We start from the raw sequence: 72,089 nt of genomic DNA, 5'->3' as shown, positions 1-72,089 counted from the left end.
TCCTATTGGTCCTAAAAGGCGCGGGTTTGTGATGTAATCTTCCACAGAATGCTTCTGATTGGTCGTAACAGGTGCAGGTCCGTGATGTGATCTTCCACAGAATTCTTCTAAATGGTCGTAACAGGCGCTGGGGTTTGTGACATGACCTTCCACACCAGTCTGTCCAACGCCCTGGACAGGCAAAACGTTAAGGTGCGTGGCTTTTGGACAGACAGACCAGCCCCTGAAGTACATCTCTGCTCAACTTGATTGGCAGGAGGATGCACAGTCTGGTGTGTAGAATCCAGTTCGGTTCTTCTGTGAGCTGCAGCAGAACGTGCCGTAAAATCATGGCTGCGCTGTAGCTGTGTCAGCGGGGCTGGTGCTGGGCTTTAGTACAGTGAAACAATTCTTTCCTCTCAGATACAAGCAACATTCTAAAACACAGCTTTTCATTATCCATGGTGTTTAAAAAAACGTGTACTTCATACTAATTTAATTTTAGTTTTCTTTAAATTTGTAAACAGCATCAGAAGTCAAAGTGAAAAGTAAAAGAGGTTACCAGTGCTTCCAAAAGAAGCTAAAAGTGCTTTTTTGTGCTAAAAGCAGCGTTTCCAAGATCATTTAGTTTGTCTTTCTTTTCCTTCTGTGGCGATGAAGCAAAACAATAGCTGAATAGACGATTAATTGGCTGGTGAATTCTGGCCAAAAGATGTGATAAAGCTGTTTTGTTTCTCAAAAGTAAATGAATAATAGCATGATAAATTAATAACATGAGTTATTACTATGAAGAATACCTAAAACAGTTAGTAAATGTGTCTTAATCAGCAGTGGTATGTTGTGAAGAAACCTTTGCAATATACTTTATTTCTATTGTTTGGGAATGTAAGGACAGACATGTTTAATCAGGGAGTGAAAGAACAATCTCTGTTTTCTGTGTGCAACGTCTGGTCTGGCGTGTTTCTCCTGGTTATCTGCCCTTCCTTCCCAGGCACTGACGTTGCGTGGGACACACTCGCTGCTTTTAGGCACTTTGTTCTGCCCTGATCCACCGTTACATTCTAACCAGATTTCTGACACAAATTGTTACATTGTCAGAATGGTCACAAAGGTTAAAGCCATTTAGCGGCCCGAGCGGCCGATCCCCACGCTTTGTCCTGCCGCTCTAATCCTTTATGGCGCAGTTGGAGACCTGCTGAACATGCAGGAGGCACTCTGAAAGGCTCCCGGCCGCAGGGCTGCTGCGTGTCTCCAGGCTGGGAGGCCGTGGACGCGGAGCGGGGTGGCCCCGCAGGACAATAGGCCCAGTGTGGGGACAGCCCGGGAGACGGGTCAAGAATCAAAATGCAGATGACATTTGCAGCCAGCAGACTGATACAGCACCGCTGATTCTTGCTCCGGACGCCCGTGATCTGAATTGCAAATGGAACGCTGTTTTGGCCTTTCTTATGCCCGCCGACCGGGTGAAGGGTTGTTCCCACAGTGCTCTACGTCGCCCCCCCCCCCCCTCCCCTGCTCGACCCCCACCCGACCCCCACCCCTCCTCACTTGTTCTCCCCCTCCTCTCCTCTCTTCCCATTCCTCTCTCGCTCCACGACTCCCAGCTTTCTATTCTCTCAGCTCTAATGGTCGACACCCCCGCATCGGCTCCACCCCCTCAGCTCTAATGGTCGACACCCCCCCCAGCTCTCCCCCGCCTCCCTCGGGCAGAACAGCCTCCCCAGTCTCTCAGGCAGGAGACCTTAGTGGGGGACACAGCTAGTGTATTGTCTGTCCCACCGTGCAAGAGGAAGCCAGGAAGGCACGCCCCCTCCCAGGTCTGCCAGACTCCACTGTCACTGTCCACCAATGAAAATTAAAAAGGCTGCTTGACTAAGGGGGGGAGGGCATTTGAGTCCATCTAAAACCCAGTTAAATTTTTTTTTCAGCTTTCCCCTCTGAGCAGGGTTTGCTTGCTTGCGCTAACGTTAAAAAAAGTCAATATGTCCCAATTGCTGTAGGCGAGGGTTAAATGACATGGCTTCAGAATGCCCTCAGAGTTATTAAACACACCACTGGAAGCTTTTAATGGACTGTTTTAGTGCAAAGTCCCTCAGAGTAAAGGATCTGTTTACTCACACTTTACACTCACAATGATTCTTAAATTCGACCTTAAGGGAAAACCTCGGTACCTGTCGGCAGTGAGTCTGTGCAGATGGGGAGGGTGAAGATTCTCACACATCTATACTCAGTGTTATTCACGCCTTCAGAATTTGTCTTCAAATATCAAATTCAAATTGCTTTATTGGCATGAATTGTACACTAGCAACTGTTGCCAAAGCGATGAACAGAATAATTAATATAAGGGAAAAATAAAAACATTTAAAAAGTTGAGAATAAGGACAATTTTGTTAAAATTAATGAATAAATGAATGAATACTTTATTACATACACCTACTGATTATGTAGTGACAAATGAAATGAGTAGCCTATTAAACAGTATTATACTGTATATATATATATATATATATATATATATATATATATATATATATATATATATATATATATATATATATAATATTTATTGGTATATATTTGTATTGGATCGGTTTACAGGATACAGTATACAAGGAGTAGCACTTATAAACATTTGGATACATTCAGTAACTTCTAGACACATGCACAGCATTTCCTAACATGCTCTGTTTAAAAGATGCAATGTAGGTTTTTTTCTAGTGTGAAGTGTGTATATTTGGTGCATGAGTCCCTGGTTCTAATGAGCTGCACTGACTGCATGTCTGTTCTCTTCAGGTTCTCCTGAGCTGATTTTACTTCATGTCTGTTCTCCTCAGGTTCTCCTGAGCTGTTTTGACTGCATGTCTGTTCTTCTCTGGGCTTTCTGTGTTTCTTATGACACACTTTTTTCTATCTCCAAAAAGTTTAACATCAACTGTTGAAATTGGTAGTGGAAGAAGTGAAAACTGATTGTAGAGTTTTTAAAAATAATAAAATTATATAATTACTTTTTAATTATGTTAATTACTGAGGTAATACAGTAATACCTTTTATAAAACCATTATAATTCATGACAAGGTGTATATCATTAAATTGCCCACAGTGTCTATATATAGTTTAAAAAAGGATGACTTCACAATATCACCTCAGTAAGTTAAACAGACCACACAGCACTAAAATAAATCTCACATTTAGGATCAATCATACACTTACCACAATTTCAAAGAACACCAAAATCAATGTGTTAAATAATGAGGTAGCTAACACGTTCATTTGAAGACAAATATCATTTTTAAATCAGCCTACAGAGCAAAAGCAGTTTTTTGCTGCTTCTGAATTTGCAGGGATTTATGACTCTTGTGCTCTCTCTCTCTCTCTCTCTCTCTCTCTCTCTCTCTCTCTCTCTCTCTCTCTCTCTCTCCCTCTCTTTCTCCTTCTCTCTCTGTCTGACCTTCTGTATCCCAGCGGCCAATGTTTGCCATTCCAATCAGTCTATTGTGTGCATGTGAGGCCATCTCCCAACCCGGGGCGGCAAACTTCAAGGCTGCACCAGAGAGGCTGGCGGGCCTGTGTTTGTGCTAAACACTGATTGGCAATTCATTAACCCCCTTCACAAACATTTTCCCAAGGATTCTCTTTAGGGGGAGGGCCAGACCCCGTTTGAAGGAGCGCTAAATAAGTGGTTGTGCTCTGCACTAAGGACTAGTCATTGGACGGAGCTCAGGGGTGGGGTAAAGGGGGTGGGGTGGGGGGGGGGGGGCAATCAATACACAACCTGTGCCAACAATTCCACATCTCTGATTCATGAGTCTCTGATTCAAGAGTCTTTGCAGCTCAGAGACATCCAGCCAGCCGGAGTGGTGAAAATGCTGTCAATAATTACAACATAGAGGTCATCTTTCCTGGACTTCCCTTCAGGCCTAACAGCATTCTGTTCTCAATTAGCTGCCCTTGAGGTTTGATGGAGCATCTAACAGATTAAGTGCCTGAAAATCACGATTTCTGAAAGAACTTTGACAAAGTCTTTAATACTTTAAATACTATTAAATGGTAAGGTTTGTGGGTGATGTAATCCCAGCCTGTAGCCGATTCCACTTTGGGAATGCCGTCATCCATCCAGCAGTATCAGGACTAACACTGTGACCCTTACTGGGCTGCTGTGGTGACTAGCCAGACACTGACTGGTGCAGGAGAAACAGGGACGCTTCCGTGGCTGAAAACAGAGAGCCAAAACTCAAATTCCCCCAGGAATAATAACTGGGAGGAGGGGGGGGGGTGTTGGGGGCGCTTCCTTTATGGCCTGTCACACACTTTGACAGGACCCCTAAATCTAATCCTCAGACCTGCGAGGCTGCGGAGGAGTGGATGGATCTGCGGTGAAGCCGCCCCTCACGGCGAGGACCTGGGCTGTCTGCACCACACGTTACCGTTGATGACAAGTTCATTTGTCTCGGCCACACCTGTGACGCTGATGAGTGTGTAGGAGACACGCGTACGAGCCAAATCCGAGATGTACAGCAATTACTCCACCATTGCAAAGACTCCTGGTAGAGGTGTTCAGACACGTCGCTTCTCATCCCGGGAACAGCACGCAGCAGCGGTGATTGGCAAAATATTTGAAGCAGTATTTACCTATCAAGAACACTTCAAATCAGTGTTTACTGGGCTATCTTGTGATTATGCCAGGGCATCCTTAAGAAGAGGATGTTTTGAGTGAATGGAGGGTGAATCGGAGGCTCGGCCTGGTGTGGGAGAGGTTCTTTTCACGACTCTCTCATCCTCAGAGTGTATGTGTGTGTGTGTGTGTGTGTTGTGCTAATCGCTTGATACTCTGACATCTGGAAACCTCTCAGCGGGCGAACGAGCGACTCCAACCCTTTTATGACCAGGATTCGACTAGTATTTGAAGTTGTCACACTTAATCTATAGAAATGAAATCCATTCAAATAAGTCTTCCCCTTCCTGCTCCGAGACAACGGCGGCCAGAGAGCGGTGAGGAAGCGTACCTCCGTACCTCTGGACTCCGGGAGGTCGCCACACCCTCTAATCTCTGCAGCCCTGATTTCCATATTTAAAAGGCAAATGGGGAAGAAAACCTGACGCTGCTTAATGGCCGTGATATGCCAACAAATTTTTGGTAATTCCTCACAACCCAACAAGGAGCATGAAATCGTCCAATAAGAACGGTTCCTGCCGGCCCTCCACCTCCCCTCTGCTGCTCCACACCCGCTGGTGGATGTACCGTGGGCATAAAAATTTAATCTGAATAATGTATGGATCTTCTGTTACATTCTTTATAAGATTTTGGCAGTCAGTCCATCCTCCGAAGCTTTCAATCACGGGTCCCCTGGGGCCGTGCGGGATACCTGCTCTTTGAAGCCGTGTGTGTAGCCGTGAAGAGCAGACCCTGCCTGGAAGACAGCGAGGTCTCTCTGCTTATGCATCACACTTCCACTGCTGTTTTTATGGGCAAATGCAAGAGGGTTATGCAGAGCGAGCCTCCATGGCTACCAGCTGCATTACTCCTGTCACCATGGTGACTTTTGCAGCTGCATATCGTTTTTATTGAATTTTTTTTAACCCAGTGGTGTTGTTGAGGTGTCTCTGCAGATGTTGGTCGTCACGTATTGACTGTTTCTCAATAAATTTCTCTTAGTAGGAAATATTGTGATATTTCGACGAACATTTGATTAGTGTCAGTCTATATCTCAACAAAGACTGGCTAACTGGCTAGTTCTTTAAAAGAGAAGGCGGAGGATCAAATCCTGTTTCGCCTGGCCCACAAACTTTGAATTTGAGTCCAGCCATGCATCTCATTCAGTCGCATCAGACAGATTTTTAGCAGCACTTTGTGTGTAATGCCATCAGATTTGTGAGTAAGGGTTCATCAGTCAGGTCACACTGATGTCACAGTGGCGTTACATTGGTGTCACATTGGTGTCACAGTGGCGTTACATTGGTGTCACAGTGGCGTTACATTGGTGTCACAGTGGTGTCACAGTGGTGTCACAGTGGCGTTACATTGGTGTCACAGTGGTGTCACATTGGTGTCACTTTGGTGTCTGTCTGTCTGGTGTCCGTCTGATGGGAATATTTGTATTTTTGTCAATTCTGTTAGTGGATGCTGTTGCTCTGTCTGATGAATTGAAAGCATATACCATCCTTCTTTTGTTCTCCATTGAGTTCTGCTCGTTAATTAATATACTGTGCAACATGTCAGAAAAAACACCCACATACACACGAAACCCAAGGTTGGCTGGGGTTACTACAAGTCATGTGTGTGCTGTTGGCAAGTCTGAGCAGATATGAATATGAGGGAATGCTGCAGAGGATTGTGGGTAATGCGCTCGTGCCTGCGCTGAGCTCCTAATAGCTACTGCACGTAAAGTCGGTCAGGTGAGTGGGAGGAGTCTGTCCATCCTCTGTCCGCCCCATCGCCCGAGAAACACAGCTCTTGTCACAGGAGATAATGAGCAGAGCATGACCTGCTGATGTCATCATGAGCTCTGATCATATTTCACTGCAGATACACCTGACTCTGGAAGATGTATGACGCACAGTAAGGTAGACCTGTAAGGTTTTACAGCAAGGTTTTACCTGCACACTGAGCTGAACTCTAAAAACAAAATAGAATTATTCTTGGAATATATCCTTAGCATTTAGATTTGGCTTGTGAATCAAAAGTATATTTTTATGATTTGTAGGTTATCTTAAATTTTAAATCAGGCTATCGTCCAGCCTCTTATGTAAATTCCCTCGGCATGCCCATGTGACCATGTCATAGCACTGCTATTGGACCGACACTTCAAACATCATCCCACAACGTCCCAGAGTGCTACTCTTTGCCACCACCAGCCCAACCCGAAAGCATCAAACATGTCTCGATCAAACATCACAGCTTCAAACGAAGGTGCCAGGCTTGGCTCTGTAACATCAGAGTTGCATGGTGTAATGATGCCTACCAGGTCCACTACTTCCTCTCAGAGAAGCTCTACCTGTGATGTCATTGTGTGAGCATCTCAGATGTCCACATGCTCTTGACCGTGAAGTTATAAGCAGGGAATAAATTATTAGATTATGCATTTCAAACAAATCTTTTCTTTTAATGCTATATTTTTGTAGCTATTGTGCTCTGCCTTCATTAAGCCCGAACATTGATTAGTCAGAGGAGTATTGTAGGTGGTCCTTCATTACCATAACTCATTAGCATAACTTTTACCATGCAAAATGTTTAACTCATATGTTCAGAACATACACTGAGATGACATGGAAACACCTTAAAACACTACAATTACAGTGACATATCTAACCACCGCAGGCCGCTTTGTGAAACAAGTGAGCGGGTATTGATTTGCATTCGTCCTGAAATGTGTAATGTTCAGTGCCACTTCTGGTCGCTCCTCCTCTTAATGTGACTTGTGGTCTGTGAGTGAAGCCAGACAGTGGAAATTCATTAACACAACACGCGAGTACAACACGCTAACCAGGGTTGCCAACTCTCACGCATTGAGCGTGAGACACACGCATTTGACCGTCTTCACACGCTCTCACGCCACACTTCTCACGCCGAAAAAAAAAATCTAGTTTATTTACCTCTGATCCATATCTATGATTAAATGAGTTTTTAGTTCACTGTGGCGCCAACCACTGACGATCGATCGATTGCGATATAATACTTCATTTGTGTCCATTTTACACACCCCGGTAACAATTTACGTTCGCCACCCCCCCACAACATGCAAGCACTACACACTAAAACAGCATGTGAACACAACACAAGAGCAAATACGACATGCTAACATGGCATACTAGCACAACACACCAACACAGCACACTAACACAGGACACTAATAAAGCACATGAGCACAATATGCTAACATAACATGAATACAACATGCCAGCACAACATGCTAATGCATCATGCTAACCCAGGACAACATGCAAATACAACATGCTTACACAGCATACAAGCATGCCATGCTAACACAACACACTAACACAGCACACAAGCACAACACATGAGCAGAACATCCTAGCACATCGTGTGAAGAGTGTGTGTTCACATGTTAGCACTGAATGTGAGCACAGCACATTAGCAGAACATGCTAGCAGAATATGTGAGTACAACATGCTAGCACAGCACTCTACAAAGTCAAAGTAGCTCATCAACTGCCTGCCTGATGACACAATCAATCAGGAAGGCAGTTAGGTGGCACTGTGTCTCCAATAAGAAATCCGGGCAGGGTTGGTGGGATTGGCCTGCCCAGGCTTCTCGGGGGTTTCCACATGGATCTGTTGCCAATGGCCAGACCCTTTCTTTCAGCACAACAGTTTGCTGTAGCAGCCCCAGAGGAAGGACAACCTGTGCTGATTCTGCCAGCAAGTGCCACACCTTCCCCAATGTTTCTGCTTTTCCCAGACCAATCGGCTTGGACAGCCAGCAGTGGAATGGAGCAAAGAGTGTGTTGAAAGAGAGAGAGAGGGGGGGGGGGGGGGTAGAGGAAGCAAAAGGGAGGGAGGGAGGGAGGGAGGAAGAATGGGAAAAGAAGAGAGAGAATGAGATTGAGATTGAGAGCAAGTGAATGAGAGTAAGTGAGACTGAGAGAAAGAGAGGGAGAGAGCCTTAGGACCACAGTAAGAGTGTATGCCTGTGCAGCGAGGTGAAACGTCTGTGGGCAGCTGCTTACGGATTTTCTTGTGGTGTTGAGATTAGCCTCAATACAGAGAGTCCGAGAAAGAGAAGGTGCAAGAAGAGGAGGGGCTTCTTTTCTCCTCCTGCCAATCTCAGTTCCACCCAAGGAACAATAAGACCTTCTGTATGAAGGAAGACCAGTTCTCTCTCTTTCCCCCCTTCCTCTCTCTATTTGTCCTTTTTCTCTCTTTCTTTTTCCATTGCTCTTTTTTCTTTTAACCAATTTAACCACAGTCAGAGAAAGCCAAAGAAGCGAGCGAGGTGGGTAAAGGTGCAGACGTGATTTGAGCTGTGCCTCCAGATGCTGCCCTGGCCTTTCAGCAGGCTTGTTCTCTGTTCTCTGTTCTCTTGTTCTATGCTGGGTCATGTTCATCCTGTACATTGAATGGTGCCCTGACAGCAAACTCCCCTCAGTGACACCCGATCCACACTCTCCTCTTTAATCTGGGCAAGAGCTGGACATAAAACCTAGGACACGTCTCTGTGCCGTGGCAAATGTGAAAGCAGGTACCTCCCTGCCTGCCTCAATGCTCTCACTGCAGTACATTCATCCTCCTGGGTTTGACTCTTTTGGCTAAATGGCATAGCGGATTTTGCGGACAGCGAAGTTTGGCGTTTCAGGTGTGTTTGTCTGAGAAGGCCTGGCTCTCCAGAACCATCATTAGGTAGTAAAATTCTGCAGAAGATTTGCAGTGGAAGGAGGGATCAGGGGAACCGGTGCTCCCCTGGTGCTGCTCTTGCTCGGGCTTTGATAGTGGAGTGGTGTCTTAACGAGAGCTAACGGAAGAGCTTTACTGCACCTGCTAGCGATGGGGGCTCAGCTTACGGTTACCATCAGCCCAAGAGGAGAAACATACATTTTGTTCAGAGTTAATAAATCAAAAGAGTAAAACCGAAAGTTTTATAGCAGGTATAAAATTCAGGTATGACTGTGCCGGGTGCATTAACAACAGGAACACGTTTTAGTTTATATGGCAGTTTGTCTTTGTTTCTCTCTCTTCTCTCACTCTCTGTCTGTTTTTCTCTCTCTAGCTCTCATGCTCTCTCTTTTTTCCACTCCTGTTTCATGCAAAAACAGCTACAACACAGTGTTCTTGCAGCGGCTGTCCTCACTGTGTCATTTATTTTCTCTCGTGTTTTTGAGAGTCCTGTTTGAAAGGGATTTAGAGTGCCATTGTAGCTGCCCTGCTCTCTGGTTCACTGCTTGGATCTGCAGAGGCCTTTGTTGGAACACCTGGGTGACGATGCTTCGGCGACAACGTGCAAAGCTCATATTTCTGCTTCTATTCACTTCCCAAATGGAAGATCCTTACTTCCTCATTTCAAATCTGAACAAGCATTGAGTGAACAAAACATACTTGAGCAGACTGCTGTCGTTGGGAGACGGATGAATCACATTCACAGCCGTTTTTTGACTCCACTGACCGTAACTCCATTATGGTTAGTAGTCTTCTACCAATCAGCACTGAACAACCTGTGGATACAGTTGAAGGAGTCTGTATTTGGCTACACGTTCAGGCCTGCACTGGCTAGCAAAGCCAATGACCAAACTGGGACGCCCTGAGTTCGCTCCTTTGTCCTCACACTTGGACATGTTTCTCAATGTTCTTTTCAGCATGTTGCCAACTGAATCTCCCCTTTAATTAATCAGTAAACTATGCCAAAGAGAAAAATAAGGGGAAGAGTGAGGAAGAGAAGAAAAAGAGACAGGTAGAGAGATAGACAGAGAGAGAGAGAGACAGGTAGAGAGACAGACCAAGAGAGAAAGAGACAGAAAGGTCATGCCGAAACCACTAAGTGAAGTGTTTGGCGTTGTCCCACATGGGAATCTGGGAAAGCCAAAAATAGCTCAGAGGCTTCCAGTGTTTTTGTAAGGCTGGAGCAGCATGGGCCAGTAGCATGGGCCAGCAGCATGGGCCAGCAGCTGGGCGGGACTGCCACGGACGACAGGACTACGGGACTTCAGGACTGCAGGTTTGCCATTGACGACCGTCCTTTGTTTGGATCACTGTGACTTTCTGGAGTTTGCCAAAGTGCAGCTTGCTCTGTCCTTGTTGCTCTGATGCAGCTCTCACAGACAGAGACACACAGCATGTGTGCAGAGTCCATTAATCCTTCTGAAACACGTCAAAAGTCCAATGCCGACAGCGAAACCCTGGCCTGGCCACAAGGTCGGAAGGAGTGAAACAGAGGTTAAATGTCTGATTTATGCTTACATCACACAGCTCCTATGACAACCCAGTCACAACAGAATACGCATGTCACCACTCAACACCTCACTACATGATGTAATAGTCCTCTAATCTCGACTGACTCCACAAATATTTCCTGCAGAGCTGAAGTCATGCATGGCTTCGTCCGACAGCTCAACATGACAGACGACCCCCTTCATTTCATATCACGCTGCTCTGTTTGGAGAGATTATCAGTAGTTCATTCATGACAGACATTTTACACACCAAACATTTCACAATGGCAGACAGTTGGACCATCAAAGCTTGTTCACTTTGTTATGACTGCTCCACCACCCCCACCCCTCTTTATAATCATAAACATAACTTTACAGCGCTTCACGGGAAGCGCGGGGCCAGGAACGATCACCCAAGTGTCTCCGTCTGCCTTCCGCGTGTTTTATAAACACCTGGCGCCCCTTCTTTGCTTCTCGGAAGCCCCCAGAGAACAGGAGGGCCGAGCTCCCTGATTTGCTGGTTTGGCGAGTGAATGACTGAAGCTCTTCCTCACTTCCGTTTGTTTGTGATGCCGTGTTTCAGACGCATAATCAAAGCGCCGCGTCGTTCCAGGCAGACGCTGGCTCCACGGCTGCAGCTCCACGGAGCGCTTTCATCAGAGCTTTGCAGAGATCATTCTACAGCAATTAGTCATTGCACATCAGACTTTGTGGTTACTTCACCAAAGTGTCTAATCACTTGTGCATTTTTTTCTTGCTTAAGGCTCCAACAATAATTACTATATATATATATATATATATATATATATATATATATATATATATATATATATATATATATATATATAATTGCTGTTATAACTAATAATAGGCAGAAGATAAAGTGGAGCAATACATTTTTTAAGCACCTTTTAGGATCCCCAAGGAGGATAGATATCAAGATTTAATAGCAAATGTAAATAAAAAAGCCACTTCAACGTTAAATTTAAATTAAAAATTACAAAGAAGAGAAATTAAATACGAAATAAAGTCCTGGTGCAATATGAAATAAAATTGAAATATAATAAGTACAATATGATTAATATACTGTATTTAGCTGCAAGAAACTTGGTGAGGGCACATATATTTTAGGAGCAGTATTGGGGAAGGGTCAGGGTTTTTGGTCGTGTTTTTCAAAAGAGAAGAGTTGCACGTGGTTTTCTTGGGAATTACTCTGCTATTTTTACTGCAGCATGATCTTAAACTACAGCACACTATAGTTACATAGTTACTCCATGGAAGGACCTCTATCTGAAATTACCTGTCTGTTTCTGTGGAAACTGTCTGTACTTCACTACACTACACACACACACACACACACACACACATATATATATATATATATATATATATATATATATATATATATATATATATATATATATATATATAGGAAGATAGGAAGGGTTAAGGAGTTCAGGAAACAGAGAGAAAGGCACGTCTGTGGGGAGTAGACATGATGAAACACATACTGAATAGGCCTGTAGGAGCCTGCATAGGTCTGTATTTACCAGACGGCATGAAAGACGGCAAACTCTCTCCTCTCTCCTCTCTCCTCTCTCCTCTCTCCTCTCTCCTCTGCAAGGCATGAGGAGAAGTGGGAGGGAGAAGGAGGCCCAGCGTGCATGCACCAAGCCCAGCCAACCTGCGGTTGCAGTGTGGGTTGATTTTGTGGGTCCCTCCTTAGTCACATGCATGGTGAAATATCAGCTTTGGGTCCTTTAACAACGCAGGAGATGCAGGACACCACGGACGATCATGCACACTGATGGGGCTTTGCTCATGGAAAATTCCTTATATTTGGCAGTCTGTCATTGCACATACACACATACACACAAACACACATACACACACACACACACACAGGGAGACAGATAAAGGTCTATGAGGGTGTGTGGCCACACAGCTGCTCCTCTCTGACTGGCTTGTCTCCCAGTGTGCAAGAGTGTCCCAGCAGCAGTGGCTGAGGTGATCCAGAATGTGACAAACACAGCACCTCACAGGGCCTCACAGCACATCACCGAACCGTACGTCACCTCACAATACCTCACAAAAGCTCATAGCACCTCACTGGACTTCACAAAATGTTGCAGTACCTCACAGAACCTCCCACCATCTCAGAGCACCTCACAGGACCTCACAGAAGCTCAGAGCACCACACAGCATCTCACAACACCTCGTACATGTTCACAGGATGTCCCAGCACCTCACAGAATCTCATAGAACATCAAAGCACCTCACAGAACCTCACGGAATCTTATAGAACATTAAAAAACCTCACCACACCTCACATCACCTTGCAGCACCTCACCCTCTGGCCATTCACCACCCACCATTTAGTCTTATTTACATACTACATATTGGCTAGACACACTCAACCTAACAGCTTCTATCTGTATGAGTGCATGTTTATGTCATATCTGGAGATAATGTTCTATCCTTTGTTTCTGTGTGAAATCGTGTGAAGAGATTTTTAGCTCTGTATTTTAAGAGCATGATGAGAGTTCATTATAGCATTCATTAATTTCTCCCAATGCACTGAATAAAGCTATCAATGAATATGAAGGTCTGCACAGAAAGAAAATGATAGATGGTGAAAAATCCAAGCTCTGTGTTTGTTCCCACTGTATTACTGTACAGTTCACCACTCTATATAGCACTCTATATGAGAACAAGCAGACTTCAGTCCAAAACCGATCCTCCATGTCTGATTGATGGCCATTCTCTGTTGACATCTTTATGGTGCAGAAAATCCACCAACAAGCCTGACATTTTTTTGTAAAGCGTGGCGGATACTAGTGCACACCGAGGGTGAAATGTGCAAACTGTGAACAGCTGCACTAAACCGGCAGTGAGTGGAGGGTTAGCAAGGTGAGGTAATTGAATTTGTGAGTGCGGGAAAGGTGGCAAAGCAGGGAGGCTACCACCTCAGCCTTGACATAACTCAGCAAATCACCAACACCTCAGCCATGACATTACTCAGCAAATTACCAACACTTAAGATATAAATCAGTAAAGTTATCTATCTGAGTTATCTATTTGAGTTATCTATCATTTCAGTGTAACACTGCTGTTCTAACAAAAGATTTTTGTGGTTGGTTAATAAAATAGGCACGTGTCTCTCATATTTGGTAGCAGAGAATTGATGATCAAGAACACAGGAGCAGTGACAGATACATAGATACATGTTGTGGGCACCTAAACCATTGTAATAATGTTATTATACTGCAGTGCAATTTCTTCACAAATGAACAGCAAATAATTGTGATCTTAGTGCATCACAGTAAAGCAGAGAACCTTTGCAATGGGGGAAGGTGCTTTTGTCCCTGAGGAACACACAACTGGACTTGTTGGTGATGAGAGGGATCGTTAGGGTACTGACATACCTGACAGTGAGTCAGTAGTCATGATCTGTGATGAGAGGAATCATTATATCATTAGTGCCTCTTGGGTAAGTGAAAGACTACTGACAGTCAGTAGTCAGTTTGTAACTCCCGTCAGCCAATGCACCTCTATTCTTACAACCTCATCCACGGTTTCCTGTCAGACAGATTCTGTCTGGTTATTCTAGAACATACCTCCTAATTACCTGCATAGAAATGTCCTGCTCAAGAAATCCTGTAAATCTTCTCAATCACCCTCCAGTGAGAGGACCGATTTGAAGAGAAAGTTCATTAAGTATGCGATTAACCTTACATGACCCTTGTGTCCTTTCATCTGGGAGATACTGCATGACCATTCTAATGTGACAAAAAAAATTCATTAAGAACCCTCTTCCACGTTGTCTCACCTCTCCTTTTCATAACTGAAAAAATGTTCACATCAGCATATTTTCCACCAGCCAAGGAGACAGTGTTTAATGCGTGAATGACGCCATAACCATCCCTGTACACGGCTCTGCTAGAAACAAAAGAGCAATTATTTGAGGGCAGCAGTAATTTTCATGCACCACTGACGGTGGGATGGAGAATCAGCCCTTCTCCCGCTCCCCCTGAGCACCCCGTGAAATGGAAATTCACGCTCACACAGAAGAGGCAGCCTGCTCCGTCACAAGCTGCTGTATATTTAATGAGAGCAGAAAGATTTAATTACTTCTGCTTAAAGCAGGCGAGACTTCTGCAGAGCGATGACAAGGGATCCAGAGCTGGGGAGAGGAGCTAGAAGAAGACGAAGGAGGAGACGAAGGAGGAGACGAAGGAGAAGATGAAGGAGGAGAAGATAAAGGAGGAGAAGGGAACCGCAACAGATGATTCATCCCCGTTCCCCGCGAAGTCACCGTTGACTATTACAGGCATTTTGGCTGCAATTATCTGAAATTTATTCCTCTGTCGTTTTCTAGAGAGAGAAAGAGAGGTAGAGAAAAAGGTGGAAGAGAAGCATTAGGTGTGTTGGCAAAGAAAGAGCACCAACGCAGACTGTCTAGCTTCTTCTGTCACTTTATAAGCTACATGCTTACAGTGATAGCAATATTTCCACAGCTGTCAAAATGTAATGATTTCACATGGGACTTGTGTTTAAAAGCAAATATTAATAAAACAGATTCCTCTGCTTTGCCATATTGTTCTAAGGAGTGGCGATGAGGCAGAGTAGCTCTGCGGGGCCTACAGAAGAGGATCCGTGCAGGCTGCAAGCGCAGGTTGAACCCTCTCGCTGAGGAAACCCCCGCCACCCGGCCCCACCAAGCCAGACAGAGACGGCAACATGTAAATTACAGGAGCCGTGCACGCTCTGGGCTGTGTCTGCAGCATCGAGGAGGGGGGCCGACGGCCGACATAGTACGTGACTCACTCACAAGGCTTAACCACGAGGATCTAAAACACCATTGATCTGGAAACTTTGCAAGCAGGTCTGATCAAAAAACTCATTTGAACTGTAAATTTTATCTACTGCAGTAAGTTTACAATGAGATTTTAAAAATGATAGTAGATATAATAGACATAATGTGATCTAAAATAGACCATGTCTCATAAAAACACTGGGATTTACTGTATACATAGTGTGTGGCTGCTTGGTGTAAGTCTCCTTACTCCTAAACTTATTCATTTCCTACATATTGTAAAACATGCATTTTTTCATCTGGCTTCAGGGACCGATGACATAACAAATTTGTACAGATACAAATTCGTAAATATTATTTTGGACTGTATATTTAATTCATGGACATATCAGTGGAATCCAAGTCACACTAAAATCTTGGAGTATCAAGGTGGTGACACTTGGGGGTCATTTGGAAAAACCTCTCGGAATCTCTCTATAAGAGACGCTGCATATACACATCAACATAAGAAAGAAAAAGATCTCTCCGGACAAAAAACAGAGGGGAGGAAGGAACAGGGCATGCTGGGATTACGGCCAAATATTTTCCGGTCCTTTAGCGGGAGAATGTCCCTGAGGAACTCTTTAGACCACTGCACGTCTTTATTTCATGTCAGTGTGTTAAGGAACAAAGCCTGCAAAACCTTCTGCACAGACACACACTGCTAGCAAGCAGGGAGACATACACACATTTATATTTGAAGGCATTTAAAATATTACAGCTAGAACCACGACTCTTCATTTAAGATGATCTGTTTCACACAGCAGTAATCAGCACACAGAGGCATGGTGCCCTTCCAACACCCTCATTTACCCAGTCACTTCTTTAGAAGTTGGGAAATGTCGGACCTTTCGTGTGGTGTATCTCCTTGTGTCCTCTTTGCTGAGCAAGGCTGCAGGAGAACTTCACACAGATGATTTATTGACCAGCGATCTCTCCCTCTTCTGCCTCTGGGCACGCCAGCTCATGGGCGCCATTGAAATTAATTGGGAGCAGTATTTCATTCACCCTGTAGCCTAAAGGAATCTCTCTGCACTTGTGACAGATAGTGACAAACTTGGCAAAAGAAAATTAGCTCCCATGTGGTCAGAAAGTGTGAAGTAGGCATTTTTAATTTAGGTCTTCGTATGCTACAAATGAAGTGTTTCCACACAGAAGGAGGACGTTGAACAGCAGAGCCTGAAAATCCATTAATATGTTTACAATATTCAAATGTTGTCCAGCAATGGTTTACTCATCAGTTGTCGGCACTCTGTGACAGCGACCTGTGTACTGGTTTCTCCTTTAAATAAAGTTGTTCATGTCCACTGAGAGGGAGAAAAAGAAAGTGAGAGCCAGAAAAAGAGGAGACTTCATTTAAGAGTTTTTACTTTAAGAAGTAAAATGACTATAAAAGGGCTCCCATATTTTAATTGCCCTCCCCAGAATGCAACAGGGTTTTTAGGGTCTTATGGTGTACTGTGTAAAATGACTCTCCAAAAACTAAAAATGTTTCTTATGTTTTGCTAACCCCCTTTCTTTCTTTTTTCCTGTCTCCCCCACCTCTGTCTCTCTCTCCCACCTCCCTCTCTCTGTCTCTCCCACCTCTCTTCCATCTCTCTCTCTCTCTCTCTCTGTTCGCCTTTGTCCCCAGTCCGTTTCCTTCGTGTTTGCATTAGGTTAGACTTCCCTTGTGTCTCTGAGTCACTCATGAATCTGTGTGGCAGGATACCCAGACACAGTGAGACCCAGTGTCTGCAGGGGCTGTCAGGTCCTCCTGACACCACCATAACGAGTGGCTGACAGCTTCATATCCCGCAGGTCCTGCAGCGCACCACGGTAGGGAGCGTTCACCACAGGAAGGGAATGTCTTCATCATTCAGCCTCCAGAATTAGAACCTAAACTCTCTCTGCATTAGACTGGATCATCAGATATTTGAGGATTGCAGGCATTGCTGCTGAGTGTTTGCTTTAAACTGGGATATCATGTCAACATTTCCCAGGGCGATGATGTCAAAGGTGGTGGTGTGAAGAGGCGTGTAATTTGGCCTTGGGGACCCCTGCAGACCACAGCAATGCATCTCTCACCACAGTGCACCATCATGAGGTGTCAGCCAGACACACGAGGCCAGGGGGAGACGTCTGGGGGGTTCGGGGTTATGCAGGACTTCCTGCCTTCAGCCTGATCTATGGTTCAGATGGCACTGAAGACTAGCGATGGCCGTCCATCACCAGGAACGCCCGACGTGTGCTTTTAAAAAGCAGGAGAACAGCACGCCTTCCTCCATTAACAGCACATACAGCACATACTTTTTTTGTTGTTGTTGTCGAGGAGAGGTTTAAAAATAGATCAGTCTCACACTGAGGACACTGGGATGACTTAGATTAGGAATGCCATCTTACTGAGAGGTATTTACACCAGATACTGAATCACCAGGTTAGATCAGTCACACGTGTGAACACTTCAACTTTTACTTCACTATTTCTGTGAAGAACGCCCATTTATTAATGAACTCCTATAAACTTATGAGTATTTCCAAAGTTTCTTCAAGTATGTGCTACTGAGTAATGTATGATTAGGGTGTGACATTAACCCTCACAGTGATTTTATGGTGTGACATTAACCCTCATGGTGATACTAAGGTTGTGACATTAACCCCCACAGTGATTAACTGTGTGACATTAACACTCACGGTGATGTTAGGGTATGACATTAACCCTCACAGTGATTTTAAGGTGTGACATTAACCCTCACAGTGATGTTAGGGTATGACATTAACCCTCAAAGTAATTTTAAGGTGTGGCATTAACACTCACAGTGATGTTAGGGTATGACATTAACACTCACAGTGATGTTAGGGTATGACATTATCCCGCACAGTGATTTTAGAGTGTGACATGAACCCTCACAGTGATGTTAGTGTGATTTGCAAAGTAAGGTTGGAGATTGTTGCTGGGGCAGTTTGGCCTGGAAACATAGAGACGGTTGCTGGGGCAGATTGGCCTGGAGCAGGTTGGGGTGGGGGCCATCACGCTGCTCCGTTGCTATGGTAATCTCTCTTTGTGCCATTACTCATGCAAATGCACAAAAAGCAAAGTCATTGGCCAGGGAGACAGTTCCCGTAGCACATGTCTCCCATGGCAACTCGCTGAAAACCACCAGTTGGTTGTTTGCCCACGTGGGCAGGAAGAAACATTGGGTTGCCCCGTCTGAACACACAGCTTGGGGTGGGGCCTCCAATCCCCCCAAACACACACACACACACACGGGCACAAACAAACACTTGCACAGGCAAACATACATACCCACAGAGCCTGGGGAGGGGTGTCCAATCCCAAATACACACACAGACACACACACAGACACACACGCACACACACACACACACACACACACACACACACGTACACCGGCAAACACATGCACACACACAGGCATGCATACACATGTTCACATACATGTGCACACATACACATTCACACACAATCATCACAAATAGATCAAACCCCAAACAGGGTGCTAACGTATGTGCACTCAGTAACCCCAGTTCCCTCTGACTTGTGTGACAAGATATAGAGTGAAGGGATGTGGAGGAAATTGAGCTTCATGTGTGAGGAGAAAAGGAGAACTTTAACGTCTTTGTACCGCCTTGGACCGTGGAGCATCCAGCTCTGACTGATGAAGATCCAGAGATCTTGATGGAGGCTAAGAGTGCAACATCATCTTTATCCATATTTGATATTGACTGGAGTCTGAGTCAGTCTTGATCAGAGGTTGGAGGTGGTCTCCAGCTCAGAACCTCAGCCAGAGGCCTGTCAGTTCAATTTCATGGTTGTCCTGTTTGAAATCACAACATGAACAGGGTCAGCCTGAGGTTAATTACGAATACCATCCTGAGAGATAATGTCAAGACAGGTTTAATGTGGCGTTTTTCCACAGATCAGCCAATCAGAGCGTGGCAAGCGTGCTAACTCCACCCTGGTGGAGGGTGTCTTGCTCGGGTGTGCTGCCTGCACACTCCACCTGGCTCTCCTGCTGGAGCGGCTGCTCTCCTTTGGCCCTCCTGCTGTGGAGGGGCCGGTGTCTTCTGTGTCTGATCCCCAGGCCTGTGATCCGCTCCACACAGCAGCTCCGTCCACACACTCTGCCCTCGGCCCTCGCTAAATACCGCGGCCGACCGATTGGTCATGCCCAGTCAGCAAATTAGTAATCTGGTGTCCGTAAGTGAAATGGAGCACTGAATTTTCCATGCCCCATGCTGGGCTGGACTAATGATGGAAAGAAAGTAAACAATTAGTGTATGTATGTGTGTGTGTGTGTGTGTGTGTGTGTGTGTGTGTGTGTGGGCTGGGGAGGGGTTAATACATTGTCTGACCTGTGAGTGATCCTTTCTTTACGTCAGCGGGACATCAACCATGTTGTGCTGAAGAATACGGCTGAGATGGCAGAGATTCATCTTCACATGGGAGAAGCCAGCGCCGAATTGTTATTATTTTGAAACTGTTAGGATACAATAACAGGATAATCCTGTGAGGATATTTGCCTTTTCCTTTCGTCTTGAATATTTTAGTATATGACAACGTGACAAAGAACATGAAAAGCTGGATCTCACGTGTTGAGTCCTCTACCCAAATATAGCATGTTGATTTTAATCTTTCAACGTTTTATTTATTTACATAAAAAAAATTGGAGCAATGAAAAAGCCTAACTCAAATCTCCAGTTGCATTTAATTGGGTTAGGCCTCAGCATGCGGTGGATATGAGCTCCGGGCGGAGTGCCCTTAGCTCACGGTGGAGTCTGTCTTCAACACTAACCTGTCGAGAGGAGTGCAACACAAGTGGGTGTGGGGGCTGACTTCTCCACTGAGAGGAACGTGTGCAGATCTCTAGTCCCCACCTCACTAAGCTCACTGTCCTGCTCATTGTCCTAAATGCCACACACCCACATCTGCAGATGCAGGTTGCCTAGGGTGTTGTTGCAGTGTTGGCTGGGGTGCTTCCTGTTTCTCACTGTCTCTAAATATTGAACTAACCACCAGTCTCTACGCCAACCTCTACACCAACTTCTACACCAACCTCTACACCAGCCTCTACACCAGCCTCTACACCAATGACTGGCTTCTTCCTGCGGGTTTGGTTAGTGTGTGGGTGGTGCCTTCACATGTTCCAGCATGTTCCTTCAAACAACCTGAGGTCCTTGTTTCAGCCAACCAATAAATATTAATTAGTATGCACTTGCTTATTTAAAATTTCGTGGAGCTGTTTACCTTCTGGGTTGCCACATGTAAAATTAACTTCACTAGTATATTTGGCAACGGCTCCAATGTAAACAGTTACATTTATTCTTACATGGCTTCAGGCTTTGGCAGCTGTCTGAGTCAGGCCTGGCCTGCCAGTGATGTCATGTTACAGTTTAGAGCAAAGTGTAAAAATGTGGCAGGAAATAAAAAAAAAATCCATTTCACGTCATCATGTTTGGCCCCTTGTTGAAATGAATAGAGCAGTGTGGGCCCCTGATGACGGGCCCATGAGGCCCAGACGCCAGAGGGCTTTGTTTGCACAGGCAGCACCCCCTCACAAACTCTGCAAGCTATGTGTGTGTGTGTGTGTGTGTGTGTGTGTGTGGAGGGGTGTCTGTGTATATGTGTGTGTGTGTGTGTGTGTGTGTGTGTGTGTGTGTGTGTGTGTGTGTGCGTGTATGTGTGTGTGCGTGTGTGTGTGTGTGTGTGTGTGTGTGTGTGTGTGTGTGTGTGTGTGTGTGTGTGTGTGTGTGTGTGTGCATGTGTGTGTGTGTGTGTATGTGTGTGTAGGGGATAGAGCTTACACTCACTATGAGAGCACTGGTGCTACAGGCGACTGGCCTCAAGGCCTACAGATCCTGCAGCAACGATTACCCCGAATGAGGTCATAATGAGAGAGAGAGAGACTGAGAGAGAGAGAGAGAGAGAGAGAGAGAGAGAGAGAGAGAGAGACTGAGAGAGAGACTGAGAGAGAGAAAAAGAATGGGAAGAGGGGAGAGAAGGACAGAGAGAGAAGAAGAGAGGAAGGGAAAGAAAGAGAGAGGTGAGTAGGCAAGAGGGAGGGGGAGAGAGAGAGAAGGGGTGAGGGGAAGGGGGAGGAGTATCCGGGCGGAGGGGAAGTTTGGCTCATTGTGCAGTCCCTGCCTGTCCCTCCAGGTACTGCTGCCTCTCAGCACCTGCAGGGCTGCTTTATGCTCTCTGCTGTATGCTCTCTGCTTTTAGGTTTTTCCCTCTTCTACCTTCCTTGGGTCTGTCTTTCCTATACATTCCAACATAGACTTCTTTAAAGAGCAGTTGGCCTAACTCTCAGAGGGTGAGTTACTGTGTGTGTTTCTATGTGTGTGTGTGTGCTCAGTCTGTTGGGGAAGGCCTGCAGGGCTGAGAGGAAGCCAAGTCATGCCCCAGGGGCGACCCCAAGCTGCTGGGGTCATAGAGAACCAAACAACTGCTTCACTGCTACTGTTTCTTTGCAACCACCTGGGTGGAGCACATATCCACTACAACAGCAGAAATCCAGACCACAAAGCTGTGAAACCCCAACTACAGAGCCCTGAACCCCAACCATAGAATCTTGAAACCCCAACCACAAAGCCCTGAACCCCAACCACAGAGCCCTGAAACCCCAACTACAGATCCCTGAACCCCCAACCAGAGAGCCTTGAAACTCCAAGCACAGAGGCTTAGAGGGGAACTCCACTGCAAGGCCTCCTGGTGTGATCCTGCAGAAGCAGACAGGAGGGGTGGCAGTACTGGCCTCCACCTTGTACTACGTCCACTTAGGTACTGCTTGTTTTTTTTTACGCTTTGCATCATGGTTTCACAAAATAAAAGCCAAGAGGAAGTGCCTTATCCACGTTAAACAAAGATGGAGAATTCGAAACCAAACCATGTTCCTCCTGCATTATGTACTGAATAATAGCTTGGACAGGGAGAGACAAACCTGTTTTACCGAAAAGCACGTTTGATTGAGTTTTAGCCAAACAGAACCCTAATCCAGCCCTTTTCTTTGAGTTGTATCAGTTTTCAGGAAGAGATCAAATATCAGGCCTCAAAGGTAAGGAAGCTCACTACTTTAACAGAAACAGGATCGACCTTGCTATGCTCCTCCTACGTTCATTCAAAGTGTCACCTAGAAGACGGAAAGTGTTAAATAATGAAAAGTTGCACAAACGTCACTGATGCAGACCCGTTCCGGCTGTCACGAGAGCAGGGATCGCGCCCACTGACCCGGCTCCGGTCAGAGGTCGACCCAGCTCCGGGTCGCTTGTCGGATTCAAATCCAAAATGGGATCCAATGATGCACAGTGAATATAGCGATTGAAGGGGGTGATTAGGCATGGGGTGGGGGAGGGGCAGGGACAGGTGGCTAGTGCTCTGGAGACCTGAAACCAGATCCCCAGCACTCTGCCCCCAACACACCTGCCCCCAATACACCTGCCCCCAGCACACCTGCCCCCAGCAGGTCAATCTGTCAGGGGGAGCCCAAGTGCTTCTTTGGGTCTGGGTCCCGGAGCCTCCCATAACATCAATGGAGAGAACAAGGCCATGCCGACAGAACCTCTTCCCCTTCCTTTGACTACTACTGCCAACCACTGTGAATGCATTTACGGGTTTTTGAGACACTGACGAGAAAAAGTGCCTAGAATTGTAAAACGCCTGTTGAGAAAAAGTTTACCTGATGAGGGAAAAACAAAACACCCCTAGGCGTCTCATGGCAGAAGAACTAGGTCCCCATGTGCTTCCACTGAAGAGCTGCTTTTTAAAATGGATCCTTGAACATCATGTTCTTGAGGAGTATAACAAGACCATTCTCCCAGGAGCTTGTGGAAGAATTACTGTTAAGAACGCAAGAGTGCAGAATGCAAGAGAAAAGTTGGATCTGATTGTCATTGCCAACTTTTGACCTTGTAAAACAGAAAATTAGTTAATTGATTATATTATGTCCTCTTTTGTATAAGGTATCCTTAAAAGCACATTACTATATTACTATATTTCTATAGCTGGCAGTCTGGTGTTGAACCTTTATCAGTAACTTTTTTCATTAAAGTAAATGTAAGCGAGCTAGTCCGGTAACAGTCATGTCACACTGCTTTTATTTTTAAGTAGAGAGAATAAAACCACTAAAATATGTCAGCATCTCTCTAGCTGTGTTTACCAGTATAGCAGATGTGAATGGTGAAGAATATGAAGAGCTCGTAATATTTCCAGGTTTCACAAATTGTAAAAACTAGTAGTTTTGGCCCACGTTTGCATACTCTTTAGTGCAAGTTACCACAGGGATCCTGTGCCGTGTAATGCATATAATAACTGACATCATGTGTGCAAAATCCACCTAGTGCTGTATAATTGCAAGATTAGTCATGTTAGGTGCTTTTATAATCATCTTGATGTGTGTTATTAATCTCTGTCATTATCTTTAATTTTTTTTAGCATATGAATCACGCTGTGAAAATCATTTGTTGTTTGAACTTAAAAGTTAAGTTTAACTTAAACATCTGGAGGGGCCTTAAAAGTTTGAATCAATGGAGCTTCAGATGCCCTAAGTTAGCTCAGTAAAAATAAAACTCAATAAAAATAAAAAATCAATAAAAAATGTGTTATACTTTTTATTTGAAGTCCAGTAAAATAAAATACATGTTAAAGCATTTTAATGAACTGTGCTGAAATATATTTTTTGAACAGACATTTATATTAGGGTACAAGAAGGGTACACTCATTGTTTTATGAGGCAACAGCGACCCCCAGAACCCTACTGACCTTTCACCTGTGTCTAAGTCGTTTCCCTGAAACACACAGAAAGCTGAGGTAGCAGACGCAGAAGCAGCACTGAACCACAGGAGGACCAGATGTTTTCTGATGCCAGATATTTTCTCATTTCTTATATTCCATTCAGGCCCCTACTCTGAACAGAGTAATGGCTAATGTCCCTGCGACTAGAAGTGATGATCAGAGTGATGATCACCGTGGGTTACGTGTACACATTTAAATTAACTATTCAATAGAAAATCTACTTGAACTGAGGCAGAGCTGTGTGAATGTGTGCTTGGTTAACAGAGACAATAGACTATATGGGTCAGGGCTTTGAGAGAGAGTGCTACATTTAGCTTTGGCTGAACTGCCCAACTGCCCATCTGCCACTATTGTTTGGTGGTTACCTTATTTGGTTTGTTTGTTTGTTTGTCTTTTTACAAGTAGCCATAAATACTAGTTTTTGTTTCATTACATTCGAATATATCTACTGCTACATCACATCCATTCATAAATGTTCTGTAAAATGAATCACCTGAATGAGAAAAGCATATTATTACTGAATACATAACAAAGTAAATACCCTGATGTTTAAGTAACAGGCCTATCTACAGTGTTTACATAGGTCTTGCTGTGAATATTTGAGTGTTGAATTAATACCTACTGTGTTTACACATGCATTGAATTGTTCAGTGTTTAATTAACACCTGTAGTGTTTAGATAGGTCTTGTTGTGTATTGTTCATGGTTGTAACAGTGATCAAGTTTGTCAAAGTTGGTCTGAAAAAATCCACTGGCTGAAGGCAAACTTTTAACCTGTATGGATTTTTGACAGTCAGTGAGCTGAAACACTGCCACAAGTGTCTCTCTTTGAAAAATCCACAAGGGAGACTTTTGTAGTAGGCTTGCAAATGCATAATGTATCACTGTCTACTCAATATTGGGGGAAAAAATGTTGCTCACAAATCAGAAAGTTAAATATAATCTCATTAAAGTGGGTGGGAGAGGACTAGATACAAGCTGAAATCTCCGGCCATTATCACCCCTATGTACAGAGTATAGAACACTGATAGCAGTCCCCCACGGGAGAGCAGATCTTTATATCATCTCACAGTCCCATCTAATCCATCATCTGCAAGAACTTGAGGCTTCATTATCTTAACATCTTTTTCGGTTTATGAATCTTGACACAAGGACTTGGTGTCAAAATTCTGAACAGTCAAATATCATGCTCAGAAACGCACCAGAATCTCCAACAAACCCCCACTACAATCGCACTGCAGCCTCCACCATACCCCCAACACAACTCCACCAGAGCCCTCTCCACCAATACCCCCAACACAACTCTGACTTCCACCAACAGAGCCTCACCACAGCCTCCGTCAGACCTTGAACTCCAGCCACTCACCTTCAACAAGGAGATCAGAACATCTACCTGTGATGACAGGTAAACCACCCACATACAGTTGACCGCTGATTTGTATGCCCATCCACGTGTTACATGAATGAAATCTGTGATCTCTATTTTTGCTTATTCCTTTTTTTGTGAAATAATTTTTTACTGCATTCCAAAAGTAGAGTAGTTACCACCAGGTAGAGAGAAACACTAATTTCACCTTCACTTGGAAGACTTTTCTATGTGAGCATGTATACATATACCAACACACACACATATGCCTCCTTCCTCTCTCTCTCCTTAAAACAACAATTCTCATTTCAGCAACGTCTCTGTCCGCTGAGGAAGCTGAGTAATTAGGAGCCTCAAACCACTTCAGGATTTCATGAGAAGAAACCCACACCACCATGCAGGTCACTTAATGAGAGCCAACCGCTGTGGTCCTGGCCGTCGTCTGCCCGTGGAAGACCTGCCTGGGGCCGAACTCCACCGGCCTCTCTGCTCCCATCACACGGCACACAGCATGGAAGAACGCCATGAAACACTGAGTCAGAATTAATTACCCATGCGAGTGCCTAGGCCAGAGGTCTCGTTTTATTACGCTCTGTGAGGAAGAAGAGAAGACAGACATCAGCCTAGTGAAATACGCCTGAGGTGTTTAGTAGGAGAATGAAGAAATGGATTTTAAAAAAGATAAAATATTTCATCCTTCAACTGATTTCAGTAAATAGAGCCTTCCTGGGCACATGGCTGTGTTGGAATCTCAGTAGGACTGTGTTTTGTTTGGTGGTGTTTTTCACTGAATTTCACTCCTGACCAGCCACTCTACATTCCGAGCAGAAGAAGAATCATTAATACAGAACTTGGCACCAGTATTCCCAAACTTTATTTTCTCTCTTTCTCTGTCTATCTTTTTGTCTATCTCTGTCTCCCCTTGTTTCTTGCTTTCTCTCTGTCTGTTTTTATCTTTTGACAGCACTGAGGTGAAGAAGTCCGTTGTGAAAAAGGAGCTCGGTGAATGCTGACCCCAGAGCGAGACACCACAGAGTTAAGCAGCTCCCCACATGTTTGGGTCGGCAGGCGTGCCAAAATCCACGCCTGCTGTGAGCGTGGCCAGGGACGCAGGCGAGAGCTGGGATCCCCTGGACTCATTTAGAGCCTCTAAGTCCACACGGAAATGAAGGCCAAGAGTCTTAGTGGGATCAGAAAGACAGGACTCAGGGCCTGGATTTATAGCCTATGTAAAATATGAATAAATTCTTCCTTTCTCTTCCTTTCTCCCTATGTCTCTCTCTCTCTCTTTCTCTCTCTCTCTCTATGTCTAATTCATTCCATACACGGCCCTTGATTCCGTATGTCTCTTCTCTTGTGAATGATAACTCTTTGCACTCTTCCATAGGACAACGCTGTACAAAGTCACTTTGCTAAGTTGTCACACTTTAAGAATTTCAGTAAGATGTCATACCAATTGTAAGGGCTCCCTTCTGGTATCAAAAAGTGGATGTATACTGTATGTATATACAAGAGCATTAATGGTTCTTCAGGCTGATTCATCTTCTCGGCCATCTGTTCTCATTCAGTTCTCCCTTCATTCTTTCTCTTCCTCATCTCATTAATGTCTCACTGACTGCGGTCACCAGCTGGGTTTTCTGCCTATGTGCCCTATGCTACAGCCTGTGCATCCAGGCCAGGGCACAGTCATTCAACTCAGTCACTCATGGCCAGTGCGGGGGAGGAGTCTCGCTGCCCCAGGAGACAGGGGGCTGGGTTATGAGTTTCTGATGATCTGGGGATCGGTTGGGGGAGGAGTCATGCCCCCCCAGGACATTGGGGACTGGGTTACTGGCCTCTGATACTCCGAGCTTCAGGTTCCTCAAGGTAAAACTGGTAGTACATGGAGGGGAAATGGGTGGGTAGTGGGAAGTGGATGTGAAGCACTCACACATGATTGACAACCCAAAGTGAAGTTTTCAAGAGGAGGAACAACAAGCAACTGAGTCTTTTTTCCATCCACATTCCTGTTCCCTTGTTAATTAGTCACGCACAGACCTGGAACCCAATCCATAGCTAGGAAGAATTTTAATTGGCTGATAATAATTGGTTTTAGCTATCATGAGGGTCAGGCATATCCGAGATCCAGTGTGAGCAATCTTCTGAAGGCCCCTCGAAACATAGCTGCATTTGGGATTTGGTATTTTGTTGTTCTTGAGTCTTTGGAGACTTGTTTTCTGGGAAGACTGCCTGCCGTGACAGCTTTTCTCAGCACTGGCTTTCTCGTTGTACACAGACACACACCACTGGCCAGCATATGGCATGGCAGAGCTCCATCAAACACACAGCTCCAGAGGACGTCCACAGGAAATGTCTCAATTAGAATTAATTACCTTATCTGTGTGCCTGATTTGCATTCTGGGATATAACTACCGTGCCATTGCATGCAGGGTATCTCCTGATAGAGAGGTGATCATGGGGAACACAGGCTACATCGGTTCAGCCACAACAGCTCAGAAGCTCTAACGGTAACATAAAAATCCTGGAAAATCACAGTCAACATGACAGAGCTGAACCTGGTGTCGGATGTCAGGTGACCTAGAAATGATGTCAGAGTTGTACATAAAGAAGGGGGTGTGCTTGTCCTAACAGCACGTGGAGGGAAGCAGAGGAGCTCAGCTAGTCCCAGACTCGATCAAACGAGCTCAGCTAAGCTGATGGAGTTGAAGGTGTGCAACGCTAACGTGGCCAGTGTAACACAGATACTCACACACTCACATGCACACACATACACACAAACACTGGTGCAGGCATCACATCAAGATTCTAATCGTTTATATACACTGATTTAGGACTACAGTATTTTTTTCTTTAACAAGATGGTGGTGAGGTAGGCTAGTATATGTTTTCGAGGGCATCATTGTATTAGGTACATGCATGTGTCTATATTGTGTGTGTGTGTGTGTGTGTGTGTGTGTGTGTGTGTGTGTGGGTGTGTATGTGTGTGTATTTCGGAGTGATTATGAGAGTGAGAATGTCCGCAACATGTGTGAGGTACTCCTTGCTAATACCAGGTTGGACCCCCTTTTGCCTTCAGAACTGCCTTAATCCTTCGTGGCATAAATTCAACAAGGTACTGGAAACATTCCTCAGAGTGTCTGGTCCATATTGACATAATAGCATCACGCAGTTGCTGCAGATTTGTCGGCTACATATCCATTATGCAAATCTCCTGTTCCACCACATCCCAAAGGTGTTCTATTGGATTGAGATCTGGTGACTGTGAAGACCATTCAAGTACAGTGAACTCATTGTCGTTTGAGACTCATCAGTCCAGGCAACGTTTTTCCAATCTTCTATTGTCAGCCTGTGCGAATTGTAGCCTCTATTAGCTCAAACCAGTCTGGCCATTCTTCTCTGACCTCTGGCATCAACAAGGCTTTTGTGCCCACAGAACTGCCGCTCACTGGATATTTTCTCTTTTTCGCAGTAGCAAACCGTGACCATTAAATCTGGGCCCGCTCACCCACCCCACCCCACCCCCCCCCGAAAAAAATTGATTCCTTTCCTAATCACCTGCAATAAATAAAAAGTAAAAAACAGAGACGCCAGTACTGCTTTAGAAACACAATAAACATTAATATCTATACTAGCTAACTTCTTAAGCAAAATAAGGTTCCAACAAAATAAGGTTCACAACTCCGTATTCCTCGGAAGCGGAATATGTAAACAACGCGCACGAGGGCATCAAAGGAATGAATCGAAACTAGCTAGCGGAGGTACGCTAATGACAGCTAGCGTTGCCACAGTGGGCGGAAATTATCATACAATTAAGCCCACCCTCTAAGAGGGAAGATATGATTGGTCAATTTTACCGTCATTTGAAACTAGTATTGCGCTGAATTATAACTGCCTGGCTCTCTGTAAACGAACAGCGGGACCACCAATCACCAACATTCTGCGGAAGCATCACATTCCTGATAGGGGGAGACACAGGCTCACAGGCTTCCACTTAACTTAACCCCTCACCTTCAAACACAGATTGAATAATCTGGGCAGTTTGGGCAGTCATGGCCTGGTGGTAAGGAACTGGTCTTGTGACCGGAGGCTCGTGGGTTCGATTCCCAGACCTGAGGCCATGACTGAGGTGCCCTTGAGCAAGGCACCTAACCCCAACTGCTCCCCGGGCGCCGGGCTAGGGCTGCCCACCGCTCTGGGCATGTGTGATCCACAGCCCCCTAGTAATCACTAGTGTGTGTGTGTGTGTGTGTGTGTTCTAACTGCACAGATGGGTTAAAAGCGGAGGAAAAATTTCGATTGCAGTGTAAAAATCACAATTGACAAAATACGGCACATTTTTTTAAACACAGTTGAATAATTTATTTGCTTATATTTCTGTAATTGTTTGGATGTCGATTGTCAAAATGTAAGTAGATTAAAAAATTGGATAAATTATCTATATTTATATTTTAAGAATATTTTAGGCCCTCTGAGAGGGCGTAGAGGGCCCTGACGGTTCCCCACTGCTTTTTCAGACCATTCTCTGTAAACCCTAGAGATGATTGTGCATGAAAATCCCAGAAAAAGTTTCTGAAATACTTAGACCAGCCCGTCTGGCACCAACAACCATGCCACATTTAACATTACTTAAATCGCTTTTCTTCCCCATTCTGATGCTTGTTTTGAACTGCAGCAGATCGTCTTGGCCATGTCTACATGCCATGTGCTGCCATGTGATTGGGTGATTCGACATATGCGTTAATGAACAGTTGGACAGGTGTTCCTAATAAAGTGGCCGGTGAGTGTATACTTTTTGGGTGTGTGAAAGTGAAAGACTGTGTGTGTATTTCAGCATTGTGTGTGTGTGTGTGTGTGTGTGTGTGTGTATTTCAACATTGTGTGTGTGTGTGTGTTTTTCAGGATTGTGTGCGTGTGTGTGTGTTTGTATTTCAGCAGTGTGTGTATTTTTGCTGTGCCACCTTGCCTCAGGCTTTTTGCTAACCTCACCTGACACTGTTCATGCAGCTTACAGCTCAGGAACCAAGGGAGAGAGAAAGACAGAGAGAGAGAGCGAAAGAGAGAGAGAGAGAGAGAGAGAGAGAGAGAGAATGAGAAAGACAAAGGTAGAGAGACAGGATGTCACAGAGAGAGAGAATAAAACTGTCCATGTGATGAACACAGTTGCACGTATGGATGCATGTGAAACAAAAAAACGTGGCACACATGGTGATCTTAGCAACAGAAACGTTTGACTGCAGTCACATTTCTTTATATTGTTTTTCAGACTAATGAAACAATCAGGTGATTGTGTTCCATTTCACTATTAACTCTATTAAGATATTCACATGTTCACATAATGAATTTTTCAGATGAGTTAAAAATAATAACGCATTTAATGTCACTCACTCAAACCATGCTTTTCTTGGTAGAATACTGAGACTGAGAAATTCCAATCAGGTTTCCCACCCCATCACAGTATGTATAGAGGTTCTTATAAAGGTACTAATTGATATATACCTCAATGGTGGAGTGCCCTCTCTGGGCCAGGAGTGAGTCCTTGCCTCAAGTGGAGGAGTTCAAGTATCTCAGGTTCTTGTTCACGAGTGAGAGAAGGATGGAACAAGTGTTGCGAACGTTGTACCAGGCATGTGGTGAAGAGGTAGCTGAGTCAAAAGGCCAAGCTCTCGATTTACGTTTCGACTCTTACCTATGGTCACAAGCTCTGGGTAGTGACCGAAAGAATGAAATTGTGAATACAAGTGGCTGAAATGAGTTTTCTCTATAAGGTGTCTGGGCTCTCCCTTAGAGATAAAGTGCAGAGTACAATCATCCGGGAGAGACTCGGAGTAGAGAGGAGCCAGTTGAGCAGTTGAGGTGGTTCAGGCATCTGGTCCAGATGCCACCTGGGTGTCTCCCTGGTGAGGTGCTTTGGGCATGTCCAACTGGGAGGAGACCCCAGGGAAGACCCAGGACATGCTGGAGAGACTGGGTCTTCCCTGGGAGAGGGAAACCTGGGCCTCTTTGCTTAGGCTACTGCCCCCGTGACCTGGACCTCGATAAGTGGATGAGAATGGATGGATGGATGAATGGATGGATATATACTTGAATACTAACTCCGGCAAAAATTTCAGTTGTTGTATTACTAGATCTTAGTATTGAATTTGGTATTGTAACTTACTTGTAGACCTTTTGGAAAGTTGGGTAGGAATAACGGAAAGATCCCTTAAATGTAGTATATGATAAAGGCTATAGTTACTTTGTGAAGACCTGCAATAATGGATCTAATAGGATAACATGTGGAATCCCTCTGGGATCAGTTTTCAGTCCATTTTCATTCAATTTGTATATGTTTCCACTAAGCCAAATTTGACAACAACAATTATCATCACAATGATGCACATGGAACACATGAAATCAACAGCTGATTCACTCAGTCTATGTTAGGAGCCTATACATAAGTGGATGAGAACTTTGTTCACTTAAATAATGAGAGGTTATGGTATGTGGTAGCAAAAAGAAACATTTTGTGCACATCTTAGATATATGGCTCTAAGAACTAAAGACAGAAATCTGTTTTAGAAATCTAATAGGCTCAGCCAAATTAAAACAATCATTAAAAAAGCTTACTAGCATTTTAATAATATAGCTAGAATCAAAGGTTTGATGTCCCAACAAAGACCTACAGATACTAGAAAACGAATGATCTCTTAACTGTATGTCCCCAGAAGACAATTCAACAACTTAAGTAAAAACCAAAATAACTGACACTTAAATTAACCTAATGATGTTCACATTGTATTGCACATGATATCATTAAAACCTTAAATACACTCTTTATGTGCATCATTATTTAATGAACTACTTGTAGGTAATTAAATAATTAATTGTAATTAATTGATTGTATGGCATCTATTTCCCCATTCTGTATTTTTGTGAACATACAGGGCTGTTAATGGATGCTCTGAAGTTGTGAGTTATGGTCGAGTCGTAGGGTAGAGGTCACTCAAGGTCAAAGGGTAAGGCTTCAAGCCTTTCACCTGTTGTGTCTCCACATGTTGTGCATCATCCAAACCTTAGAAAACACATGACCTCATAGTACTAGCATCAATACTACCCAACATGCTTTTCTCACACTTTTCACACATTGTGAAAGCTGTCTTGTTCCAGATGACCCTAAAGCACTACTCTGGTCTGTTAACTTATAAATGAACTTTATCAGTGTTGCATTCCATCTCTTCATCTTTAGGCCTGAAAGACTTTATACAAGCACAGGATAAAAATGGATGTGAATAATGAATATCCCTGATGATACTCAAAATTTCGATGGCATCCTAATCACACGATTATGAAGAAAATGTGCTGGAATGTGTAGACAGCGTGCTGGGAATGTCATATGAGGGTGTGAATCAGCATTTTTCACAATACCACCCAGAGAATGGGTCCCAGCACACAAAGGGCTTAATAATTAGCTGATGACTTGAATCTACAGTGTTAGCTTAGAAACAACACAAAGATCTGGGCCTATAGCACTAAATCCACATAATGGAGACAGGCCAGGCCTGAGCACATCAGGCTGCAGCTGCCCAGAGCCCCTTCAGCCTCAACCTGCCTGGTCCACCACAGGGGGATTCAGGGATCCGGCTTTCTGTGCATCAAACCCGCATGGCACAGACCAGCCCGGCTCTGTAGCAGGACGGACGCCTGAGCTGTGGAAACACTTCACACGACTTCTCAGTGCAATGCTGAAGTTAAAAGCAATGTTAAAACCGCTGGGCTCTCGGGACACTTTCGGTGTTTTCAGCTAGAGGGTTGACAGTTTTATGTATATCTGTGTGGAATTCATAATCATTATAATAATAGCAATGATATTCATTTCAATAGCACGTTTCTCAAATTTAGGTTGGCTTTATAAAATACATGAACAAGACAATAGTTTTGTTATAGAGTAGTTTATGTAGTGTGTTAAAACAGCCTGTCATGCTGTGCACTATACAAGTAAGAGTCCTTGTTTATCTCTACACTCACCAACATCTGTGACACAAGTGAGTTTGAACATCTCTCTGGACAACCAAAGTCTTCCAAAGGCCGCAGCAGATTAGAAGTAACTAAAATCAAGCAACACGTTATGCTGTCTATATAAATGTATACATATAAACTATATACACTATATAAGGGAGAAAGCACCACATGAGGCAAGACGATGATGACAAGACTGTGTTGATGAAACTGTTGATGATGATAGTGTGTTGATGATAGTGTGTTAATGAGGCTGTGTTGATGATAGTGTGTTTATGATGAGACTGTGTTGATGATAGTGTGTTGATGATGAGACTGTTGATGAAACTGTTGATGATGAGACTGGGTTGATGATAGTGTGTTGATGGTGAGACTGTGATGATGATATGTTGATGATGATAGTGTGTTGATGATGAGACTGTGTTGAAACTGTGTTGATGATAGTGTGTTGATGATGAGACTGTGTTGAGACTGTGTTGATGATAGTGTGTTGATGATGAGACTGTGTTGAGACTGTGTTGATAGTGTGTTGATGATAGTGTGTTGATGATGAGACTGTGTTGATGAAACTGTTGATGATGAGATTGTGTTGATAGTGTGTTTATGATGAGACTGTGATGATGATAGTATGTTGATGATGAGACTGTGTTGATGATGAGACTGTGTTGATGATAGTGTGTTGATGGTAGTGTGTTGATGAAACTGTTGTTGATGAGACTGTGTTGATGAAACTGTTGATGATGATACTATGTTGATGATACTGTGTTGATGATAGTGTGTTGATGAGACAGTGTTGATGATGAGACTGTGTTGATAGTGTGTTGATGATGATAGTGTGTTGATGATAGTGTGTTGATGATGAGACTGTGTTGATGATAGTGTGTTGATGATGAGACTGTTGATGAAACTGTTGATGAGACTGTGTTGATGATAGTGTGTTGATGATGAGACTGTGTTGATGAAACTGTTGATGATGTGACTGTGTTGATGATGAGACTGTGTTGATAATGAGACTGTGTTGATGAAACTGTTGATGATGAGACTGTGTTGATGATAGTGTGTTGATGATGAGACTGTGATGGATAGTGTGTTGATGATGATAGTGTGTTGATGATGAGACTGTGTTGATGATGAGACTCTGTTGATGAAACTGTTGATGATGAGATTGTGTCGATAGTGTGTTGATGATGAGACTGTGATGATGATAGTATGTTGATGATGATAGTGTGTTGATGATACTGTGTTGATGATAGTGTGTTGATGAGACTGTGTTGATGATGAGACTGTGTTGATAGTGTGTTGATGATGAGACTGTGATGATGAGACTGTGTTGATGAAACTGTTGATGATGAGACTGTGATGATGATAGTGTGTTGATGATAGTGTGTTGATGATGAGACTGTGTTGATGATAGTGTATTGATGATGAGACTGTGTTGATGAAACTGTTGATGATGAGACTGTGTTGATGATAGTGTGTTGATGATGAGACAGTGATGATGGTAGTGTGTTGATGATGATACTGTGTTGATGATAGTGTGTTGATGATGAGACTGTGTTGATGATAGTGTGTTGATGATGAGACTGTGTTGATTAAACTGTTGATGATGAGACTGTGTTGATGATAGTGTGTTGATGATGAGACAGTGATGATGGTAGTGTGTTGATGATAGTGTGTTGATGATGAGACTGTTGATGAAACTGTTGATTGTTAGACTGTGATGATGATAGTGTGTTGATGAGACTGTGTTGATGATAGTGTGTTGATGATGAGACTGTGTTGATGAAACTGTTGATGATGAGACTGTGTTGATGATAGTGTGTTGATGAGACTGTGATGATGATAGTGTGTTGATGATTAGACTGTGTTGATGATAGTGTGTTGATGATAAGACTGTGTTGATGAAACTGTTGATGATGAGACTGTGTTGATGAAACTGTGTTTATGAGACTTTGTTGATGGCTCAGCCTAAAGTTTCAACTGTTTTGAAAATAGACAAGTAACACACAGTGCAAGTTCCTCATCCCTCATACCACAAAGAGCAGGCAGTACCCAAATAGAGAAAGAGAGAGTGAGAAATAGAGAGAGATGTGACTGTGGCGCAGGAGACTGAACAAGTGGCAGACTGTTTCCGTTTAAACTAACTCCAACTGGACAGTGAGGAACTGGCCTGCCTTGACACTCTAACTACTGTCAGAGTACATACGGCTGCATGAGATATAGAGAGAGGAAAAGACAGAGTGAGAGAAGGGGGGCCAGGATGGAGCCTCGTTCAGGAAATGGCTGATCGGTCCGGGCAGTGTTCCAGAGGGCTGTCCGCTGAGTCTGTCAAACAGACAAATTAACACAGTGTATGGGACCACAGTGGGAACAGTGCCGCCACCTCCAGATGGCCCCATGAACTCTGTTCTTCAGGGGCTTCACTGTGTTCCAGGCCTCTCTCTCTATCTTTCCCTCTTTATCTCTCTCTCTCTCTCTCTCTCTCTCTCTCTCTCTCTCTCTCTCTCTCTCTTTCTGTCTCTCTCTTTCTGTCTCTCTCTCTCTCTCTCTTTCTGTATCTCTCACTATCTCACACAGATACACACACACACACACACACGCACACACACACACACACACACACACACACACACACACACACACACACACACACACACACACACACATTCATGTTCCAAAGGCTTGGCATGAATTCTGATTTACAACTGTTGCCAAAGTGCTGAGCATACTTATATAATGACAAAAATGGTGGTGTGGTTGCCAGTAAAGGGGGAAAGATTAAAACATAAATAAACACACATACACACACTCACACACAGACACACACATACACATAACACACACACATACAATAATAAACCTACTTAGTGTTTTTTAATCATAAGGGGGGAGAGGGAATTAATCCAGATCTTTTCATAGTTTTGTCCACTAATCCATTTGTTGCCTTGGGGACGTTATCGTATGTGTTCCTTTGTAGTACTAGATAGTTGTGTTAATTTGTGTTGTATTGTGGTCTCCCAAAATTAAAGTGAATTTTGTTTTGTGTGATATAGGGTTTTTCTAAAATACCATAATTTTTGATTAATTTAATTTTAATGTCATACACCCAGTATTCGCCTGATGGAGTGATGTCTTAAGCGTAGCTCTTCCAGTATTCTGATGGAGTAATGTCTTAAGCATAGCTCTGCCAGTATTCTCCTGATGGAGTTATGTTTTAAGCCTAGCTCTGCCAGTATTCTCTTGATATTGTTCTTCTGATAATATTTTGTTGAAGGACTTAGGCTGCAATCCTAAATCATCTGCATAGAGAACAAGATTAAATTTCTTTGCCTCATATTGTATATGGATATTTGAGATTTTTCCAGAATTGTATCCAAATTGCAGATATATGTCTACAAGGGTCTTGAAGGGTCTTGAAGGGTTGTAGAAGGGTGTTGAAGGGTGTAGTCAATAAGCTGCAAGGTCAAAGGATTCCACACCAGTTTATGAACTTAATAAAGCCACAATCGTATGTTATGTAACTCAAGGAAAAGGTATTATGCCAAATAAAGACAAGAAGTCAAATTTGCTTAAGCATTCTTTGTCTGCTTTCTGAAAATAAAAGCAGACAAAAGAACAAAGGTTGTAATCTGAAGGGACAAATTGGTAAAAAGGCACAGGACTGAATATCAAGTAACAAAGCAACTAGCAAAATCTCAAAGGGGCAAATCCATACAACAAAGATGGTTCACAACAGGCAGACTAAACCCCTAACACCACAGAAAGTCCTGTAACCACAGCGGCTAACCATAAGCAACTTTACAGACTTATACACACAGCATGATAAGTGTGATTAGGAACAGGTCCAAGTGATTAGAAGCCAAGCTTGGTCAGGTGACAGAGGGTGTGACCTGCGGATTCTGGGGATGGGAGTACATTTAGCCTTGATTGTTTTGTTAACTAGAAAAAAAATGCAGAATTTAAATGTAATAACAGATAAATGCTGTAGTGTCATTAGTAGTGTTTTTTCATGATTTTGGAAGTATTGGTTATAGCTTCTTGTTTATCTATTTTCTATTGATTTTTCAAATGGAATCATTTGACTATGATTTGGAATGGGGGATGTGGCTCTATTGTCAGTTTAACTCTGTGTCTTTTAGAAGTATTTGTCCAGGTATGTTTCTTATTTCTTCCCAATCTGTAAATCATTGTTATCTGCCAGTTCTATCGTTTAGATCAGAGCAAAATGGAGCCACAGTCTTGAAAGTAGCTTTTTCTTCTCAGAGGTTTTCAACAATGTCCTCTAAATAATAAGGAGAACTGGGGGCTGGTTCAACTGCGCCTGAATAAATATCTTCGCAATTTTCTAGTATGTGCATGCTGATTTTGATCTGAGGAGCTCTTTGTTTTCTGGGCTTATGAAGGATCGGCATTCTTCTCTACAGCTTATTAGAGTAACACCATACTTTCTACATGTTTCATATGTGCATGTTTCTTGGGAAATATAATAAATTCTGAGTAATTGTTTGAGCATAGAAATGAGAGTTATCCCATGCTTCCTGCAGGATGATTTTATCTCTATAATATACATTATTTGCTAAATCTGGGGTCATTTTAAGCCAAATGTTAGTGCAAACAAATATTCAATATTCCAAATATTAATTGAGAACAAATTCATTTCCTGCAACAACAGCTACATCACAAAAAGGTATCAGGTCATAGATACCCCTATGATGAAGTGAACTGTGCTGTCAATGCCAGTTAAAAACATAAACTCTCAGTGTAGTAATGTTTTAAAATAGGAAAAGAAGAACATTAAAACTTTGCAGGAGTTGTGACAAAAAGTGGTGATCTTGAGTGAAGTCTCTGTAGAGTTTACATGAGCAGGTCCATTATGGTTATGTAACTCTCAGGTTGGAGTACTGAATAAGACTTCAGGTGAGAGTTCAGGTCATGACTGAGGGTTCAGGTCATGAATGAGGGTTCAGGTCCTGACTGAGGATTCAGATGCTGGATGAGGGTTTAGCATCTGACTGAGGGTATAGGTCCTGTCTGAAGGTTCAGGTCCTGGTTAAGGGTTCAAGTCATGACTGAGGGTATAGGTCCTGTCTGAGGGGTCAGGTCCTGGTTGAGGGTTCAAGTCATGACTGAGGGCTCAGGTCCTGACTGAGAGTTCAGGTCATGACTGAGCGTTCAGGTCCTGACTGAGAGTTCAGGTCATGACTGAGGGTTCAGGTCCTGACTGAAAGTTCAGGTCATGACTGAGGGTTCAGGTCCTGGTTGAGGGTTCAGTTCATGGGTGAGGTGTCAGCTTCTGCTGTGTTTGCCTTTGAAGATACTCCATGTGTGAGGTGTACAGTGAAATGGTTTTAGGAGTGAAGAAACCTCTGATCCTAGGTGTGCTGTGGTGTAGTCTCTGGGATGAGTTCATTAGATATTCGTTGATCTTGTTGTGGACTGTAAGTCTGTTGATGTGCCCCTAAGACCTTCTGTAAACAGTTTTACTACCTTCTGGTTTAGGGGGAGTTGGTCATACAGCTATTTAGGAGGAATTATGCATGGGGTACTCTGTACATTGTGGAGAGAGATTGTACATTTCATACTTCATGGTCCAGGCCTTACAGATGGCAATTGAGGTAGGCAGTGAGGGCTACTTGTTAGATTGAGAATCGTAAGATGATTTATGGCTTTTAGTGTGGTTGGAAATTTTTATTCATTTATTTATTTTCATTTTTGTTTGGGAGAAAATAATGTTTATGTCCATGTATTTGCTGTCAGAGTCACACAAACATGAGATGTTGTGCTGTGTTCTCTGGTTGGGTCACGATGTGAAGAGTATGTTTCCTCTTCACTTTGCACTTTAGCTTAGGTTTAACTTCACTGTTGAATGGGTGAGGGAGCATGAATGTGTGAGGGAGCATGAATGGGTGAGGGAGCATGAATGTGTGAGGGAGCATGAATGGGTGAGGGAGCATGAATGGGTGAGGGATCATGAATGGGTGAGGGATCATGAATGGGTGAGGGAGCATGAATGGGTGAGGGAGCATGAATGGGTGAGGGAGCATGAATGGGTGAGGGAGCATGAATGTGTGAGGGAGCATGAATGGGTGAGGGAGCATGAATGGGTGAGGGAGCATGAATGGGTGAGGGAGCATGAATGTGGTTTATGACATGATGACATGTCTTTTCATCCTGGATATCATTGCTTGTTGTCATTTCTGAACAGCGTGGTATTGTCAAACAAGCCTCCAGATTGTCCATAGTAATTCATTCAGCATCACTTCTCAGGCAGTCAGCCCTGCCCAAAACGTTTGTCTGCTTTATGTCATTATTGTATACCTTAAATACCGCGGAGTAAACAAACCAGTGGAGGTCAAAGTTCAAGGGTCAAGACTGCATTTCTAAACGGGAAAAAAAGACAAGTGAGTTCATGGTGATATAGGGCAGGACAGGCAGAGTGCCCATGAAGGGTGACCAGACCCAGACCCCCTGAGCAGCTCATGGAAAGAGACCAGGAGAGGGAGGAGCCAGGCAAGGGCGGGGCCACATGAGGGAGGGGCCAGCAGAGGAAGAGGCCAGAAGAGGGAGAGGAGCTTTGCAGAATCCTTCTTTACAGCTTCTTTACAGAAAGACAGATTCCTTCAGGGATCACTTTTACAGCACAGAGTTCCTGTACTAAAGGGTGCTGAGAACCCAACACATGATGTCAAATTAGTGTGAGTTACAGTGTGGAGCCAAGCCTGGCGTAAACGCCCAGGTCGCACAGCCTGAGAGAGTCATGAGGGCATGCAGCTGTCAGGGTCTCCAAATGCCAGAACACAATGCAAACGCAAACTTCAGATTGAAGGTTTTCTTTTTCCTCATGGACAGACCTGATGGCAGCGTGTCGTAGCCCCGTCTGGGTTCTCCACATGGCCATTAATGGAGCTGTAACTGGACACGCATGTGTAAAGATACAATTTCTTAAAAAGCCCCTCTGTAGCCATGAAAAGAATGAAGTTCAGAGAAAGAGTGTGTGAGAGAGACAGAGGCAGGGAGCGAGACAAGGAGAGAGAGAGACAGAGACAAAGAGAGACAGAAAAAGAGAGTAGCATGTGTATGTGATAGAAAGTCTACAGGATTGGATGGTTTACCCTGCAGTGAGGTTGACTGGAGTGGAGGTGCGGGTGGAGGGGGGAAGGCGGAGGAGAAGGGTGGAGATGGCCGAGTGTGGGTCTGGAGAAGTGTGCGTACACCAGGGCGTTCCAGGCAGCAGGGGGACTAGCTGTCAGCTGCTGGAATGTTCGAGTGAAAATAAAGAATGTGGCGAGGCCCCTGCGGCTCGTTCACGCCTGCAGATCTCGCGCTGAAAGCAGCCGCCACTCTCTGAGGTAAATCACTTTAACGTGCGCTCGACGTTCCGGCCCTGGGAGTGCCATCTTTCAACTCCTCAGAAAAAACATGTGACGAAGGTACGCTTTCGAACGGCCAGACCAACTCTCCTGCCTAGTGACCCCACGACCCAGGGGCCTTGTCACCAGGACACTAGAGCTGTTCTGTCTACTTCCACAACGCAGCCAGGAAAGACAAATTACACCAGGTCGTTTGTTCCTTCACAGTGTTTTACCTCTAAAGTGCACATAATGAAGGCCACCATATGTCCTCCATATTCACTCAGAAGAGCTCTTTAAACATCACTAATGTAGCTAAGAAGGATGAAGCTTTGTGGTACCAGGTTGTATGTGGAGAAGCTAACTTCACTCTGTTCGGTCAGATCAGTATTTCTTTGCTTGCATTATTCTCTTCTATTTCCTGCCTACATTCCTTCATTTCTCTATGTAGTAGTTGAGTAGTCTCTAAGGGCTATGGAAAAGCTAAAGACACTTTAGACACTTTAGCTGAACTCTTCTTTTTACGTCTCTACACACGAGAAGCGACTGTTGGACTAGAACAATCTCCTCTGGTCTGAACCACACCTGGTCTAAGCCCATCCACAGGGCACTTCATGCTGACCAGAGCTCTGGGCCTAATTTGAATTTAATGACTATGTCTCCCTGGAGAGTAGGCAGGAGTGAGGCAGGAGTGTGTGTGTGTGTGTGTGTGGGGGGGGGGGGGGTATGTGAGGTGGGGTTTGCTGGGGTACAAGAGGCTATGGGAATGGGGGGGGGGGGGGGGGGGGGTACTAGAACCCCATGCCTCAGTCATTCATTGTAAGGACAAAGTAAATGATTTATATATGAGGTAAAGTGAGATACAGCAGAATACAAGCTCTGAAAAAAACTGAACAGAAAATTAAATTGTTAGTTATTAGCTGTTGGCAAGGAGAACACTCCTGAGTCAGCAAACGCTCCATGATGGGAGCTAAAAATGTCACGTCTACAGCAAATGTGTGTACATACAGCATGTACAGTAAGTTACACCAGGCTTCAAACATTAAAATGTTGTATAGTTAATGATAGTTAATGAAATACAAGCTATCAATTGAAATAGCATTTTTCACTTATTTATCCTAATTTCATTGAACCCATAGAAGATTCATCTAAACCAAAAGACTCCATTCCAGATGTGGTGAGCTTGAAAACATTAGGGCTGATTGAAACCAACCAAGGACTTTTATTTTCTTGTCAGATTGAACTGTGCTCTTCCTGTCCGGCTAGATTGTGCACCGTGCTCTATTGTGCACCGTGCTCTTCTCCATCTGCACGATCACACAGCCTACCCGCCCTCGCCTAGACACGCACTTGGAATCCTGTCCTGTAGGCTGAGTGAGCTGATTACTGGTGATTTGCTGAGCTCAACAACTCTTTGTGACTTTAATAAAAGGACTTTTTGTTTTACAAAATGTGGACTGAGCTGGTGAAGACAGCAGAGTGTGAGTGCACTGCAGTTTGAAGCCTAGAACATCACTGTGTCTGCCTGAGCTGTGGGGGGGGGGGGGGGGGGGGGGGGTGCTGTCAGGAGTGTCTTCCTGTAGTGGAAGAATGAGGCAGAACTGTGCTCTCTCCAGTTTGCTTTGGCTTTCCCTCAGACCTTATGAGCTGAGAAATATTTGGAAGACTTAATCTTCTTTTACTGGGTCCCAGCAAGCAATATGCAGACAGCAGAGAGGGCAACTGGGAATGCAGTGACATACCCGTGTACTACATCATAACTGTGTGCTATGTCATACCTGTGTACTTTATCATAGTACGTGATCATAGTGCTGTGTCTATCATACTGTGTACTACTACTTCATACCTATGTCTTTTATCATATCTATGCACTACATCAACAGTATCATTCATAGTGCTGTATCATACCTGTGTATCATGTTATAGGGTGCAGGAAACTATGCACTTATGTTTTTGAATGACTTGGAAAATTGGGAATTTACCCAAGAATAAACCACCAGTGTCATACAAACTGCTGGATTTCAGCAGCGACACACTCCACTAGACCCTCTAAGCAGCCCAAAGTCTCTTTTTCCTATTTTTTTCCACATAGAGGTGGAGCTTTGTGCTTGCCTGTTTTTTCATCTCAAGGTCAGGATCGTTTTCGCTCTCACCCCACCACACCCTGGGTGTGAGGTATGCCATCCGCATCAGCTATCGCTTTGACAGATCCTTTGGGTCTGTCCAGACGGCCTTGATCCTGGTCAACGACTCAGAAAGCTCATGCCACAGCCTGTGTGACACACGATGGTGGGGCTAGGCTGGGATTCAACACCATGAAATTTGGGCAGGGCTGGTTCTAATTGGAGATGGCACCCTCAGTCTAAACCATACAACTTCCCTCCTTCCACCCGCTTCTTGAGACCCCTCCCTCCTTCTTAATCAGACCCCCTCAAATCTGACCCTTCCCCCTTTCCCAATCAGACCCCTCCTATACTCTTACCAATGACACTCTTCCCATTCCTCTTCCCAATGAGACCCCTCCCCCTTTTCCCAATGACACTCCTCCCATTCCTCTTCCCAATGAGACCCCTCCCCCTTTTCCCAATGACACTCCTCCCATTCCTCTTCCCAATGAGACCCCTCCCCCTTTTCCCAATGACACTCCTCCCATTCCTCTTCCCAATGAGACCCCTCACCCCTCTTCCAAATGAGACCCCTTCCCCCACTTCCAAATGAGACATCTCCCCCACTTCTTCCCAATAAGACCCCTCCCCCATCTTCTCAATGAGACTCCTCCCCCTTCCCAATGAGACCCAATGTCTTATCAAAAACCCCAAGCCCCTGCTAGACACACACCATTAGTTATTCAATCAATCCAGTCTAACTACATCCGCAATTGCATAAGATTTGCAATTGAATTTTGAGGGAATTGGAGCCGTTGGTCTCTCTCTCTCTCTCTCTCTCTCTCTCTCTCTCTCTCTCTCTCTCTCTCTCTCTCTCCCTCTCTCTCTCTCTCTCTCTCTCTCACTTCAATTCAATCCAATGGTGCTTTATTGGTATGACAAACATGCATAATATAACTGCTACCTGTAATAGTAATAATAATAGTATAACAGCAAATGTATTAACAACAACAACAACAACAACAACAACAATAATAATAATAATAATAATAATAATAATAATAATAATAATATTAATAATAATAATAATGACAATGCTCTGTATCTCTAGTGGTAATTCTGCCATGCATGTATTATTTGTGGTGATCCTGTGTTCCTTTAAAATAGTTTCACAAAACTCTCCATACAGGGTCTCAAATGGATGTTTGTCCCATTTGCTGAATTCTTGATTTGTACGTGGGCCCCACACCTCACAGCCACAAAAGGCCATTGGTTCAATTACAGATTAAACATTTGTAGACATATTTTGATAGGGATTTCTACAGATATATGTTGTTCTATTGCATATTTATAGCCCTGCCCCCCTTTTCCTTCTTTGGCAATTCTTTCACTGAAATGTTACAATGTCCATAAGAGCTCATTTTTATCCCTCAATAATTTTAATTGTTTGAATATTCAATATTTTTGGTACAGAGCAGGATTTTAAGCTCTGAGTCATGCAGAATGAGACCAGGAGCTATAGTTTTTTTCATATTTTTGCCAGTTTAGGCAGTTTAGTTTAGGCAGCAGCCTTGTATCACTCCATGTTCCTGAGACAGGACATTTGTTTGTTTTCATGTCATGGTGCAGCCCCTGACCCTCCCTCGTATGTGTAGTCTGCAACTATTTCCTTTGTGGTTACACATGCGTGTGTTCATTTGTCACACCCTTCTCGTTACAGTGATGTGTTGCACTTGGTCCTTGCTACGTCTAGGTATTTCATGTGTGTCTATGTTGTGATCGGGGCTCATCTTTGTCAGAGTCTCACTGTGTGTTGCTAAGTGTTCTATGTGCGTTCTGAGCGCTAAAGAACTGTTCTGTTTAAATAAAGACGCCATTCAAAGCACATCTTGTCTCTGCATCCTGCCTTCCCCTCGTTACTGGCCAATTTTTATTCAACACCTATTCCCTGTGTAAACCTACTTCATGAGATCATATGTTTCACCTTCTACACTACCTTCTATCATTTTGTAAAATGAACCTTGGTGCCAGATTGAATTAAATTATTTTTTTTAAGTCTTTAAAGCATATTTTGCACTACATATTTATCAATTATAGTGTGTAGGGTGTAGATGTGATGTGGGGTGTGATAATTTGGTAGGAATCCAATTTGACTTCTACTTCTATTGACATTGTGCTTATTAAAGAAGTTCAGAAATCTAGCTGAACTTCCCCAGATTATTGTTTACACAGATGCCTCTTAGAATTGCCAAATGAACCTTAGAGCTTGAGAATTTGATGATTTCATTCAGTACACCATCAGATCCACATGCTGTCTTTGTTTTTAGTATGTTATTTTTCTCCTTGAGTTCCTGTTCAGTAATTGAGAAGTCTAATGGGTTCTTATAAACTTTAATAGCAAATTCGAGCTCCTCCAGTTTTTTGTTTATGATTTCTCTCTCACCATCTCTCACATTGTCTGTCTGTCTCTCTCTCTCTCTCTCTCTCTCTCTCTCTCTCTCTCTCTCTCTCTCTCTCTCTCTCTCTCTCTCTCTCTCTCTCTCTCTCTCTCTCTATTTGGCTCACTCACCTTTGTTCAGCTGTCTCTGTCCACTGCCCACAAGTGGACACTGATAATTGTAGCTAAGTATGTCAATGCCGGTCCAGTCAGAATCCAACTAACTAAAATAATACACAACTTAATAAATAAGGACAGTTGAACATCACCAACCAAACTAGCAACCAGAGCAGAAGAATGGATCAGTTCTAAACCTCCAGATAAAACTGAGATGAATTCATAGATGTTCAGGATGTCTACACATTTGTAGCAACTTACATAAACACTACTCAGCACCATTATAAGCCAACTGTCACAACAGCCTATGCTTTATATCATGTCATTTTATGCCAGCTGGAGAAAGCAAAGTTATTTCAAATCCCTTCATGTATTTCATTTTCTAAACTTACACTGGAGTTGTTGGTGTTACGATGTTATGATTTTACGAGAGCGTCACCAGATATACATTTTTGTGTTTTAATGCCACACCCATGCAGAATTACATACATTAAAGATGCTGACTAAGGGACATTCAGTACCATGCATTACAGCCCAGACATAATCACATCTTCGTTTGGTCCAGTCAGTCCCAGCACACCTCTTCTAAATGGGCTACAAGCTCAGAATAAAGGCTGGGTTCAGTTTGACCTCTCCTGGGTAAAATGGGCTGAAACCCATTCACCTGGGTAAACCACTGTCTGGTGAAGGATATTCCTCTGGGTAAACCATTGTCTCTGTTTGGATTAGCGGCCGTCCGAAGGAAGACTCTCAAGACCAAGGTAACGTGCCCCATTGGTGAAATGTTAACAAATGTAATTACCCATTTCCTCCACTCTGGACTTTTAGATTAAGACCATGTTGTCTTAGTTCCAGGTCTACTTTCACATCACCCTGGGGTCGTCTGTGGACACGGCTGCTCTAAGACTACTCAGGAAAGGCAGGAAAGGTTCGTTTTTCGATTGGTGAATAATCTGTAGTAACATTTCAGCAGTTAGACTTAGCTTTATGCTATTTACCCTGTAGCTACACCATTTTTGTTATGTTTTTTCCAAGTTGAGATGAAAGACACATGCATCATAGCCTAGTGCTAGTTACTCGTCAATTAGTTAAGAGTGAAGAGTTAAGTGAAGTGTTATGTGGAGCTGTCTCTCTTCTCTCTCTTTCTCTGTCTCTCTGTCTCTATCTCTCTCTCTGTCTCACTCCCTTGTACATCTCAACATGTCGGGCTCTGTTATGCTCTCCTGTGCTCCAACATGTGAATTCTTTGAAGGAAGCGTTTGTCTTGCTAATGGAAGGCAGACAAAACATTTTCTTTGCTTGATAGCATCTGTTTGCAGAGTGGCCCGTCCTAAATGGGCACGGGGAGCCAAGAGTAGTCTGCCGGGGGGGACACATCTCAGACAAGTGCTAACGAATGTATACACAGCGGCGACGGCTGAGTGGAGGGGGGGCACGTTTAAAGTTGTTCCTCAGCTGTTCTCTCGCCCGAGACGTTAGCCTTATCACATTCATCATGGGAGACTTGGCGTAGACACAGTCCTGGCAAACAGGAGGGGAGCTCTCACACTGAGGACTTGAAGGACACGTCTGCACGGCATGAGCCTGAACGACCCCCGTCCTCAGCCCTCTCATCTCGCTAATGGAATCGTTTGGTGGTGATAAAGGGGCAACTGCGATTCCTCCACGTCAGTCCGTCGTGCCACGGCAGGGTCTGATTGGTGAGGCCGGCAGGGAGTCTGATCTCATCTGATCACACAAATGAGCAAAAACACAACATGTTCTTAAGACAGTGGATAACAATGTATAAAGCATCAGATTTGCTTTCTTCGTATAAATGCAATGAGGAAAATGTGTTCATTTTCTATTTATGGAAACAGCAGGGTTGACTCCTTAATTTAAAGTTTTCATTCAGTGGTCAGCACTGTTTCTCTTAACCATGCGCCCTGAAAATTCACCCTGTCACACCATCGCTATGGTGCATGTATTTACATAATCAGACCCCAACTCTGTTTACATAATCATACCCTAACTATGTTTACATCATCATACCCTGACTCTGTTTACTTAATCAGACCCTTCCTCTGTGCTAAATGGTCCCTGCAGCCAGGCACTTCACCCCCAGCATGATATTTGTCAGGCTGCACAATATCAGGGCGTGAATGCAGCTTGCTCCATCCATCTGGGTGGAGCTGCTCTGTGTGAGCGGGTGGAGCTGCTCTGTATGGGTGGGTGTGCATGCCGGGCCAGCCCTCCTCCCACCTCCCCAGACCTTCCGGCCAGGGGTTAAACATGCCTGAGATCTCCTTCCACATCCGTCTTGGGCTCAAAGAGTGTCAAAGGCCCGTTGTCCCTGACAACAGCTGGGCTAACCACATTTCCTTCATGGGGGGGGGGGGGGGGGGGTGGCCTTTTCCTGAGGCCTTTCCTCCTCTTGGACTGGCGAGGAAAAGAAAATATGCCGAGTGCTGAAAGCAGGCTGTAATGAAAGGAGAGCTTCAGCTGAGACGCGGGTGCTGTCAGCCTTCTCTTCCCCTTCACTCACTGCTGTCTGATGGACCGATGTGTCCAGGAAATTATTAATGGCACTGAAAACCCTGTGTTTGACTTTTTTGTTGGCACAGTGCAAAAGGTATTCCCATCAGACCTTTGGACGGCGTTAATTCATGAGCATAAAACGCTGAGCCTTTTAACTTTTAAAAACTTCTATAAAAGACAATTTTCATCAGCTTCTCCATGCAATCTCTCTCTCCCACTCGCTCTCTCTATTTCTGTCTCTCTTTTTCTCTCTTTTTTTCTCTCTGTCTCTGTCTCACTCTTGCTCTTTCAGTCTTTTTCCTCCCTTTTCTTTCTCTCTCTCTGTCTCTGGCTCTGTTTCTCTCTCACCCCCCACCCCCCTTGCAGTTCTATAATTATAGGGAAAGGGGGGGATCTCATTGTTCACTTCCTGATGTGTCAATCAGGCAGTGATGACTGAGTTTGCCCCACAGAGGCCCGTCAGCAGACACACTTGACTGCTCCCTGCGCAGTGCCCCAGTGCGTGTCCCCCACACCAATGGACCTCCAGTCTCGGGGGAAGTCATTTCTCATGCCCTCTTGGTAAACATAACATACGCTGACAGCATGTTAGAGGACCACCTAGTGAGAAGCCACTGACAGCCTCTTTTATTCCTGTTTGTAGACGTTTATCCAAAAATAAGCAGCCGTGTGTATGATAGCGATCGCTGCTCGGTCTGAACACCGAGAGCCACTGACGCAGTCCCAGTGCTGCTCCAGTTCTTAAACATATACACTCAGGTCAGGACCAAGAGCCCAGTACAACCCAGCTCAAACATGTCCACTAAAGACTGATTTACGGCATTGTTGTTGTTGTTGTTGATGTTGATAATAGTAATGATAATATAATATTATATTAATATAATAAATATTACTGCAATAATTATAACAATTTTCTGTAATTTTTTATATGACAATTATTATAACTATATTATTATATTACTAATAACAATTACTATTATGCATAGATCATAATTATGAACACCCCCAAAGCTTAAAATACAGAAGCAGCTGTACAGGAAGGACAGATATGTGTTAAAGGAGCTGAACAGGTGACATGCTGTTGCCGTGGGTTACCTGGTGTCCAATCTGGATGGATGAGGTGTTTATTTCTAAGTCCCTCCCACCTCGGATGGTGTTGTGACTGAGGAAGCTCTGATGATGCTTGCGTGAGCTTGATTCTTTATTACTGACAAGCTCTGGCAAGATGGCAATTTAGACTGGCATGTTAGTGATTGAGGTTGTCATGGAGCTGTGATGGGGAGGATTAAGGTGTCTGACAGATAACACACCTTTCTGATAGACTGACAAAGTTGTGTCAACCCACCCGTCTGTGTTCTTCAAAGGACATGATCCAGGGAAGACGTTCCCTTCTCCTCATGTGCTGGATGTGTATCTGCAGTGACCTGCATGAGCTGGACCTCCAGGGAGCAGACATGCCCCACCCCTCCGAGACCCTTCAGACACGGCCCGCATCCATGTGCTTCAAATGCAGAATAAAAAGGACATTTTAACTCCTTATCAGATCAACGTTTTTATAAGGGGCGAATGAGGGAGAGACAGAGAGAGAAAGACAATCCATGTCTAGCTGTCCACATAATCATGATGTCGGAAGAAGTTCTTTAATATTATCAAACCCCACAGATACAGTCAAACCCCACAGATACAGTCAAACCCCACAGATACGGTCAAACCCCACAGATACGGTCAAACCCCTCAGATACGGTCAAATCCCGCAGATACGGTCAAACCCCACAGATACGGTCAAACCCCTCAGATACGGTCAAACCCCACACCTCTCACCTCTCACCCCTCACTCCTGAAACTCTGCATGTGCAGAACCTGTGAGCTGATGACCAGGCCTCTCCCCAGGTAGCAGGGCGTGTTCATGGAAGCCCACGCAGGTGAATCACTGACGCGCACTGCGCTACTCCAGCAAGTTCAGCTGTGAATATGATGGAGAATCATTTTGCCTTACTGCCTTTTCCAGGTGAAGTTTCCCTCGGTGCGGCGCCGATCTGAATATCGGATGGTCTATGTGGCGGTCGAACGCAGTCGAGAGGCTGTTTACGAGAGAGGCTGTTTGCTTTGCGTATGTGAAATATTAATACAGGTTAGCCTTGTGAGACACAGCAATGCAGATCAGCACACACTCTGGCAGCAGGAGCAAGGCCACAGCTTGACAAAGCAAGCAAGCCCCGGTAAATAAATGATGACCTCACAGGTTTGGAAAGCTTTCTGAGCAAGTGTGTACATCAGCACAACAGCTTCCCGAGCCAGCAGCGTGGCCATACTCCGAAACGAGCAAAATAAAGTTGAAATTTGTGCCAGTTCTCAAAGGACAGCGAGACATATCTGGCATTAATGTTAGCAAAGTGTCTTCGCTACATTATTCTGGCAGGTCTCACTACGTTATTCTGGCAGGTCTAAAGTGCAATCAGCATTATTATTCACTATTATTCTGAACGTTGGCAAAAGGCATTGTCACACCTCAGGACCGGGTGGAGCGAATGTGAATATGTCTGAGAGACAAATAGAATAAACTGATCGAGGGGCAACATTTATCTTGCTTACTGCTTGTGTGTGTGTGTGTGTGTGTGTGTGTGTGTGTGTGTGTGTGTGTGTGTGTGTGTGTGTGTGTGCAACCTGATGGCAAGTTCAAACTGACAGGTTAGCCCCGGGGATAAATTGTATGCTGGCTGTGAGGAAAAAGAGTTTGCTGCAGTGTGTTTGTTTGTGTATGTGTGTGTGTGTGTGTGTGTGTGTGTGCGTGCGTGTGTGTGTGTGTGTGTGTGTGTGTGTGTGTGTGTGTGTGTGTGTGTGTGTGTGTGTGTGCCCTAAACACCTAAATTACTGGTAAACACCAACTGAAGTACTGCAGTAATAGTGACTGCTAATTACAATTTTCTTCATATAATGACAAAGAATAAATGTTTGCTTTTATCTATGAGGCAAAACTACCCCTGAGAGGAGACGTGGAGGCTGAAGAAACCAAACCCATGAGTCTGAACACACAGATTAGTCTGAACATAGGTGAGTCTGAACACAGGTGAGTTTGAACACAGGTGAATTTGAACACAAGTGAGCCTGAACACAGGTGAGACTGAACACAAGTAAGCTGCTACCATGCTCATTCTCATTACACCAGACCCAGTGGCCCCACGTCATGCCCTGCTGCTGAAAACAACAGCGAGAAGAAACCTGTGGCTTCTCCCTTCCTGCAGAGATGTCTGGCAGCACAGGCCTAATGAAATTAACCTCTGAGGATGAGTGAAGTTCTCGTGACACACTCGTGCTACCTCCCACGATTAGTGTATCAATTTATTGAGATCTGTGCTTTGGAGGGCTTGTTTAGCAACTGCTGTGATTCCAGTAGAGACATGAGGAGACCTCGTTTGGAGGAGGTAATTATGGTTTCTCCTTTTCCGCACTCCCATCAGCCAGACACACGGAGGCTGTGGGTGGAAACTGAGGGCTCTGTCAACACCAGCACTATGCTGAACTACACAAGCACATGCACATACCTCCACAATCAAATATATACATAAAAACACATACTCACATGTACATCAACGCATGCACATACAGCCAAATACAGACACATGTGCACACACAAACTAAGAGGACGACATTTTCTTGGTGAAAGCTGAGGAACTCTTTAAATAGAGGAGCTCTGCTTTACTTAACGAATGAGTTCACGGGTAACAAATTACCAACACACAAAACCTTGCCTCTCAAAAAGAAAAGACTTGAAGCCCTTCGAATGGGTCAGATGGAATGTTTTTCTGATTTCAAACAAAGACAATACAGGGCGTATATCTGGAGCTGTGATTGTTCATTCAACGCTGTGTGGGGAACTAGATCCAAACTGTGTGTGTTTTCACTCGTCTCCCCACTAACTGCTACAGCAGGCTCACACTTGGCGTCCTCGTGTGTTGAGCGAGGTCCCGTGCTCCACTCAGCAGGGGCATCCAGAGGTCCAGGGTCATAGGTCCATGGCCTTTGCAAGCCCTGGATGTGGCTGAAAATCACCATGGCAACAAATCTTTCCCTCAGGATATCTTCCATAGCCATAGGCATGGCAGAAATCCTTCATCAACATCACATAGTAGTTTTAGTTTTAGGTTTTGTTGTAGAGATTTTCTTGTAATGATATTATAAGAGCATTGTGTTTATAATGTCATTGAGATGTGTGTGTGTGTGTGTGTGTGTGTGTGTGTGTGTGTGTGTGTGTGTGTGTGTGTGTGTGTGTGTGTGTGTGAAAGAAAGAGAGAGGAGAGACAGAGAAAGAGAAAAGAGAGATGAGAGACAGACAGAAAGAAAGAGACAGAGAGAGGAGAGACAGAGAGAGAAAGAGAAAAGAGAGAGAGGAGAGACAGAGAGAAAGAAAGAGACAGAGACAGAGAGAGGAGAGAGAGGGAAAGAGAGAGAGAGATAGGAGAAACAGAGTGAAAGTGTGTTGTGCTCCTTGGGAAGGGTTATTGAGTAAAAGTTTCCCCGTTTTTTGTTTTGTTTTTGTTTTGTTTTAAGGTTTTGCAGTGTCCAGCGTTTAGTGAGTTTACTCACAGTTGGTTGCAGTCCAGTTGCAGAATCTGAATCCAGCAAGAAAATATTTGACTCTATGTATACACCCATGCTGACCAAACCACCAGTTCAGACCGTGTGAGAGAAAAGAGAGTGAGAGTGCAGTGAGAGAGAGAGGGCAGATGAGAGTGAGTTAGAGATAGAAAGAACAGCAGAGGGTGAACACTATGGTGTATTAGATGAGTGAATCATTACATAATCCCATAAAGACTGACAGTGTTAAGAAAATTAATGAATTTCCAGAAAATGTTTTCTGCACACTGCAAGACGAATGTAACCCAAGTCAGGTTTATCCATTTCCGTAAGGAAGCACAGAGTTTGAGCGGAAATGTTCCACATGCCAGAATGAGTATGCTCTTTCACTCCTGACAGCAGGCGGCTGATTTATTTCCTGTGAAACAGGTAGCCATGTGAAAATAACCAGAGGTGCTGAAGCTGGCAGAGGCCTGGAGAAACACGGCTGGCCCTCCGATCAGAGACGGGCTTCCGACTTTAAAGTGCTCCTGTCTCCGGCCTCGGGAATTTGTGCCACAAAGCCTGACAAGATTTTGGCTTGCGTTGAAGGTTTCCTCAGGAATCATTTAATGAATGTGGACCATGCATCCATGCCATGTCTCCTCTGCGATGTTAATGAATTTAGTATCTGAGTAATGTTAATAAAGCAAAACATCCCCTCTGGAATTTTGTAAATCCACTAAAGGTAAAATGTACACAACCTGGAGAACAAGCCTAGATCAGTGAATCAAGAGAGCTGTAAACCTGAATCAGTGGATCAGTGATTCCAGAGCTGCTTTTGAAATCTAAATACACATGTGGTACAATATATCATATTATCCTAGCATGGTCTCCTCTATATGTTATTATTTGGTTGAGATCTAGATTAAATGAAAGTTTGGTGAAAATGATTGTATACATCTTCTCATCTATGAGATTTTACCAGTGTATTACAAAACCTGAGACATGGTGAGAATTGAGATGTTTTGGTCAGAGTGAAGCAGTAATAACCCTGAGGGAAATGAAGTCATGTGATGTGTAATTAGCACTCAGGACTGCCCTTAGGGCACAGCAATACGCAAGCTGTTAAATGTACACATAAGATGCCCTTCTGAACAGAAATGAAAAACTTTGTTCCAACAGCTGAAATATTCAGTAAGGTTTGCTCTAGTTTTGCGGTAGTATGTCCTGCTGTTGTTGTTTACTGCCAGAGTGTAGTGTGCCTGACCACTTATGTAGAACGAATTCCATGTCTAATTTTAGAGTGCATGACAGTAAGAATTATGGCTGACGTCTTAGCTCTGGGCGTAGGCGCTGGTCAGGGTAATGAATGCTTGCTGTCCCGCTCTGGGGGGACTGGCTGGTCAGGGTAATGAGTGCTTGCTGTCCCACTCTGGAGGGACTGGTCCCAGGGAACACTGCCAGTTGGCCGATTCACCTGCCGTTTAACTCAGAACGTTAATGTACTCCGAAACAACACTTCACTAAAGAGACGTCCATTATCTCACGCCACCAAAACCAGCTGATTTCACTGTGTCCGGCTGTTTTGCTGAGGTGCCCCTTTGAGTTATGAAGTAACACCGAACACAGACAGCCTCTGCAGCACAACATGTATGAGGTCAGAACACAGAAACATTTCTTCCCCAAGGCCATGTAAGACCGAATCCCACCATGACACTTAAATGGACTGTGGCACGTACACAAGAAATGGTTCTTGGATGAAAGCAGGCGTCTTCCTGAACTCAGGTACAAAATGTATGCAGCATTTTGTTCATTCAAGATCATTTGCTGCCTAACCAAATGAGGAAGACCAAACATGCTGTCTAAGCCCCTATATGTTTGGTCAGTATACTCCACCAGTGTCTAAGCCTGTGTGTTTGGTTGCTATACTCCACCAGTGTCTAAACACCTGTGTGTTTGGTTGCTATAATCTACCAGTGTCTAATCCGGTGTGTTTGGTTGATATACTCCATCAGTGTCTAAGTGCCTGTGTGTTTGGTTGCTTTACTCCACCAGGGTCTAATCCTGTGTGTTTGGTTGCTATACTCTACCAGGGTCTAATCCTGTGTGTTTGATTGCTATACTCCACCAGGGTTTAATCCTGTGTGTTTGGTTGCTATACTCCATCAGGGTCTAATCCTGTGTGTTTGGTTGCTATACTCCACCAGGGTCTAATCCTGTGTGTTTGGTTGCTATACTCCACCAGGGTCTAAGCCGGTGTGTTTGGTTGCTATACTCCACCAGTGTCTAATCCTGTGTGTTTGGTTGCAATACTCCACCAGTGTCTAAGCCCATGTGTGTTTGGTCAGTTGATTCCTCCAGTGTCTAAGCATGAATGTTTGGTCACTGTAAACACCCTGAGCCCTTGGATCAGAGTGACTGTATGCAGACTCAGAGTGAAGACAGAACACAGATGACAGTATCTCAGTAGGAGCTAAGAGCTGTCACAAATCTTCCCAAGCATGTGTTCCATTTCTGCATCATAGGCTTTTACTGTAAGATTCACATAGACATGCACACACACACACACGCACAACACACACACACACACACACACAGCAGAGTCAAGTAATCACACACTCATGTTTCATCATCAGCTGCCAATCTCAATTTATACAGCTCTGACCTGATGGGAGAGGGAGAGATGGAGTGAGGGAGAAAGAGAGAGATGGAGTGAGAGGTAGGTGGACACAGGGGAGGGAGAGAACAAAAATAGTAGAGATAATCAAACGAAAAGATGTTTGTGACCTTGTGCCTACTTAATCATGAGTGTGTGAGAGAGAAAGAGGGAAAGAGTAGGGAAGAGAAAGAGAAAGAGAAAGAGAGGAAGAATAGTTCCAGCAGAAGGAGGAATGATATATGAGGGCAGACACACAGTGGCTGTCTGAATCTCTGAGAAGTCATAAATCTCCAAGCTCCATGCGGTTTGGATGAGCAGGACGACCAGCTTCTGTGGTGTGGAGTGTGAGTGATGTGGAGTGTGAGTGATGTGGAGTGTGAGTGGTGTGGTGTGTGAGTGATGTGGAATGTGAGTGGTGTGTACTGTCAGTGATGTGGAGTGTGAGTGGTGTGGTGTGTGAGTGACGTGGAGTGTGAGTGGTGTAGGGTGTGAGTGGTGTGGAGTGTCAGTGGTGTGGAGTGTCAGTGATGTGGAGTGTGAGTGGTGTGGAGGGTGAGTGATGTGGAGTGTGAGTGGTGTGGTGTGTGTGATGTGGAGTGTGAGTGGTGTGGTGTGTGAGTGATGTGGAGTGTGAGTGGTGTGGTGTGTGAGTGATGTGGAGTGTGAGTAATGTGGAGTGTGAGTGGTGTGGTGTGTGAGTGATGTGGAGTGTGAGTAATGTGGAGTGTGAGTGGTGTGGAGTGTCAGTGGTGTGAAATGTCAGTGATGTGGAGTGTGAGTGGTGTGGAGGGTGAGTGATGTGCAGGGTGAGTGATGTGGAGTGTGAGTGGTGTGGTGTGTGTGATGTGGAGTGTGTGATGTGGTGTGTGAGTGGTGTGGTGTGAGAGATGTGGAATGTGAGTGGAGTGTGAGTGGTGTGTAGTGTGAGTGATGTGGAATGTGAGTGGTGTGGAGTGTCAGTGATGTGGAGTGTGAGTGGTGTGGTGTGTGAGTGATGTGGAATGTGAGTGATGTGGAGTGTGTGTGATGTGGTGTGTGAGTGTTGTGGTGTGTGAGTGATGTGGAATGTGAGTGGTGTGGAGTGTGAGTGGTGTGTTGTGTGAGTGATGTGGAATGTGAGTGATGTGGAATGTGAGTGATGTGGAGTGTGTGTGATGTGGAGTGTGTTTGATGTGGTGTGTGAGTGGTGTGTTGTGTGAGTGATGTGGAATGTGAGTGGTGTGGAGTGTCAGTGATGTGGAGAGTCAGTGGTGTGGAGTGTCAGTGAAGTGGAGTGTGAGTGGTGTGGTGTGTGAGTGGTGTGGTGTGTGAGTGATGTGGAATGTGAGTGGTGTAGAGTGTGAGTGATGTGGAGTGTGAGTGGTGTGGTGTGTGAGTGATGTGGAGGGTGAGTGGTGTGGAGTGTGAGTGATATGAAATGTGAGTGGTGTGGAGTGTCAGTGATGTGCAGTGTGACTGAGGTGGTGTGTGAGTGATGAGGAGTGTGAGTGATGTGGAGTGTGAGTGGTGTAGTGTGTGAGTGATGTGGAGTGTGAGTGATGTGGAGTGTGTGTGATGTGGTGTGTGAGTGATGTGGAGGGTGAGTGGTGTGGAGTGTGAGTGGTCTGCTGTGTGAGTAATGTGGAGGGTGAGTGGTGTGGAGTGTCAGTGATGTGGAGTGTGAGTAGTGTGGAGTGTCAGTGAAGTGGAGTGTGAGTGGTGTGGTGTGTGAGTGATGTTGATTGTGTGAGTAATGTGGAGTGTGAGTGGTGTGGAGGGTGAGTGATGTGGAGTGTGGTGATGTGGAGTGTGAGTGGTGTGGAAGGTGAGTGGTGTGGTGTGTGAGTGATGTGGAGTGTGAGTGGTCTGCTGTGTGAGTGATGTGGAGTGTGAGTGGTGTGGTGTGTGAGTGATGTGCAGTGTGAGTGGTGTGGAGTGTGAGTGATGTGGAGTGTGAGTGGTGTGGTGTGTGAGTGATGTGGAATGTGAGTGGTGTGGAGAATCAGTGATGTGGAGTGTGAGTGGTGTGGTGTGTGAGTGATGTGGAGTGTGAGTAATGTGGAGTGTGAGTGGTGTGGAGTGTGAGTGGTGTGGAGTGTCAGTGGTGTGGAATGTCAATGATGTGGAGTGTGAGTGGTATGGAGGGTGAGTGTGAGTGGTGTGGTGTGTGTGATGTGGAGTGTGAGTGATGTGGAGTGTGAGTGGTGTGGTGTGTGAGTGATGTGGAATGTGAGTGGTGTGGAGTGTCAGTGATGTGGCGTGTGAGTGGTGTGGTGTGTGAGTGATGTGGAGTGTGAGTGGTGTGGAGGGTGAGTGGTGTGGTGTGTGAGTGATGTGGAGTGTGAGTGATGTGGAGTGTAAGTGATGTGGTGTGTGAGTGATGTGGATGGTGAGTGGTGTGGAGTGAGAGTGGTTTGGAGTGTGAGTGACATGGAGTGTGAGTGGTGTGGAGGGTGAGTAATATGGAGTGTGAGTGGTGTAGAGTGTGAGTGATGTGGAGTGTGAGTGGTGTGGTGTGTGAGTGATGTGCAGTGTGAGTGGTGTGGAGTGTGAGTGATGTGGAGTGTGAGTGGTGTGGTGTGTGAGTGATGTGTAATGTGAGTGGTGTGGTGTGTGAGTGATGTGGAGTGTGAGTAATGCTGAGTGTGAGTGGTGTGGAGTGTGAGTGATGTGCAGTGTGAGTGGTGTGGAGGGTGAGTGATGTGCAGGGTGAGTGATGTGGAGTGTGAGTGGTGGTGTGTGTGTGATGTGGAGTGTGAGTGATGTGGAGTGTGAGTGGTGTGGTGTGTGAATGATGTGGAGTGTGAGTGATGTGGAGTGTGAGTGATGTGGAGTGTCTGTGATGTGGAGTGTATGTGATGTGGTGTGTGAGTGGTGTGGTGTGAGAGATGTGGAATGTGAGTGGAGTGGAGTGTCAGTGATGTGGAGTGTGAGTGGTGTGGTGTGTGAGTGATGTGGAATGTGAGTGGTGTGGAGTGTGAGTGATGTGGAGTGTGTGTGATGTGGTGTGTGAGTGTTGTGGTGTGTGAGTGATGTGGAATGTGAGTGGTGTGGAGTGTGAGTGGTGTGTTGTGTGAGTGATGTGGGATGTGAGTGATGTGGAGTGTGTGTGATGTGGAGTGTGTTTGATGTGGTGTGTGAGTGGTGTGTTGTGTGAGTGATGTGGAATGTGAGTGGTGTGGAGTGTCAGTGATGTGGAGTGTGAGTGGTGTGGGGTGTCAGTGACGTGGAGTGTGAGTGGTGTGGTGTGTGACTGGTGTGGTGTGTGAGTGATGTGGAATGTGAGTGGTGTGGAGTGTCAGTGATGTGGAGTGTGAGTGGTGTGGAGTGTCAGTGAAGTGGAGTGTGAGTGATGTGGAATGTGAGTGGTGTGGTGTGTGAGTGGTGTGGAGGGTGAGTGGTGTGGAGTGTGAGTGGTTTGGAGTGTGAGTGGTGTGGAGTGTGAGTGGTTTGGAGTGTGAGTGATTTGGAGTGTGAGTGGTGTGGTGTGTGAGTGATGTGGAGTGTGAGTGCTGTGGAGGGTGAGTGATGTGGAGTGTGAGTGGTGTGGAGTGTGAGTGGTCTGCTGTGTGAGTAATGTGGAGGGTGAGTGGTGTGGAGTGTGAGAGGTGTGGTGTGTGAGTGGTGTGGTGTGTAAGTGGTGTGGAGTGTGAGTGATGTGGAGTGTGAGTGGTCTGCTGTGTGAGTGATGTGGAGGGTGAGTGGTGTGGAGTGTGAGTGATGTGAAATGTGAGTGGTGTGGAGTGTCAGTGATGTGGAGTGTGAGTGAGGTGGTGTGTGAGTGATGTGGAGTGTGAGTGATGTGGAGTGTGAGTGGTGTGGTGTGAGTGATGTGCAGTGTGATGTGGAGTGTGAGTGATGTGGAGTGTGAGTGGTGTGGTGTGTGAGTGATGTGGAATGTGAGTGGTGTGGAGTATCAGTGATGTGGAGTGTGAGTGGTGTGGTGTGTGAGTGATGTGGAGTGTGAGTAATGTGGAGTGTGAGTGGTGTGGAGTGTGAGTGGTGTGGAGTGTCAGTGGTGTGGAATGTCAGTGACGTGGAGTGTGAGTGGTGTGGAGGGTGAGTGTGAGTGGTGTGGTGTGTGTGATGTGGAGTGTGAGTGATGTGGAGTGTGAGTGGTGTGGTGTGTGAATGATGTGGAGTGTGAGTGATGTGGAGTGTCTGTGATGTGGAGTGTCTGTGATGTGGTGTGTGAGTGGTGTGGTGTGAGAGATGTGGAATGTGAGTGGAGTGGAGTGTGAGTGGTGTGTAGTGTGAGTGATGTTAAATGTGAGTGGTGTAGAGTGTCAGTGATGTGGAGTGTGAGTGGTGTGGTGTGTGAGTGATGTGGAATGTGAGTGGTGTGGAGTGTCAGTGATGTGGAGTGTCAGTGGTGTGGAGGGTGAGTGGTGTGGAGTGTGAGTGATGTGAAATGTGAGTGGTGTGGAGTGTCAGTGATGTGGAGTGTGAGTGAGGTGGTGTGTGAGTGATGTGGAGTGTGAGTGGTGTGGTGTGTGAGTGATGTGCAGTGTGAGTGATGTGGAGTGTGAGTGATGTGGAGTGTGAGTGGTGTGGTGTGTGAGTGATGTGGAGTGTGAGTAATGTGGAGTGTGAGTGGTGTGGAGTGTCAGTGGTGTGGAATGTCAGTGATGTGGAGTGTGAGTGGTGTGGAGAGTGAGTGTGAGTGGTGTGGTGTGTGTGATGTGGGGTGTGAGTGATGTGGAGTGTGAGTGGTGTGGTGTGTGAATGATGTGGAGTGTGAGTGATGTGGAGTGTCTGTGATGTGGTGTGTGAGTGGTGTGGTGTGAGAGATGTGGAATGTGAGTGGAGTGTGAGTGGTGTGTAGTGTGAGTGATGTGAAATGTGAGTGGTGTAGAGTGTCAGTGATGTGGAGTGTGAGTGGTGTGGTGTGTGAGTGATGTGGAGTGTGAGTGATGTGGAGTGTGAGTGGTGTGGTGTGTGAGTGATGTGGAATGTGAGTGGTGTGGAGTATCAGTGATGTGGAGTGTGAGTGGTGTGGTGTGTGAGTGATGTGGAGTGTGAGTAATGTGGAGTGTGAGTGGTGTGGTGTGTGAGTGATGTGGAATGTGAGTGATGTGGAGTGTGAGTGATGTGGAGTGTGAGTGGTGTGGTGTGTGAATGATGTGGAGTGTGAGTTATGTGGAGTGTGTGTGATGTGGAGTGTCTGTGATGTGGAGTGTGAGTGGTGTGGTGTGAGAGATGTGGAATTTGACTGGAGTGGAGTGTGAGTGGTGTGTAGTGTGAGTGATGTGGATTGTGAGTGGTGTGGAGTGTCAGTGATGTGGAGTGTGAGTGGTGTGGTGTGTGACTGATGTGGAGTGTGAGTGGTGTCGAGGGTGAGTGGTGTGGAGTGTGAGTTTTGTGGTGTGTGAGTGATGTGAAGTGTGAGTGGTGTGGAGTGTGAGTGGTGTGGTGTGTGAGTGATGTGGATGGTGAGTGGTGTGGATTAAGAGTGGTTTGGAGTGTGAGTGACGTGGAGTGTGAGTGGTGTGGAGGGTGAGTGGTGTGGAGGGTGAGTAATATGGAGTGTGAGTGGTGTAGAGTGTGAGTGGTGTGGTGTGTGAGTGATGTGCAGTGTTAGTGGTGTGGTGTGTGAGTGATGTGGAGTGTGAGTGGTGTGGAGTGTCAGTGGTGTGGAATGTCAGTGATGTGGAGTGTGAGTGGTGTGGAGGGTGAGTGATGTGCAGGGTGAGTGATGTGGAGTGTGAGTGGTGTGGTGTGTGTGATGTGGAGTGTGAGTGGTGTGGTGTGTGAATTATGTGGAGTGTGAGTGATGTGGAGTGTGTGTGATGTGGTGTGTGTGATGTGGAGTGTGAGTGATGTGGAGTGTGAGTGGTATGGTGTGTGAATGATGTGGAGTGTGAGTGATGTGGAGTGTGTGTGATGTGGAGTGTCTGTGATGTGGAGTGTGAGTGGTGTGGTGTAAGAGATGTGGAATGTGACTGGAGTGGAGTGTGAGTGGTGTGTAGTGTGAGTGATGTGGAATGTGAGTGGTGTGGAGTGTCAGTGATGTGGAGTGTGAGTGGTGTGGTGTGTGACTGATGTGGAGTGTGAGTGGTGTGGAGGGTGAGTGGTGTAGAGTGTGAGTGGTGTGGTGTGTGAGTGATGTGGAGTGTGAGTAATGTGGAGTGTGAGTGGTGTGGAGTGTGAGTGGTGTGGAGTGTCAGTGGTGTGGAATGTCAGTGGTGTGGAGGGTGAGTGTGAGTGGTGTGGTGTGTGTGATGTGGAGTGTGAGTGATGTGGAGTGTGAGTGGTGTGGTGTGTGAGTGGTGTGGTGTGTGAATGATGTGGAGTGTGAGTGATGTGGAGTGTCTGTGATGTGGTGTGTGAGTGGTGTGGTGTGAGAGATGTGGAATGCGAGTGGAGTGGAGTGTGAGTGGTGTGTAGTGTGAGTGATGTGAAATGTGAGTGGTGTAGAGTGTCAGTGATGTGGAGTGTGAGTGGTGTGGTGTGTGAGTGATGTGGAATGTGAGTGGTGTGGAGTGTCAGTGATGTGGAGTGTGAGTGGTGTGGAGGGTGAGTGGTGTGGAGTGTGAGTGGTGTGGAGTGTGAGTGGTGTGGTGTATGAGTGATGTGGAGTGTGAGTGATGTGGAGTGTGAGTGGTGTGGTGTGTGAGTGATGTGGATGGTGAGTGGTGTGGATTAAGAGTGGTTTGGAGTGTGAGTGACGTGGAGTGTGAGTGGTGTGGAGGGTGAGTAATATGTAGTGTGAGTGATGTAGAGTGTGAGTGATGTGGAGTGTGAGTGGTGTGGTGTGTGAGTGATGTGCAGTGTTAGTGGTGTGGTGTGTGAGTGATGTGGAGTGTGAGTGGTGTGGAGTGTCAGTGGTGTGGAATGTCAGTGATGTGGAGTGTGAGTGGTGTGGAGGGTGAGTGATGTGCAGGGTGAGTGATGTGGTGTGTGTGATGTGGAGTGTGAGTGATGTGGAGTGTGAGTGGTGTGGTGTGTGAATGATGTGGAGTGTGAGTGATGTGGAGTGTGTGTGATGTGGAGTGTGTGTGATGTGGAGTGTGAGTGGTGTGGTGTGAGAGATGTGGAATGTGACTGGAGTGGAGTGTGAGTGGTGTGTAGTGTGAGTGATGTGGAATGTGAGTGGTGTGGAGTGTCAGTGATGTGGAGTGTGAGTGGTGTGGTGTGTGACTGATGTGGAGTGTGAGTGGTGTGGAGGGTGAGTGGTGTGGAGTGTGAGTGGTGTGGTGTGTGAGTGATGTGAAGTGTGAGTGATGTGGAGTGTGAGTGGTGTGGTGTGTGAGTGATGTGGATGGTGAGTGGTGTGGAGTGAGAGTGGTTTGGAGTGTGAGTGACATGGAGTGTGAATGGTGTGGAGGGTGAGTAATATGGAGTGTGAGTGGTGTAGAGTGTGAGTGATGTGGAGTGTGAGCGGTATGGTGTGTGAGTGATGTGGAGTGTGATGTGGAGTGTGTGTGATGTGGTGTGTGAGTTGTGGTGTGTGAGTGATGTGAAATGTGAGTGGTGTGGAGTGTGAGTGGTGTGTTGTGTGAGTGATGTGGAATGTGAGAGATGTGGAGTGTGTGTGATGTGGAGTGTGTTTGATGTGGTGTGTGAGTGATGTGGAGTGTGAGTGGTTTGGTGTGTGAGTGGTGTGGTGTGTTAGTGGTGTGGAGTGTGAATGGTGTGGAGGGTGTGTGATGTGGAGTGTGAGTGATGTGGTGTGTGAGTGATGTGGAGTGTGATGTGGTGTGTGAGTGATGTGGAGTGTGATGTAGAATGTGAGTGATGTGGAGTGTGAGTGGTGTGGGGTGTGAGTGATGTGGAGTGTGAGTGGTCTGCTGTGTGAGTGATGTGGAAGGTGAGTGGTGTGGAGGGTGAGTGTTGTGGTGTGTGAGTGATGTTAAATGTGAGTGGTGTGGAGTGTCAGTGATGTGGAGTGTGAGTGAGGTGGTGTGTGAGTGATGTGGAGTGTGAGTGGTGTGGTGTGTGAGTGATGTGGAGTGTGAGTGATGTGGAATGTGAGTGGTGTGTTGTGTGAGTGATGTGGAATGTGAGTGATGTGGAGTGTGTGTGATGTGGAGTGTGTTTGATGTGGTGTGTGAGTGATGTGGAGTGTGAGTGGTTTGGTGTGTGAGTGGTGTGGTGTGTTAGTGGTGTGGAGTGTGAATGGTGTGGAGGGTGTGTGATGTGGAGTGTGAGTGATGTGGTGTGTGAGTGATGTGGAGTGTGATGTAGAATGTGAGTGATGTGGAGTGTGTGTGATGTGGTGTGTGTGTTGTGGTGTGTGAGTGGTGTGGTGTGTGAGTGATGTGGAGTGTGAGTTGTCTGCTGTGTGAGTGATGTGGAAGGTGAGTGGTGTGGAGGGTGAGTGTTGTGGTGTGTGAGTGATGTTAAATGTGAGTGGTGTGGAGTGTCAGTGATGTGGAGTGTGAGTGAGGTGGTGTGTGAGTGATGTGGAGTGTGAGTGGTGTGGTGTGTGAGTGATGTGGAGTGTGAGTGATGTGGAATGTGAGTGATGTGGAATGTGAGTGATGTGGAGTGTGAGTGGTGTGGAGTGTCAGTGAAGTGGAGTGTGAGTTGTGTGGTGTGTGAGAGATGTTGAGTGTGTGAGAGTGATGTGGAGTGTGAGTGTGAGTGGTGTGGAGGGTGAGTGATGTGGAGTGTGAGTGATGTGGAGGGTGAGTGGTGTGGTGTGTGAGTGATGTGGAGTGTGATGTGGAGTGTGAGTGGTCTGCTGTGTGAGTGATGTGGAGTGTGAGTGGTGTGGAGGGTGAGTGGTGTGGTGTGTGAGTGATGTGGAGGGTGAGTGGTGTGGAGTGTGAGTGGTGTGTGTGAGTGATGGTGTGGTGTGTGAGTGATGTGGAATGTGAGTGATGTGGAGTGTGAGTGATGTGGAGTGTGAGTGGTGTGGTGTGTGAATGATGTGGAGTGTGAGTTATGTGGAGTGTGTGTGATGTGGAGTGTCTGTGATGTGGAGTGTGAGTGGTGTGGTGTGAGAGATGTGGAATTTGACTGGAGTGGAGTGTGAGTGGTGTGTAGTGTGAGTGATGTGGATTGTGAGTGGTGTGGAGTGTCAGTGATGTGGAGTGTGAGTGGTGTGGTGTGTGACTGATGTGGAGTGTGAGTGGTGTCGAGGGTGAGTGGTGTGGAGTGTGAGTGGTGTGGTGTGTGAGTGATGTGAAGTGTGAGTGGTGTGGAGTGTGAGTGGTGTGGTGTGTGAGTGATGTGGATGGTGAGTGGTGTGGATTAAGAGTGGTTTGGAGTGTGAGTGACGTGGAGTGTGAGTGGTGTGGAGGGTGAGTAATATGGAGTGTGAGTGGTGTAGAGTGTGAGTGGTGTGGTGTGTGAGTGATGTGCAGTGTTAGTGGTGTGGTGTGTGAGTGATGTGGAGTGTGAGTGGTGTGGAGTGTCAGTGGTGTGGAATGTCAGTGATGTGGAGTGTGAGTGGTGTGGAGGGTGAGTGATGTGCAGGGTGAGTGATGTGGAGTGTGAGTGGTGTGGTGTGTGTGATGTGGAGTGTGAGTGATGTGGAGTGTGAGTGGTGTGGTGTGTGAATTATGTGGAGTGTGAGTGATGTGGAGTGTGTGTGATGTGGTGTGTGTGATGTGGAGTGTGAGTGATGTGGAGTGTGAGTGGTATGGTGTGTGAATGATGTGGAGTGTGAGTGATGTGGAGTGTGTGTGATGTGGAGTGTCTGTGATGTGGAGTGTGAGTGGTGTGGTGTAAGAGATGTGGAATGTGACTGGAGTGGAGTGTGAGTGGTGTGTAGTGTGAGTGATGTGGAATGTGAGTGGTGTGGAGTGTCAGTGATGTGGAGTGTGAGTGGTGTGGTGTGTGACTGATGTGGAGTGTGAGTGGTGTGGAGGGTGAGTGGTGTAGAGTGTGAGTGGTGTGGTGTGTGAGTGATGTGGAGTGTGAGTAATGTGGAGTGTGAGTGGTGTGGAGTGTGAGTGGTGTGGAGTGTCAGTGGTGTGGAATGTCAGTGATGTGGAGTGTGAGTGGTGTGGAGGGTGAGTGTGAGTGGTGTGGTGTGTGTGATGTGGAGTGTGAGTGATGTGGAGTGTGAGTGGTGTGGTGTGTGAATGATGTGGAGTGTGAGTGATGTGGAGTGTCTGTGATGTGGTGTGTGAGTGGTGTGGTGTGAGAGATGTGGAATGCGAGTGGAGTGGAGTGTGAGTGGTGTGTAGTGTGAGTGATGTGAAATGTGAGTGGTGTAGAGTGTCAGTGATGTGGAGTGTGAGTGGTGTGGTGTGTGAGTGATGTGGAATGTGAGTGGTGTGGAGTGTCAGTGATGTGGAGTGTGAGTGGTGTGGAGGGTGAGTGGTGTGGAGTGTGAGTGGTGTGGAGTGTGAGTGGTGTGGTGTATGAGTGATGTGGAGTGTGAGTGATGTGGAGTGTGAGTGGTGTGGTGTGTGAGTGATGTGGATGGTGAGTGGTGTGGATTAAGAGTGGTTTGGAGTGTGAGTGACGTGGAGTGTGAGTGGTGTGGAGGGTGAGTAATATGTAGTGTGAGTGATGTAGAGTGTGAGTGGTGTGGTGTGTGAGTGATGTGCAGTGTTAGTGGTGTGGTGTGTGAGTGATGTGGAGTGTGAGTGGTGTGGAGTGTCAGTGGTGTGGAATGTCAGTGATGTGGAGTGTGAGTGGTGTGGAGGGTGAGTGATGTGCAGGGTGAGTGATGTGGTGTGTGTGATGTGGAGTGTGAGTGATGTGGAGTGTGAGTGGTGTGGTGTGTGAATGATGTGGAGTGTGAGTGATGTGGAGTGTGTGTGATGTGGAGTGTGTGTGATGTGGAGTGTGAGTGGTGTGGTGTGAGAGATGTGGAATGTGACTGGAGTGGAGTGTGAGTGGTGTGTAGTGTGAGTGATGTGGAATGTGAGTGGTGTGGAGTGTCAGTGATGTGGAGTGTGAGTGGTGTGGTGTGTGACTGATGTGGAGTGTGAGTGGTGTGGAGGGTGAGTGGTGTGGAGTGTGAGTGGTGTGGTGTGTGAGTGATGTGAAGTGTGAGTGATGTGGAGTGTGAGTGGTGTGGTGTGTGAGTGATGTGGATGGAGAGTGGTGTGGAGTGAGAGTGGTTTGGAGTGTGAGTGACATGGAGTGTGAATGGTGTGGAGGGTGAGTAATATGGAGTGTGAGTGGTGTAGAGTGTGAGTGATGTGGAGTGTGAGCGGTATGGTGTGTGAGTGATGTGGAGTGTGATGTGGAGTGTGTGTGATGTGGTGTGTGAGTGTTGTGGTGTGTGAGTGATGTGAAATGTGAGTGGTGTGGAGTGTGAGTGGTGTGTTGTGTGAGTGATGTGGAATGTGAGTGGTGTGGTGTGTGAGTGATGTGGAGTGTGAGTGATGTGGAATGTGAGTGATGTGGAATGTGAGTGATGTGGAGTGTGAGTGGTGTGGAGTGTCAGTGAAGTGGAGTGTGAGTTGTGTGGTGTGTGAGAGATGTTGAGTGTGTGAGAGTGATGTGGAGTGTGAGTGTGAGTGGTGTGGACGGTGAGTGATGTGGAGTGTGAGTGATGTGGAGGGTGAGTGGTGTGGTGTGTGAGTGATGTGGAGTGTGATGTGGAGTGTGAGTGGTCTGCTGTGTGAGTGATGTGGAGTGTGAGTGGTGTGGAGGGTGAGTGGTGTGGTGTGTGAGTGATGTGGAGGGTGAGTGGTGTGGAGTGTGAGTGGTGTGTGTGAGTGATGTGGAGTGTGAGTGATGTGGAGTGAGTGGTGTGGTGTGTGAGTGATGTGGAGTGTCAGTGATGTGGAGGGTGAGTGGTGTGGTGTGTGAGTGATGTTGAGTGTGTGAGTGCTTTGGAGTGTGAGTGATCTGATGTGTGAGTGATGTGGAGTGTGAGTGGTGTGTAGGGTGAGTAATATGGAGTGTGAGTTGTGTGGTGTGTGACTGATCTGATGTGTGAATGGTGTGGAGTATGAGTGGTGTGGTATGAATGCATCGCTGAGCCCCACCCCCAGGCTCCCACTCACCACACTTCTTCTGCTCCAAACCCCTCCATATCTTACTCCCTTACTCTTGCTCTAGGGTCTGGTGTCCACCAAGCACCTCTCCCTGGGGCTAAATCAGATACTAAAGCTCACAATGTTGCATTTCTGTCAGGCAGAGCAGAGGAACCTACTGAGAAACTGAGAAAGCCCACGCAGTGTCTTAAAACGTCTGTCAGACTTCCCTGTCCTTAGCCAAGTTTTTCTCTTCAGGATCTCTCATGGGCATTATAAAAGGGCTTCGTTCGTTCATCTTAACTGCAGTGCGTGACAGGACTACACTGCTAAATGAAACACATTTACATGTAAGAGACCAGCTGCTTGTTAGTAAAGCAACCAGATGGAGAGGTGGGGTGGTTGTAGATAAAGAGTTGGTGTGACGTGGAACCTGAGCAGTCTGCCTTAAAACCTGCTCCTGCTTACTATGGGCAGGTGCTCTTCCCTTGAATCACCACGTCTCTATTAATAGAACATGGCTAAATGCCTGTTTCAGCACCTCAGAGTCCCGAGGATACCTTCTCATATACGACAATTATACTCCTGCTGGTGAGTGATCTAGAGCAAACTGCGTCTAGAAGCAGAGCTCTAGTTTTAGCCGACAACAGTTGACGGCCTGGAGATAGAGCTTCTCTGCAAGGGAACTGACTCTAGAACTAAACATACTAGAAAACTTTGAGTTTGTAGTCTGAAGAGTAGAGATCAATGTGTGCAAGAGAATGTGACTAAAGAAGGTGGACTACAGACAGCCCAAGCCCAGCATATAGAGCCCTAATATTCTCCTCTTCCAGAGGTTAGCTGCACTATTAAAGATGGTGGTCCACCTTGTAGTGAAGTATACAAGGTTTCCAGAGAAACAGGATGTTTGTTTCATGTTGTTTCATGTCCTTCATCTGTGCAAGCAAAATACTTCAGTTTGGGATTTACATGTAAGTCCTGGCCTGGATTTCAATTTGTCTGAGACTCACAGTCCATTATTATCAGTGAATGTGAATGCTAATTATTCTAAATGTGATCCAGTGATTTTCAATGTGTCCCCAAAGGTCTTCAATCGCCCTTAATGCTAGTGAAGGATCTGGTTGTATGCTAACGTCTAGGTAGTAATCCTGCAGGCACGGAGAAAGCTTTCACATATTAACAAGAAAACCATCATAGAGCAAATACTGTTCAGTAGAGAGGAGATTGTATGGTTATGTGCACATAACGTTTAATGAAATATGTCCTGCAATTAGTGAGACTGAGAGACGGCTGATCTCTATGGGACCTATGAGCTGATCTCTGTGGAGTCTGTGAACTGATCTCTGTGAGGTCTGTGAGCTGATCTTTGTGGAGTTTGTTGTTACACTTTTTACTGCCCACAGAAAGATTACATATTGAGAATATTCATTGTTCTGTTCACATATATACAGTATACCCAAATGCCAGGCATATACTACAAATAAATGTGGTGGCCACCGCTGTCATAGCCACAGATTAATGGATAATGACCTAGAAAGGTAATGTAAAACCCTGAAAAAGGCAATCGAAAAAAACCATCAGACAGAGCCTTCCATATTTATGAATTATGTAAAAGTGTCCCCTGAGTCGAGGTAGGTGTGTGTGTGTGTGTGTGTGTGTGTGTGTGTGGGTGGGGGGGGGGGGGGGGGGGGGGGGGTTGTGGGTGTCCAAGGGCAAAATGCGAATTAGCACCAGTGGGCCCCTGTGTGTGTGTGTGGTGTGTGTGTGTGTGTGTGTGTGTGTGTGTGTGTGTGTGTGTGTGTGTGTGTTTGTATGTGTGTGTGTGTGTGTGTGTGTGTGTGTGTGTGTGTGTGTGTGTGTGTGTGTGTGTGTGTGTGTTGTGTGAGGGGTAGGGGGCGGGGTTAATAACCTCCCAGAAAAAAATGGCAAACTCCACTCTATGAATATTTATGTTCTAATTAGAGGCAGTGAGCAGTCTTTGCATGTCCCACTCATGACACTGTTACTGTACACCGCAGCACTCCCACTGAAGGGGGGGCAGAGTACAGCCCCCATGTTGTTGTTTTGGGGGGTTCATTTTTTTGTTTTTTGCGTTTTTTTTTCTACAAGCCTCAGAGGTCCAACAGCAGCCCAGCAAGGGTCTGACCAACGGAACTGGCACAATTCAGTCCTGTATAACATTCCATATTGTGACCTTATAGTAAATGTCAGTCAGATGCTATATTTATGGCAGGAGGAAATACCACCGATTTGTAAACCGTGACACAAAGTCACACAACCATCAGCTACTGTTTACAGTGCTCTGAGAAACAGAAACAGATGTTATTTATTAATGCAGATCCTGTGGCTATGAGCTCATCTGCTTAGACACATTGCCTAAATAAACACTGCAGTGTTTTCTAAATATGTCGTTCATTATTCAGAATCGTCCATTTGCAAAGTCCATTACATTCACACGACGTCTTAGTCCTGCTCTGCCTTTAGAGTTTTGTGCTGATTGCTTTTAAGTTGTAATACTTAGCTGACAGTGTTTAGATGCTTGTTTTCACATTTAGGAAGACTGAAATAATTTTAAATGCAGTTTAGTAAATACAACCTGCTTAGTATAAAATAAAAGTCCCTACACTTTAAAAGCATCCCTTCCACATCCTCATGCGCAGTCAAATCAAAATGGCTGTTTTTTGTTTTGTTTTGTTTTGTTTTAACTAAAACTAAGTGATTGTCAGTAAACTGCATTGGCAGGTGCAGCTGCCTGTGCACATGTGTTCTCTCTGGGTCGGGGTTACGGCGCTGGACAGGTTTATTAGCGAGGGTGTAGTGAAAAGTTAGAATGAGGCCACAGAATGTCGTACGGAAGCCTATAACAGGACATAAATCATCCCCAGAAAAACTACCGTCAGGATTCACTGGAGTGGGGCAACAGTAAGAGGGTAACACTGAGCTTGGGGGCAACTGAAGGAAGGTAACACAGAGCTCTGAGAAACTCCCTTTTGTCTCCTGCCTCCATGTGCGTGCTGATTTCATCCACAGGTTGTGCAGCACGTAGCCTTCTGCTGTGGGGTAGGCTGTGATTAAAGCAAACAGCTCATTTCTTTATGAAATGTGTGTGGCTTTGAGGAGAAGAACCCAGGAGCTCCTGCGTCCTGTGGTAAGGAGGTCAGGCGGAGACACCCAGGCCCTGCGGTCATACAGGCCTTCAGACTATCACATGGAATTCACTCCCTTAGACTTCAGCACACTGACAGAATCTCACGTCCAAGACCTGTTGTCTGTATGTTGTGGTGAGTTACAGGCTAAGATCCAGCTCAAAGTCCAGGTAATCCTACGGGACTACAGCACAATCAGAACATTGATGCAGTTTTAGAAAAGACACAATAAATAAAACCTTCGCGCATTTTTTAGGCAGTTCAAAATCTTGAAAACTGAAGAAATACTTCAGAATAGAGGTAATGTAGCACTGTGATGCTATGGAGTGTTGAGCAGAGAGGTTCTGTGTGCCTTTGTAATGGAAGAGCGGGGTTATCGCTAATGGTCGTGGACGTCTCTGGCGTGCTTTTGCAGAAACGGGATCTTTCCATGCTCAGTTCACCAACTGCTACTTGGGGCTTCACATTACCGGTTTGACAGATGTTTCTCCGATTAACGCGCGCAGACTAGCGGGGTTCATGGCGGGGGGGGAGGGGTGAAGGGAAGCTCTTCTGCAGACAGGTCATTCAAACTTCCTTCAACTCTAATTCTATTACATTTCACCCTTTTCAGGACACCGATTTGAATGAGGTCCCATTTTTTGTTTTTAAGTATCAATCTTTTTTTTAAGGTACAAGCCTGTAAACTGCTGTAAATCTTCTGCTGAGCATGTGGTGATTGACGGGTGGTGGGCGGACGGGCGGGACACTGGGACACTGCACGCGCTCTGAGACCAGACTGGGGGTTGGGACAGGCGGGAAACCCAGAGAGAGGTGGAGGTTTGTTTAGTGGAGGAGGACAGGATGTTTGTCTAAGGGTTTGTCATGGCTTTAACCTGATTCTGTCATCTCTCATCTCCATGTCACATTTCTGCTTAATTGACTGTTCAGAAAGGCTAATGGGAAGGTGAGGAAAATCCAGGCATAGACATGATGTGCAGAGGGAAACAGAGAGGCGTTTGAGCTTGACATTTAAAGATAGTTAAGGCGTTATATCAAAAAGGTGATTGGGCATTTGTAGAAACAGTTCGGTCACTGAATATGAATGCGTTTGTTTGTGCACGTGTCATAGCTAATGCTAATCGATATGATGGCCCACCACGTGCAAAATGTTACCGAGCAACAGCCTGCAGTCCATCTCAGATAGCAACACTTAGCGTGACCCCCAACAACCACCTTGGCAACAGGAAAACCAGGTGTTCCTGTGAGTGTATATCTTTTACACAGCCTGCTACAGAAATATGAATTTTAATAAGTCCCTCCAGGAGCAGGACCGCGTGTAGGCGTGGGGAAGGGGAGACCTGTTAGCTCAGAGTCACAGGCGTGTCACAGGAAATAACCCACCTTCACGCTCCGCCTGCAAACAGGAAGTGCTGCAAATGACTGCAGTTTAAGTCAGTGCTGTGAGGACCTTCTTACAACACACACACACCGGT

The sequence above is a fragment of the Brachyhypopomus gauderio genome, chromosome 13, assembly GCF_052324685.1.
Source record: "Brachyhypopomus gauderio isolate BG-103 chromosome 13, BGAUD_0.2, whole genome shotgun sequence".
Taxonomy (NCBI): domain Eukaryota; kingdom Metazoa; phylum Chordata; class Actinopteri; order Gymnotiformes; family Hypopomidae; genus Brachyhypopomus; species Brachyhypopomus gauderio.
Note: the sequence above shows the minus strand (reverse complement) of the source record.